Source organism: Natrix helvetica (genome assembly GCF_964273705.1).
Source record: "Natrix helvetica genome assembly, chromosome: W".
NCBI classification, from domain to species: domain Eukaryota; kingdom Metazoa; phylum Chordata; class Lepidosauria; order Squamata; family Natricidae; genus Natrix; species Natrix helvetica.
The window spans coordinates 53775956-53847685 of record NC_138555.1 but is presented as its reverse complement, the minus strand read 5'-3'; the positions used below and the strand labels follow the sequence as shown (position 1 = coordinate 53847685).

Genomic DNA, 71730 nt, shown 5'->3' with positions numbered 1-71730 from the left:
AATTATGGGGTGTGGGGATAGATGATGAACTTTTAACTGGGTGAATTCACCGGATGTACGTTAGAGTTGAAATTCAACAGCATAATGCCAACATGCCTGTCATATTAAATTGGAGTTTTAAGGATCACTTTGCCTTGGACAATGATTTAATTCTGCATGATATTTGGAACGCTTACATTATTTCAACTCTCTCATAAAAAAGTTTTCTTTCATCGGGGTACTGAATCCCAGTTCTGACCCAACCCTGGGCAGGACGAAATTTCAGTGAAGATGGAGGAAGGAAAGAATGCAGCAGAGAAAGCTAAGGATGATGGCTCGCTTATTTTTGTCGAAACTATCTATGCACCTTCTAAAGAAATAGTTCAACAAGCAGAGGCGAAGGAAAGGGAACTTCGGCTGGGCGCCCGGCGAAAGGAACCGAAACCAAGATTTTCCTCACAGACGGAGTTAGACCTGCGAGAGGAAGCTTCGGGATTTATTGCTTCTCAGGAATGCCTGCTAGAAGGAGGGGGGCCCCCCAAGGGAACTCTGACAGACGACTGGAGCATGGGGAGAAGAGCAAATGAATGGAGATCTCAGTCGCTCTCACGCAGCCAGTCTTTGATGGGCCTTCAGGACCAATTCCGACGCCTAAATGTGAGTGAACAAAAGCCCCTGGGGCCCCCAGAGCCACCCGGGTGGAGCCTAGCAAAGCCCACATTATCCTTTCCCAGCAGAGAAACTGCTGCGCAGTGGAGTGGAGACCTGGGTTCCTTCCACACAGCCACCAGCGAATCAGCACCCCCCCCTCCTGGAGTGAAAAAAAGTTGGGAAGTAAAACTTAACCAGCCGAAAGGGGCCTGGAACACTTTCACCTCCCCCCCTCTGCAAAGTGATGGCTCTGGACCCATCAATCAAGCCAATCCAGGGTGGGCTTTCTTCCCGGGTCATGGATGGGCTCAATGCCAGTGGACGCCTGCCCCTTCCCAACTAATGGCACCACCCCAAATAGCTGCCCATAGGCAGAGCCAGGGACTGGGACCACCACAGGGTCCAGCCCCCCCCACCAATGCCTCAGTAGGCTTTTGCCCAACCGATGGGTGTGGCCCCACAAAGAAGCTTACCACCCCAAGCAGCAGGCCGAAAGGTTGCTCCTGTTCAACCACCAGCACCCCCTCCTCCTCCTCCCACACCTCCAAGGTTCCGTGCCAACCTATGATGGCAGCCGAGACAAACTAGCTTACTTTATGAATCGAGTATTGGCGTACGTTGACCAAGTAGGCCCACAATACCTGACGGATCGCGAACTGATCCAAGAAATAGCAGAGGGGATGAATGAAGGAGAGGCAGCACAATGGATAGCGGAACTCCATGAAGAAGCAGCTCCTGAGTTGGATGACATAACGGGGTTCATCCAACTGATGCGGGCCCGATTTTACGATGTGGCCCAACAGGTAGATGCTGAAGACCAGATCCAGGAATTACGACAGGGGGGTCGGCCGGTCAAAGAATTAGTTTGGGAATTCCAGAGAATAGCTGGAAGACTACGATACTGGCCAGAGAGACTATTGGTCTATACGTTCAAAAAGGCCTTAGATCCCAAACTGAAACAAGCTTGTGCCGTAAGGGGGACCCCAGATCGTATCCAAGAATGGTACACCACTGCAATCATACTGGACCATGAGATTAACACCTATCCAAAGCCAGGTACCAGAACCCCTGAAAAAAAACCGTTAGCCCACCGAACGCAGAGGCAGCAAACTGAAAAGCCCCCGCCAACCCCTCGTTCCTGGGGCCCCAAAATAAAGTGCTACCGTTGTGGTCAGCTTGGCCACCGGGCATCTACATGCTGGGCCCCAGCCCCAGTTCCACAACCACGCCAACCACCTGCCAGCACAATCAAGAAAACCCCCAGAAAACCACCAGAAAAAAGTCGTCTGGCACAACAGCTAGCAGGGGAAGAGAGCGGAGCCACTGAAAACGCCCTGGCCACCTCAGAGGAGGAAGAGGAAGGAAACCCAGAAGACGACCCAATGGTGAGTGCACCTATCCGCCCCTTCCAAATAAAAGCCAAACTCCAAATACCGAAAACGGGGGTAGAAGGGGAAGTTGGGGTGATTATAGATACGGGCTGCACCCGATGCTTAATCAGCATGTCAATAGTGGAGCAACTAGGTATACGCACCAGACCCCTAAAACAACCCATTCCGTTTGAGCAAGTGGATGGAACCCTAATTGGGGGAGCTCCGGCTACAAAGATCACTGAGTTAGTAAAGCTGGTGATAGGCCGCCACTATGAGTTCCTCAGATTCATCGTGGCCCCTGGAATGCAGGAGTCAATTATCCTAGGGCTTGCATGGTTGGACAAGTGGGAACCAACTATAAAGTGGGAGGATGGCGTTAGAAAGGTGACTATTGGACTTGGGCCGTTACCACCGGTGGAACCAAAAGGCCACCCAGGAACATTGGAACCTAACAGCCCAACCCATCCAGAACCTGCAGCAACCGCAGCAGACACTAAACCTCCGGGAATCCAACGAGTCCCAAAGATCTATAGGGATCTGGCGGAGGTGTTCAGTGAGGAAGACGGAAACTACCTTCCACCTCACCGCGCCACAGATTGTGCCATAGAGTTCAAACCTGGGGTAACCTTACCAAAGCCCAAAATGTACTCTATGACGCCTAAAGATGATAGAATTGAGGAAGTACATCGACACCAATTTGAAAAGAGGGTTTATTGAACCAGCAAAGTCAAAAGTAGCGGCCCCAGTGCTCTTCAGGGAAAAGAAAGATGGGGGGGGGGGTTCGCCTCTGTGTGGACTTACGAGCTTTGAATGCGGTATGCGAAAAGAATACCTATCCCCTCCCTCTCATGAAAGATATGTTGAACCACTTGGCTAAGGGCAAGATCTTCACCAAGCTGGACTTGAGAGAGGCGTATTACCGTATACGAATCCGGAAAGGGGATGAGTGGAAGACCGCTTTTAATACTCCCTTAGGCAGCTTCCAATATAAAGTCATGCCTTTCGGACTACAAGGAGCACCCGCAGTATTCATACAGTACATAAATGAAGTGCTACACGAACACCTGTACCGCGGAGTACTCGGTTATTTAGATGACATCTTGATCTTCTCTGAGACCATGGAAGAACATGTGAAACTGGTACGGCAAGTCCTGAAAAAACTTCTAGCTGCCAAACTTTATGCAAAATTGTCAAAGTGTGAATTCCACAAGACCTCGCTAGATTATCTGGGATATCATATCTCCAATGAAGGAGTAGAAATGGACCCAGAAAAGGTGAAAGTGGTGTTAGATTGGAAACCTCCAAGCACTCGCAAACAATTACAAAGCTTCCTTGGATTTGCAAACTTTTATAGGCAGTTTATTCCAACCTTTGCTGAAATTGCCCTACCATTGACTGACCTATTAAGAACGGGGCCTTCCCCTACTAAACCAAAAGCAAACCAACCATTAAAATGGACAATCGACTGTCAAAAGGCTTTTGAGAAATTAAAACGGCTCTTTGCCCAAGAACCCATATTGCAACACCCCGATCCAGAGCGACCTTTCATAATCCAAACGGATGCCAGTGATGTCGCGATAGCCGCGGTGCTACTACAAAAGAATAAAGAAGGCCACCTCTTACCATGCGCTTACATCTCCAAGAAACTCACCACTATGGAAAGAAGATGGCCCATTTGGGAGAAGGAGGCATTCGTGATCAGGTGGAGCATGCTCACCTGGAGACATCTCCTGGAAGGGGGGGATATACCGTTCGAGGTATGGACTGATCATAAAAACCTCGAAACTCTCCTTGCCCATCGAAAGTTATCCCCCAAACAGGTCCGTTGGGCCCAATATTTCCAAAGGTTCAAATTTGAAATTAAACACATCCCCGCAGGGAAGAACTTGTTAGCAGATGCACTGTCGAGAAAACCCCAGTTTGACAGTAAGAAGGAAGACATTTTCCACCCCATCATATCTCCTTCTCACCAAAAGGCAGCTCAAGTCACCAGTCGAAGCCAAGATAAACTGAGAACCGAACTGAAAGCAGCCCTCCAGACAGACCCATGGTTCAACAACAACAAGGACATCCTAACGATTAATGATGGCGTAGCCTGGAAGGGATCCAAACTGTACGTCCCTGCAGAGATGAGATTGCAAGTGCTACAGCGGAGTCATGATGCGAAACTAGGAGGTCATTTCGGATTCCTGAAAACTCTCCACCTCGCTAGACGTCAATTTTGGTGGCCAAAGATGAGGTCGGAGGTGGAAGATTATGTAAAAAGCTGTGCTACTTGTGCAACAATGAAAACCCGTCCGGGAAAGCCCCCTGGACTACTACAACAAGTGGCCAACCCTAGCCGACCATGGGAAGAGATAGCAATGGACTTCATCGTCGAACTTCCAGATAGCAGTGGTAATAAAGTAATCTGGACAGTTATTGATTTGTTTTCCAAGCAAGCACACTTTATCGCTTGTTCAAGCCTACCATCTGCAAAGAAATTAGCGAAAATGTTTGTGAAACACATTTATCGCCTACATGGAGTTCCAAAAAGGATCATTTCAGATCGCGGAGTTCAATTCACCGCCAAGTTCTGGAGAGAATTCCTAAAATCGATCGGGTCCACGCAGGGACTCAGCTCAGCCTTTCATCCCAGCACAAATGGGGCAGCAGAGAGGGCCAATGCGATGGTGGAACAGTACATCCGGTGTTATGTGGACTATCAGCAAGACAATTGGTCAGACTTGCTACCTTTCGCTGAAGTAGCATATAATAATGCGGTTCACAGCAGTACAGGATTAACTCCTTTCCAGATTACCAGTGGCATGGAATTCGTTCCCATGCCTGAACTACCTAAGGAACCTCCCTCATCCATGTCCCTGAATGAATGGCTGGAGGCACTAAAGAAGGGATGGGAGAATACCAAAAAGGCGCTAACAGATGCGGCAGAAGCCTACAAGAAGCAAGCTGATAAACATCGTTCCCTACAACCCCCCTTTCGAGTGGGGGACAAAGTTTTTTTGTCTACTAAATACATAAGATTAAAGATGCCTAGTAAGAAATTAGGTCCAAAATTTCTAGGTCCTTTCCCAATAGAAAAGATAATTAACCCAGTTACAGTTCGACTCAGCCTACCCAGACTCTTAGGGAAAATTTACCCGGTATTCCATTGTAGCTTATTGAAGCCGGTAAGGGAGTCTAGCACGAGACCATCCACCCAAACTCCACCTCCTCCCGTAGTGGTAGAAGGGGAAACACATTATGAAGTGAAAAAAATATTAGATTCCAGGCTGTATAGATGTCGTTTACAATATTTAGTGCATTGGAAGGGATACCCTTTGTCAGAAGCTACGTGGGTGAAAAGTTGGGATCTGAAAGCAGATAAATTAGTGAAGCAATTCCATGAGAAGTTCCCTGATAAGCCAAAGGGTCCCCCTGGGGGAGGAAGAGGTGGTTAAATTTTGATAGGTTAACATTTATGTTATTCTCTTTTCTGGAAACGTTTTTCTCTTGAGGAGAGGCCGCCTGTCAGGCCTGTAATTCTGTTCCTTTTAGGATCTTTGGCCTGCCACATATTTAAAACATATATATATTATGCTGTTTCATTGGTATAGTAGTTGGGAGGGGGGAATAGAAAGGAGTAGGATTGTGGAATGTATTGTTATGGATTTCTTAGAAGCTCAAGGTCATCTTTTGTCTCCGCACCTCGACACCTGGCCGGAAGAAGAGGGGTGTACATGCCAGCGTGGAAGATGAAGATTGGACCATGTGATGAATTATGGGGTGTGGGGATAGATGATGAACTTTTAACTGGGTGAATTCACCGGATGTACGTTAGAGTTGAAATTCAACAGCATAATGCCAACATGCCTGTCTTATTAAATTGGAGTTTTAAGGATCACTTTGCCTTGGACAATGATTTAATTCTGCATGATATTTGGAACGCTGACACTTGGCTGTCTTGCACAACTAAGGAGGGAGATAAGCAACCCCTTGGCTGGGAGCCCAGAAAGCTATCTCTATGAAACAAGGCTTGAACTCACGAAATTCTCCCAATTTTTCTCTACGGCTGGATCAGTAAATTGTTGTTTCCTGCAAAATTCCCCTCCCCTCGCCCCACCTATAAACTCTCTGGGAGGGGCCAATCAGTAGCCACCTGTTCCTATTTCCTTCTGTGACCCTTTTTCCAAAGCTGCTCCCGCCTCCTCGCAACCCTACGCATACATACGTCAGGGACAGCCTCCCTCTGTTCTTCCTCACTGCTCCCTGACTCAGACTCCACCTGGTGGCCAACAGACCTCTCTAGTCCCTGCTCTGACTCCGAACACCCCCCAGAGTCTTCCTCAGCCTCCAAGGCCACAACAAGCCTTGCCAAGCTAATTGCCAATTAAGTCTTTGGCAGCGTTTCCAGGAACATAAAGGTGGGTGCTTATCAGCCTTATCCCAAAGGACTTTGGCAGCCTACTGAAGGACTCGTTACAACTATTTGGGACTCATTACGGGCTGTGAATGAACATAATTCACAGCCTTTGAAATAAAAAGAGGCTTTTGGGGACTAAGCGTGTGCTTTTTACTGTATCAGGAAGCCTAGGTCAGAACACCTATTACGGTCAGCAAGGGCACTGTATCTGTTATTATTAATTCAATTTATATGCTGCCCATCTTGCCTGGAGGCAACTCTAGGTGGGTTACAATCATTAAAAATCAATAAAAAGCATTAAAACTTTAAAGCAATAAATAGTAATATTAAATTAGTTTAAAATTGACAAAATTGGGGAGGAAGGGAGCAAGATGCACATGGGGGGGAGGTGGGGTCTTAGACTGTTAACCACCTACAGAATGATATCCCCCATTGGGGTCTTTAGGCCCTTCTGGAGGGCCAAAAGGGTGGGTGCAGATCTTGGGGGGGGCACAATGTTCCAAAGGGCAGAAGCCACAGCAGAAAAAGCTCTTCTTCTGGACCCCGCTGGCCACAATTCCTTGATCGACACGGTCTGTAGCATGCCCTTCTGGCGCAGGTGGGGCAGACCAATACCATTGGCGTAAGATGTTTATTAAGGATATGCTTCTCATATGTTTGCTTGGTATCCAGAATTTCTTAGAGATCTGACTGGACTACTGTCTGTGAGTTTTGCCTCTGAGTTTTGGTAGCTACTGCATCTTAGTTGCCACTTCCCATCCTTTATGGAATCACAGAGCAAAAACTCTTTAGCCAGAAGTAGCTCTGGAAAGTATTATTAAAGCTTAATTGAAATTTGGGTTATCTATTCTGTAATATCTTCTCTTAATTTGTTTGGGGTAGATGTGGTTATACAAATTAAACCCATGTACACACATTTACTTAAAGTTCTTAGAAATGTTTTTACAGGATCTTTTTACAGGAGTTTTCCTATAAAGAGAACTAGACTGAGGTTGTTTTTCCACTAGTGTCTTATACAGGTAGTTCTCGAGTTACAAATGTAATGGAGCCTGCCCATTCCATTCGTAACCTGAGGGTTCATAGGAGTGAATGGCGTACCTTGAATGTGATCACTCCCTCTTTTCACCCACACATTCACTAATGAGACCAAAATATATTAACATTGCAGTACATTTAGTAAATGAAAGAACATATCTGTAAAATACTATTTTTCTATAATGAAACCTACCTCTTTGAGCAAGAATGCAGATTATCACCTTTAAATGTTTCACCTCTATACTACACTATTTTTGCTATAGGCCTTATTTTAGGGATTTTTAGGGATTGTCATAGTTTGACATTTTTCAGCAGCTGTTAGTCTTTTGTGGGATTGGACCTAGCCACCCACCCACCCATCCAGCCATCCTTCATTGCCATGTAGGAGCCTGTGTCATGCCATCTTTTTATTTGTTTCTAGTAAGTAACTATTGTTTGTTATTATTTGCTTATCCTTTTTAAAGAAATAATTGGTGTTTGCTTGCTGTATACTTTGTTTTTTTTATGATGAGTAGCAACAACTGATGCCACCAGGTTTCTGTCAAGAGGAAATAGAAGAAACTGTCCCTGCAGCAGCACTCTTAATATGAAGGAGTCATGGAGGTCCTCTAGGTGCCTTGCTGTTTAGCATCTTCCAAAACATAAAGGCAACTGTGTCTCCTTTCTAATAATAATAATAATTTATTAGATTTCTAGACCACCCCCTCTCCCCGGAGGGACTCGGGGCGGTGTTCAGGAATAAATTTAAAAAACCATACAAACAATCGTATAAATAGCTAAAAATCAGATTAAACAACCCCTGTACGAATTTATAAAAGTTAAAAACAGACCATAAAACCAATCATAAAATTTAGAAATAAAACTGAGGTGGGAAAGGTGGAATTAGGCCGGCTAGCTGGAACAGGTGGGTTTTAAGTTTCTGACGGAAGGAGCGGAGATCCGTAGTCATTCTAATGTCGGGGGGAAGGTCATTCCAGAGGGTCGGGCCCATCACAGAGAAGGCCCTTCCCCTAGGCGTCGCCCGCTGGCACAGCCTAGTGGACGGCACCCGGAGGAGTCCATCTCTGTGTGAGCGAATCGGCCGAAGGGATGTATGGGGCAGGATACGATCCCGCAAATAACTAGGTCCTGTGCCATGGAGCGCCTTAAAGATGATGGTCAACACCTTGAAAGGCACCCGAAAAGCCACAGACAGCCAGTGTAGCCCGCGCAGGAGAGGTGTTACGTGGGAGTAGCTAAAGACTCCCGAGACTGCCCACGCGGCCGCATTCTGAACCAGCTGCAGCCTTCAGGTGCATCTCAAGGGGAGCCCCATGTAGAGAGCGTTGCAGTAGTCTAGCCGGGACGTCACAAGCGCATGAGTGACTGTGCGAAGGGCGCTCCGGTCCAATAGGGGATGCAATTGGCGCACCATGCGGACCTGGTGGAACGCCCCCCTGGCCACGGCTGTCACATGGTCATCCATGGACAGCCGGGTATCCAGAAGGACGCCCAAATTGCATACCCGATCCACGGGGGCCAGACGTTCGCCCCCAATGGCCAGTGATGGAGTAAGGTGGTTGAACCGGGGCACCGGTAGCCACAGCCACTCAGTCTTGGACGGGTTGAGCTTGAGTCTGTTACTTCCCATCCAGATCTGTAAGGCTTCCAGACACCGGGACATCACTTCGATAGCATCGTTGGGGTGGTTTGGGGTAGAGATGTACAGCTGGGTGTCATCCGCGTACAGATGGTAATCTACCCCGAACCCACGAATGATCTTGGCCAGCGGCTTCATATATGCATTGAACAGGAGAGGCAAGAGGACCGACCCTTGTGGCACCCCACAAGAGAGCGGCCTCAAGGTCGACCTCTGTGTCACTACGTTAAAAAGTTTGCTAGACATGAACTGACTGAACTGACACTGAATAGTTAAACTGAGAAAGAGTTATTGCGCAGGTCATAAAAGTTCTTATCTGACAGTGATTTATTGCGCATGTCTTCACACATTCCAGAAGGAGAGAGAGAGAGAAAGCTACTGCTGAACTTTTGTCCGACTGCCAGGAAAAGCTGGCAGACGGAACTTTTCTTATCAAAATGTAACAATTAGTTAGTTTTGTTTTATTTCCATTTATTATTTTTGTATTAAAGTTTGTTTATTAATTAGAATATGCTTCTCAAGACTTTTATTCTTTTTCTTCACATCTTAATGCATATGCTGTTGGAAATCAGCCCGATCCTAGACTTCACTTTCTTCAGGGTGAAATTTTTCCCCTGACACTCTGCCCCCCTGCCAATACAAATTGCACTCGGCCAGAGAGGTAGGAGGAGAACCACCGCAAAACGGTGCCCCTCACCCCCAACCCCTCCAATCGATGCAATAGGATACCATGGTCGATGGTATCGAAAGCCACCAAGAGGTCTAATAGGACCAGGATGGAGGAGCAACCCCTATCTCTGGCCCTCCAGAGATCATCCACCAACGCGACCAATGCCGTCTCCGTGCTGTGGCCGGGCCGAAAACCGGACTGGCGCGGGTCCAGATAATCAGTTTCCTCCAAGTGGCGCGGGAACTGTTGTGCCACCACACTCTCTACAACCTTCGCCAGAAAGCAAAGGTTGGAGACGGGACGGTAGTTAGCTAACAGAGCTGGGTCCAGGGAAGGCTTCTTGAGTAGGGGCCTCACCACCGCCTCTTTCAGGGCGGCCGGCAGGGACCCTTCACTCAAGGAAGAATTGACTAACTCCTGGAGCCAGCCTCGTGTGACCTCCCAGGATGCCAGTACAAGCCAGGAGGGACACGGGTCCAATAAACATGTGGTGGCTCGCAGTCGCCTACGCAGCCTGTCCATATCATCGGAAGTAACAGAGTCAAACTCCTCCCAGAATGGGACCTCACGACCCGCCTCCGACGTCCCTTCCAGACCACTAGTAGGGACCAACTCGCTTCGAATCTGAGCGATTTTGTCCTGCAGATACTCCCCAAATTCCTCTGCCCTGCCCTGCAGAGGAGCTTCCCGCGGCCTCTGTTGGAGGAGGGAGCGGGTCACCCCAAACAGGGCGGCAGGGCGGTTATCTGCGGACGCAATAAGAGTGGCACAATACTGACGCTTGGCCACTCTTAACGCCACAAGGTAAGTCCGTAAATGGGCTCTTACCTGAGTTCGGTCAGATTCAGAGCGTGATGATCTCCATCTGCTCTCTAGGCGTCTCTTGTGGCGCTTCATCACCCTCAGCTCCTCGGTGAACCAAGGGGCCTGGGTGGTTCGCTGCCGCAAGAGAGGCCGCAAAGGCGCCACCCGGTCCAAGGCCCCAGCGGCCGCACTATTCCATGCAGCCACTAGGTCCTCCGACCGGGTGTGGGTCAGGGCTACAGGAAATGGCCCGAGCTCCGTCTGGAACCTGTCAGTTTCCATCAGGCGCCTGGGGCGGAACCATCTTGGGCAATTTGGTTCCGCCTCCCCGCGGTGGGGAGTAGCGTCTGGAAAGTCAAGCCGGAGCAGTGAGTGATCAGAACCATGACAGGGGGGTGATAGCTAAATCCCCTACTCCCAGATAACTCCTCCATTGGCCAGAGACAAAAATAAGATCCAGTGTGTGTCCTCCCTCATGTGTATGAAGTACAGTAATAGGATTTTTTGCTGATCTTGTGCACCTTTGATCCAAATGGGTTCTCTCTGCTTTTGCCTGAGAATTTGATTTTAATACTTAAGGTCTCTCTTAATACAGTATTTCCATTTGATACAATGTTTCCCAAAAATAAGACCTTCCCTGAAAATAAACCCTAGCCTGATTCTTAAACATGCGCCTAATATAAACCCTACCCCCCAAAATAAGCCCTAGTGAAGGGGTGGGCATGGCCAGCACCGGAGGCAGCGAGGGTGCGGGGCCAATGGTGTCTGGCAGCAGCCTCAGCCTGCGCAGCACAGGTGAGCTGATTACCTGTCCAAGCAGTAGGCAGGCGAGGAGGCAGGTGATCCAGACGCACTGTGTGGGCCATGAAAAAGCCGAGAGTTGGTGGGCCGGAGCAGGAAGCCGCCCACGGGAGGATCATCTTCGCATGGCAGCACTGGCAGCAGACTGAGGCAGAGGTGCAAGGGGGGGGGGGAGTCAGGTGATCCCATCATTCTGCACAGGCCACAGGCAAGCCAAGAGACACAAAGATGATCCTTCCACGGCTGGCTGCCCACTCCATCCCACCGTCTCTCAGCTTGCCTGCAGCCTGCTTAGCTTGTCTGGATTGCATGCTTCCCCCCACGCCTCTGCCGCCATCTGCTGCTTGGACAGGTAATCAACTCTCCAGTGCTGCATGGGCTGTGCAGCCCCAGAGTGTGCCAACCAAGGGGCCAGCAGGCTGCAGCTACTGCCGTACAACGTTGATCCCCACACACTTACCGCCTTTTGTGTGCACGTTTGTGGGGGGGGGGGGGCAGCTGGGCTGATCACCCTGAAATCATGTTTCCCTGAAAATAAGCCCTAGTGCATATTTTGGAACTCCTATTACACTGCAAAGAACCCATTCCCATGGTTCCTCAAATATAAGTGTCATCAGATGATTCGTTTTCTTCTTGATTACAATTAATGATCTTAGCCTCAGCACCTGTCTTCCTCTGGAGGGGACAATTCCTGAGGGATGAATATGCAATACAACAAATAAGTACATTCACTAAAGCGAGAGATAGTACAGTTACGACTATGAATATTTGGCTTGCCATTTCCTGACAGGTGCTCAAACTTTCTAATACATCTTATATCTAATAAATGGAATGTTGTCTTCCTCCTCCAAATCTTCAGCCATACGTCGAGAAGTCCGCTTCCAAGTGTGACTTCAGTAGGGCCTCTTCTGCCCCGTATATTCTGCCCATTGCCGGTAGGGCAGTTTTTAGGGGGCGTTTCTTTAAGCATATCACTAGAGGACGTGCTTCTTCCTGGTCTGCCTCCCAATACTCAGCAGCAGCTGGGCTAACTCGAGTCCAGTGAATCCAAAACTTGGATTCCAACACTTTTACTGCAAGTGGAGAACACATGACCACAGTACATGGGCCCTTCCATCTAGGTTTCAAATTCTTCCCTTTCCAGTGTTATACCACACTCTGTCCCCCATCTGAATATTATGACTGGAAGTTGTTAAAAATGGTGGGGGGAAGGGAGACACAATACTGTTGGATTTCTTGTATTTATTTATTCAATTATCCCACCATTTGATTCACCCATGAGGACCCCAGCTGTCCTAGGTCCCTTATATGATTTTTCAAATTATGGCTTATAACCGGTGGCCATCCAAACATCATTTCAAAAGGAGATAATTTAAGTTCTTTACATGGAGTACATCTCACAGACCAGAGAGCTAAGGGTAGGCATCTATCCAATACAATAATACAATACAATAGTAGAGTTGGAAGGGACCTTGGAGGTCTTCTAGTCCAACCCCCTGCCTAGGCAGGAAACCCTATACCGTTTCAGACAAATAGCTATCCAACATCTTCTTAAAGACTTCCAGTGTTGGGGCATTCACAACTTCTGGAGGCAAGCTGTTCCACTGATTAATTGTTCTCACTGTCAGGAAATTCCTCCTCAGTTCTAAATTGCTTCTCTCCTTGATTAGTTTCCACCCATTGCTTCTTGTTCTACCCTCAGGTGCTTTGGAGAATAGTTTGACTCCCTCTTCTTTGTGGCAACCTCTGAGATATTGGAATAATGCTATCAATAATGCTATCCATTTAAAGTGGGTTTCAAAACACACCTTATCTTTTCCTTAACAGTGCGATTCACACATTTGCTTAATTTCTTTCCTGAGGCCTCTTTCCCTATAATCAGCAGTATTGATATGCAAAGTAAGGAAAGCATACAGAGTCAGTTCAGATGTTCATCCTTTCATTCTTTGTCCTCTCTCATGCACGGATTAAAGCCCATAATTCTGCTACTTGGGCAAGAGAGACTACTGTATAGCCTGCATAATGTTCTCCCATAGTAATGAAGCTTGATCCATCAGTGAACAAGTTATAGTCTGCATATCTCAACGGCAGGTCAGTTAAGTCTGGTCTGCATGAAAACTGATTCTCAATGATTCTCATACAATTATACTCAATTTCGGGTCCTGGTATTGGCAAAAGGGTGGCAGGGTTTAGGACATTTGTTTGCTTCAAGGTCACTTGTGGATTTTGAGTCAGGAGTGCCTGATATTCTTCCGACTTCCGGTTCCGGCGGCTGACGGCGACGGGCAAGCGTTGCCCGCCCCGCGCATCCCCGGTGGGCTTCCCACTCCTTGGGGGGCACAGGACCCCCCTTAGAGGCGTCCTGCCGAAGGGGCGGCACTGCGGGGGATCCCTGGATCGGCGGCGGCCGGCAGGGGGCCCCCGCCTCGCTCCAGGCACCGGGGAGCACGAAGGGGAGACGCATCGGCGTCTTCGCTGTGAGGCTGATCGGAGAAAAAAAGAATAGAAGGATGCGGCTGCGGTGCGGTGAGGTGTGAATCTTCCTCCATTCCCTTTAACAACTTTAACAATCTTAACCAAAAGTCAGCTGTTTAAACCCAACTTTCGGCTTGAATTGGAGAGGCGCGGCTGGAGGGAGGGGGATTTCCCCCCTCCCTTGGACAGGCGGCTGGAAACGTTTTAGCTCTCAGCCCCAGGGGAAGGAGGAGGAGGGGGAGAGCCAACCAATGATGTCACGCGCTTACTAAGTGAATTTTTGGATTTAAACTTTTAAACAATGATGATCTGGAAACTTTGGGAACATTGAACTTTGAAAACTTTATTTTTGCCTCTAAACCCGAAGCTGGCAGGGCAAGATGGCACACTTCTGTTGTCTTTATGAAATGTGAAATCTGACTCCACCTTTAAAACTTCAGGCTTCCGGTCTTTGTCTCCGTGCTACTCAGACAAATCTCTTGTGGATTGCTGTCCTTTGAACTCCCTGGAGTGGAAATTTTGCTCTATTGCCAGGGCCAGTGGAAACAAAACCTCTCTTCTGCCTGGACCTTCTGTCTCCTGGACTCTCCTGGCTGCCTTGCCTTTCTGACTGACCATTCTCTATATTGACTGAACTTTTCATTGTACAAAGAATGCCACCTAAAAAACCACCTCCTGGAAAGCCTGGCTTTGCTGCCTCTGCCTCGACATCTGCAACCTCCAGTCCTAGTACACAATCAACAATAACAGCTTTGATGCAACCTAAATCTTCGGAGATGGAGTTTCAACAAATGTTTCAGCAACTTTTACAGGGACAAGAGGAAATAAAGAAACAACTGCAGGAGATGAAAGAAGAAATTAAAGAGAACCAGGCCAAAATTAATAAGAACTCACAGAGATTGGACCTTTTGGAGGGCGGGGCGGCTGAGATGAGGGAAGGGATGGAAGGTAATATTCTGGGAGGAGACAAGAGTTAGAATTAATACACCCATAGAGGCACAGGCCTTTATGGAAAAAAACAAACTGCTCCTAGAAAAACCTGATGATCCTCCACCAGATACACAGGACACGGGAGGGGCCGGAGCCCTGTCGGCGGGGGGAGATGGGGCAACATCGAGAAAGCTCAGATCACAAAAATGAGTAAGAAAATCCACCTGATATAAACTGATCGAAATCATTAACTGAATTCATATGCTGACTATATGTTATTATGTCACTACTTAATAATGAATTATGTGCAAATGTATACTATGAGTATGGAGGGGGGGCGCACCTACCACACACTGCAGTTGCCAAAATTTGTAACCTTTCCCCTACCTTTTCCCTTTGCAAAATACTAAAAACCAATAAAACTTTGTTATTAAAAAAAAAAAAGGAGTGCCTGATATTTGTAAATGTCCCTTCATTTCTAAAATTCCTTGAATTGCGTGGCTAGTGTAGATATTGGTAGGCTGTTTAAAAGTTAATTTATTAGCTTCCTCCATTAGGAGAGCTGTGGCGGCTAGAATTTTAGGCAATGTGGCCAGCCTTTTGCAACAGTCCAGTTGTTTAGATAGATAAGCCACAGGTTGTTGCCAACTTCCTTTTTCTTACCAGAGCCTAAGATAATTCTGACTTTAGGGCTTTGTATGCCTGTTTCTGCTTTAAACCTCAATCAAGGGTTCTTCTTCTTTTTTTTCCCACCCCCCTTCGTAGATGCATAAGGAGGTTTGGCTAGAAGCGCGAAATTTGAAATCCTCATTCTGCAATATCCTGCTGTTCATGGGTTCACAATTTGGCATACAGCTTCTTTTCACTCACATCCTATTACTCTTAAGTATTTAACTTGGGGCTTTTTTTGTCCCTGCCTTGAAGCTTTTTGCCTTGGGGCACGGTGTCCCTTGTCCATTAACAGATGAAGCAATTGATTGATTGGTTTTTTTTTCAACAAATCTCCTTTGTCTGTTCGGTTACTGGGATATTATCTACATATTGGAGTAGCACATTTCCATCTTCGCAAGGCTGGAAATTGTCTAGGTCTGAGGCCAAGGCTTCGCCAAAAAGGTAGGTGAATTTTTAAATCCTTGGAGAAACCTAGTCCAAGCAAACAGTTTTTAATTGTTTCTATGTATTTGAGATGGTGAAGAAGGCATAGGTAAACAGGCATGGCTAGAGGCTTCACTTGTATAATTATTGGTGCATGATGATACGCATGGCCTGGTGGATTCTTGAACCACCATTGCCATATCTCATCTGGGGGAGTGCCTCATCATTAGAACCATTTTATCTTCCTCAAAGGACAGTGTAGCTCCCATTTTGCATAGAATATCATGACCCAAAAGAGGAACTGGGCATTCAAGCATGTCTTGGGACATTCTTGTAGCCAGTGGCCTTTTTTTTCTTACACCAATTACATTGACCTCTGCTTTGGGCTTTGGAATTATTTGACAATGCAACTGTCAGCAATTCAGCTTTACGTTGCATCCTGTCATCTTTCTTTCTTTCTTCTACTTTTCACAAAGACCTTTCATGCAATTTTCATTTTAATCAAGCCACACAGACCTACATGCACAAATACCATAAAACAACACTTTCAGGCCTGGGGGAGGTTCTGTCCCTTTAAATCTTCAATTTTCTTTCCTTGGGAAACATGCAGCTCATTCTCCAAGCAGTGGGAAAACTCAGAGAGCAGTTACCGTTCCCCACAGCTTCAGGCCCCAGCTGAGAAGCTTACTTTTGCTCGAAGTTATGCCCGTTGTTCTATCTCCTTAAGCACTAGATTGTTAATACCTGTCTCTGCCCTGGGGTGTTCCGTTTCTAATTTGGATCTCTAATTTTTAAAGATCGAAACCTTTTTATCTTGATCTCCCAACCCGCGCTGGCATATTTTTAAAGATCCAGATGTATGGAGACTTTCATTAACACATCATTTGCATGTGGGTGGGGCTCTTGATTCATCTGATGGTGGCCAGAATCTGAGGCCCTATTCAAAGGCACCCCAAACCTTGGCACAATGTCTTTTAGTACACACAAAACCAAGAGATCTCTAAATCTCACTTTCTGGGAAAATTGTGGAGACATCTATTTGCCACACAGCACCTGGGAGCCCTGTAGAAGGACTTCCAAAGGAAGTTTCCATCCTGTCTTTGGGTTGTTTTGTCACAACAGAGACAGGCTGCAGCAACCTGATTAACAACAGCATATGTGCCTCTAACTACCGATCCCCGCAAACAACCTCCTCGACAATTCTTCCGGCAGGTCCCCTTGCCTCCCCTCTATCTAAGAGCCTTGGCGAGAAAAAATGTGTTTCCTCTTGCCTTTTGAAGTTCCTTCTTCTCTGAGGTTTTGAGCCCTAATTAATCTACGCTTTGTATGCTCATTCCACAAGTTCAGAGATGCCTTTCCTGGCCGCCCTTTTTTCCCTAATGTCATCTGCAGAGTGACCAATGAAGATACAATACAATAGCAGAGTTGGAAGGGACCTTGGAGGTCTTCTAGTCCAACCCCCTGCCTATACCGTTTCAGACAAATGGCTATCCAACATCTTCTTAAAGACTTCCAGTGTTGGGGCATTCACAACTTCTGGAGGCAAGCTGTTCCACTGATTAATTGTTCTAACTGTCAGGAAGTTTCTCCTCAGTTCTAAGTTGCTTCTCTCCTTGATTAATTTCCACCCATTGCTTCTTGTTCTACCCTCAGGTGCCTTGGAAAATAGTTTGACTCCCTCTTCTTTGTGGCAACCCCTGAGATATTGGAACACTGTTATCATGTCTCCCCTAGTCCTTCTTTGTTGCTCTTCTCTGCACTCTTTCTAGAGTCTCCACATCTTTTCTACATCGTGGTGACCAAAACTGAATGCAGTATTCCAAGTGTGGCCTTACCAGGCCTTATAAAGTGGTATTAACACTTCACGTGATCTTGATTCTATCCCTCTGTTGATGCAGCCTAGAACTGTGTTGGCTTTTTTGGCAGCTGCTGCACACTGCTGGCTCATATTTAAATGGTTGTCCACTAGGACTTCAAGATCTCTTTCACAGTTACTACTGTTGAGCAAGGTACCACCTATACTGTACCTGTACATTTCGTTTTTGTTGCCTAAATGTAGAACCTTACTCTTTTCACCATTGAATTTCATTTTATTAGATAGTGCCCAATGTTCAAGTTTGTCAAGATCCTTCTGTATCTTTAGCCTATCTTCTGGAGATCATATTGACCATTCTCTTATTTTCTTCAACCTCAGGATGTAATGTGGTATATTGCCTAAAGGTTTGATAAATGCATTCTAGGAATTCCCCTGGACTTTCATCCTGTTTCTGTTGAATTTAATAGACCTTCCCTAAATTCTTAACTTTTGTTTGAATCCTAACAAAACTAAGGTCCAATAGTTTTGCAGCTGAATGTACTAGGTTCCTAATCTGGTTCCTTCAGTAACCATGTCCAGTCTGGATTTTTTACATGATCCGTCTGCAAAGGGTTATTCATGGTTACCTTCACCAGCCTTCTTTTCTCTGGGGTTAATAAAATTTCCATCAGACTTTGTATGTCAGCCCAAGCAGACTGGTGAGTTCAGAAAAATGGATGCAAAAAGGACATGCATCTCATCTGGATTTTCTCTATAAGCAGGAATTTGATTTTTCCAATTATATAAATCAGCCATTGAGAATGGAGCATATATCCACACCTTACGTAGCTCCCCCTCAGCTTCTGCCAATAAAATTCCCTTAGGGGCAATTTGAGTTTTTATCTCAACTGCTCCCTTGGACCAGGTTTGTGGTCCACTTGTTCTGTCCCTTCGATAACCTTTTTGGTTTTCTTTCTCCTGGCCCCACCTAATGGGACCGTATGTTCTTTCTTTTTAACAAAACAAAAAAAAAACCCACTTAAAAAACATCATCAAGGACAACCATGCAAGTTAAAACAGACAGGAACTAAATGTTTCCTTGAGACTCTCTTTTTCTTTTTCTTTCCTCCTTGAGGCTTGTACAATAGGGGTGAGGATAATTTCTCTGCCAGAGACTTTACTAAAACTTTCTCAAAGTTTTTTTTTTTCAACATGCATTGGAGAGGCGTTCGAGGAACGCTCCCCACCTTCCCATGTTCTATTTCTAAGACACTGTCACAAACCTGGGGTGCCAGAATACCACGGTCGCCTTCAGGAACTGCAATGACTTAACCTCCCACACATTCTAGAGCCTCATTAGGATACGTCGGTTCCATTTGGAAAGGACGCTATCCCGGGCTCAGGGGGGTGATCAGGTCCCCTCTTCCACTCCTAACCGAGTGGGTCTACAATTCTTTTGATACTTGCCTGCAGGTGTCTTCTTTCTCAGCCGGCGTAATTTTTATTTACTTGTCCTGATCCTGGTCAGATTCTTGGATCGGTGGTGTCCTCCAGATGGCCAAGAGAGGTCATCGCCCCCCTTCCAGAGAAAGATCTCTGTGGCGCCTGAAGACGGGCGAGATGGCCTCGATGGGGCACCGGTCGGTCCGTTCCGTCCTCAGCGAAATATCGCTCTAAGCCCTGCCCATGGTCGCCAGAATTGTTGCAGAAAATGACAAGCTTAGACTTCTCAGGATACAGGAAAAGTTTATTTGGCAGCCAGGTTCAGAAGGTTAGCCCATGGCTAACATTGCGAATTTCTGAACGACCTTCATTATTGAAGCACGCATTCTTATACGTTCTCAAAGACAGCGTAACACAGAAACACTTAACTCATTTCTTATTGGTTACCTTGAGGAAAAAGCCTTATAAGGAGATGGAGGTCTTACTTCTCGTTTTGTTACAGGTATGGACTATGTACCATTAACAAACTTTAATTGAACCTTGTGGTTTTGGACTTTTGACATAGGGACATTTGCTGGAACATGTTGTGGTTGAAGGCTGATGACATTTCCCTGTCCCTTTAAGCAAGCTTCTAACCGTCCCTTTTATGCCACGTCTTCATTCTTATATTTAAATCCATATTTTATTCTACTTTAGCTTAGTGATGGAAATTCCACTTCCAATTAGGGTTGTTAAGCAAGGACATGTTATTAACAAAAATGGTGCCATATCCCTAAGAGTGTGATACTGTGACACATTTTTTATTAAAATGTTATTACTGTTTCTACACTGGAATGCCATGTGCTGTACAGTAACATGAGGCTAAATTGTGCAAACATTTTGATATACTGATTGAAAAGTGGATTGTGAGTTTGAATTCTGAGGGAGCCAAAGGCTGAACTAGGTTTTTGGCAAGCTGTCAGAATAAAATGTAGGATACTGGTTGAAATGTTGAACTAATTCTGAAAAAACTCAGTTTCAGTTTAGGAGAGTTTGTTTTTTCCCTTTTTTCCTGATTATTTTGTTAAATCTATCTTTTCTTATGGGAACAGATTCATTTTTCTCGGATCAGATTTCCCTAAGAAATTGGAGTAGGCTATAAAATACTTTCTTCTATTCCACTGATGAAAGAAATGTCCTTCTGGGTTCGGCTCCAAGTGGGGAAAAAGACACTGGAGACATGGAGGCTGCTTGGAAAGATGGTTTTAATGGTGGACAGGACCACATGGCCTGAGTCCTGAACAGAAAAGGTGATCACATGCTTCAATGTTGGTGGAGAAGAAGAGAAGGGCTGATGGAGGGGCTTGCTAGGCTTTTTATAACCTGTTCAGTCCCACCTCTCTGTTTCCTGTTCCTGTGTAAGAAATGTATTCTGATTGGTTGTCAGACTCACATGGGCCCATGCAGGGGCAACTCTCTAGGCTGAGTCCAGGTTTGGTTGAATTCTCAGATGCCATGTGGTCAGTTGAGTAAAAGGCAATATTATCCTGCCTTAATCCCATTACTCTGGAGCTGAAGAGGAGAACTCTTTATTATGTAAAGTGGACTAGCTTGGCCTTCTTAATGGCCCATTGACAAAGTGGGGGTGGGCAGGAAGCTGCAGGAATTTACTTTGTGTTTAAAATGTGTTTCTCCCTTTTTCACATCCAGGAAAATATAATATTCTGCCTTATCAATATTTCCTAGGATATTTCATTTTTCTGGGAGAGGGCTGGGTGATAACTTCCTACACCACTGTTCTTGGAAAGTGTATGACTTGCCCTGGATATGGACAGGCTATATTGAATATAGGTCCAAGAGTCCTGGAAAGTTTCTTGAAACAAGAAAGGAGAAAGGAGGAGGAAATATTCAGGGCTATCTGGAAAGGTTTCTTTTAAAGTAGGACGTAAAGTGAGATTTGGACATTAAGTGTGAACTTACTGGGTCAGGCTGGACAGCCTCTTGGGGCCCCTTTACTTCTATATTAAAAAGCCACATAAGCAGAGTTGCAGCTTGCAAAAGAACAGGAAGTGAGTGCCTAACCGCAGAGTTCAATAGTTCTCACAAAACCACAAGGTTCAGCTAAAGTTCGCTTAGAAACACGTAGTCAGTACCTATGGCCAAAGACAAAAGGAGAAGTAAGACCCTATCTACTTATAAGGCTTTTTCCTCAAGGTAACCAATAAGAAGTGAAGTTAAGCATTTCCGTGTACGTTGCTCTTAGAAAGGTATAAAGCTTACTGTCTTTTCTATAGGTTTTTGTCCAGATGTTAGAAATTGTTATCTCTGTCTGGACCTTTTGGCCAAAATAAAGCTTATCTTGATCTCACAGTCCTATCTCTTGATTTTCTGCAACATTTCAATGTTGTTCCCCCTGCACCATCCGCAAGCATCATTGCCAGGTTTGGGTGGGGCATCCAGGCGTGGGAGCTTTTTAAGGAGACAGAGACATGAACACTGTTGCAGCTTACAGGATGACCTGGGTGAGGTGGAGGCTGTAAAAAGCAATTGGCTGTGTGCTTTGCATCTTAAGTTACGAATGCAAGGAGGAACACTTTCTCCTGCATCCTCAGCAGGGACCAGATGCAAGGGATTGGTTCTTTCCGCAACCTAGGTAACCAGCACAGGGCAGCGCCTGGCTCCCTCTGCATCCTCCACGGTAACCTGGGGGAGGGGAATACCTCTGGCTGCAGCCTAGGTAATGTGTGTGTGTGGTGGTGTTGTCTCAGTCTCACTGCAGCCACAGCAGAACACATGGGATGAGGAGATTCCATCTCTCCAGCTTGGGCATTGAGCAGGGGGTGGGGATTTAACAGAACTCCTCTCTCTAAACGACAAGCAGAGGAGAGCTGAGGATTGGATCTCATGCTGGAGGGAGGGGAGGGAGGAGGACTGGATATAGCACAACACCTATGGGTCACATGTTGGAAAGGAGGTGGGGGGCTTCCAAACAACTTTGGGGCAGCTAGCAAGTCTGCCAAAAAGAACAACTGCTGGCACTCAGCTCAGGTCACCCAGCTCTGCCTGCCTGGAATCTGCGCTCTGCATAGACCATGATCTGGGTGGACATTTGTGGGAGCGGCATCTGGGGACATGAGAAAGGTATCCTTTCTTTTTCACTCTTTTCTCACTCCTCATGCCTGTCTGCTGCTTGCTTTTATGGTAGATTCAGGCCAGATCTCTCCATCAGATACAATGTATTGGAAGGATTTGCAGTAGGAAAGGATGTGCCATAAGTTTGACCAAGGGATAGATAGGGAGAGAAGAGGGAAATGGAGTGTATGTAACTTGGCTGTTCTGATCTATATACAAAAGAAATCATACATATTGGAAGAACAGGGTACAATCATGGCTTGAGTCCTTAATTTATGTGGATCTTTCAGTGGTGCTTTAATTTTGGAAAGAATTTTGTGTTAATGTTTTATGTATACAAATGTATTTTGTGCCAGTAATTTTCACAGAAGGTGGAGGGTACAAGGAAAATACTTGTAAGAGGGAGCAGGCAGGTAAGAGAAATAGAGAGCAGTGTTTGAAAATAATGATGATCCATGTGGATGTTCTGGCCTGCTTTACTATGGAAGTCGGGGTGAGCAAAGGGTGTACCTAATGAGACCATTGTCAGGTCTTTCCACCCATACCACCCCATCACTTTCAAAGACTCAGTTTGGAAATAACTAGAAAAGGCATACGTTTGGATTAGAATCTTCAATTTGAAGAAATATTTAGTGAGAGGACTAAAGGAGAGGGCAAGTTTGTTTTGAACAAAACATATATTTGTATTGAATACAAACAGATCTATTTGTATTCATATTGTAGAGCATTGGAGGGAAGAGAAATGTTGAAAGCATGGTAGCTTTGCAAAGCCTTCTTTCAAGTCTGTTGTAGAGGAGGCCCGGTCACTGCTTTGTCGTTATAAGCACACATATTTCTTTTAGAGTGCATTCAGCACAGTGATTGCTTTCATTTTGAAGGACTGCTGTCTGGAGCTGAGAGAGCAGGCAAGGCATAGCAGGCATGGCAAGCTGAGTTCTCAAGTTACATCAGGTGGCTGAAATTGAGAATCTCCACCCCTTTATGCAAATAGAATGGCACCACAGGCTGATGCAAGCCCACTATGGAGCAGCAATCTGGAATGACAATTGGCCCTCCCTTTCTCACCCAGTCTGAGCAGTTAAAACTGCAGACTCCCTTCTGCCTGGGCAGAGAACATTGCTGCATAGCATGGGCAGTGAGGTGGAGACAGCTCAGTTGCTGTCCATGGAGTCCCTGGTTTGGGCCCTGGAGCAGCCCCTTTGCAGAGCCACTCTTGGCAAGCTCCCTGTGCATGATGGCTGTAGGTGGGGGGAAGGTGTCTGGAGCACCACGGCAGCAGAGATGGCTGAGAAAAGGATCAGGGGACAAGGGGCCACACCCCATTCAGAATGAAGGGCAGCACTTAGAGGTGAGTGAGGTCAAATGGTGGTGTGGGGCCTACATCCCAGAATGGATGAAGTTACAGTGGTGTTTTGGGGAAAGAAGCTGGAGGCATTTTTGCTGGAAGTTTTGTAGCAGAGGTCATCCTCCTGAGAAAGTCCTTTTGAGGAAGAGAGACAGTTATGGTTCTTTCTCCTTGTTTTTTCTTTTAGTATATTGATTTAATTGATATCCTGTGGAGACAGGATAGTGATCTTGGTGCTGGGTGTGAGATTTTTTACTACAGGCACAGCAAGAAGGAAAACAATGTGGATAAAGAACCAAATAACGGGGAGGAATGTGGGGATGGATGGAGGAAAAGAGGGGGCAGCATCACTGACAGAACTGTGGTAGTGAATGGCGAACCAGGAGAGAGCATCCCTGCACAGGTAAAAACACCCCTAGTGGGGAAAAATCTTTCCTACCATTCTGAGATTGTTCTTCATAACTGCCCAGTAGAGGAGATTGGAACCTGTAGTTCAGACCCTTTTCTGAAAAGTAGACTGTCTCCCATATTTTTTTTGGCTACTATTTTTATGTTTTCTTGATATGTAGAATTATTTATATGTTTTTATGTGCTTACATATTAAGCTAAACTGAGCTTTTGGAATAGGCTAGGAAGATAATAGAAAGATGGCACCTCATTACTTAGGCCTCAGTGGCTTTATGAATAGAGGCTACACTCAGTCTGTCCAATATCTTCTGGTTATAATTCACATGCAGGGCAGGGAGCAGCCCTCAGGAGGCTAGAATAGGCTCTGGGCCATTGATACTTAAGGACCCAGCAGCACTGTTCTTTGGGAAGCAGGTACTCAGAACAGTTTTACATTGCACTGTTTGTAGGCTGCATCCAGTATTACACCAAGAAGTAAATGGAAGTTATAACTTGAATTGTAACACTTAAGTTTCTCTACAATTTCTTTGCTGCTGCTTCTTTTTTTGTGGGATAGGTTATGAGAGAGATGAGGTCAGAGTGAATGAACTGCAAGTACTTGAGCATGAAGTACAAACTGGACAGGGCACTTGAAATTCTTCCCATTATATAAAATAAATAATTACCATTTGAGAATAATTAATTTTCAAATGTTCCTTTTGATCAAATATATCTGCGTTTGAACACATTATACTATTTTAGACTCAGGGTTGGAACACCTTAAGCTACAGGTTTGCACATGGTCCCACTTTCTTTTTCCTGTCATCCAGAGCACCTTCTGACTATAATTGCAGATAGTTGCTCTGCAAATGAGATGGGTGGTCTAAAAATTTGATAAATGACAAAAATGATTGTAGAGTTCACTGACATTTTAAGACAGAAGACCTAAAAACTGAAGTGTAAACTCTAAAAGAGACATAACAAAGGTTTTTTTTTTCTCATTCAAGGTTTTTTGTTTTTTATTACAAATGTATACGTATTATAGGAACAAAGAGTTCTCCGGGTCTTTTCTTTTACATCCTCTCAATTACATAGTCCTTTTTACATCATGGTTTTGTTTTCACTTTCAGTGAAATTATTCTCCAGCTGATGGCGCAGGACGTTCCAGAAGTGGGTTGTTACATATTTATCTGCCCAGAGACTGAGTCATAGTTTAAGCCACGCTTGAACTATCCTCTCCTGCTTGGCTCCAATTCTGACTCAGTTTTTGCCTGAGAGAGATGTAAAAAAACTTTGCTTGTGAGTTTTAAGTGTGTTTGCTTTTTTTTCTCCTTTTTGGTTCTATTTTGGCTTCAATTGGCTTTCACAAAACAATTCAAATTGATTTTGTAAATTCCCAATTGGTTTTGGTCTAAATTGATTTCAATTTTACAATTTGGAATAGCTCCCCTGTGTCAGGAGGAAGTGCTGCTAACAGCTCTGGAGTTTGGGGCTCAGATAGGTTTTTTTTTGTGTTCGGCGCAACATGGCTTGTTTTTTCATGCGGCCGACCTGTGTGATCCAAAGTTGCTGCTGGGGATCAGCGGCTGGGTTGGATCGTCGGCAGCGCTGAGGAGAGCGTGGATGCATCGGAAGAGCGTCTGTGACTTTGGGAGGCAGCGGCTGTGATCGGTGGGGCCGGGCACTCTGGGCGCCATCTTGTTCAGGGGCAGCAGCAACGATCGGCTTTGCCGGGCGCCATCTCGTCGGTCTCACTGGGGGCCCTGGGGGCGGCTATTTTGTCGAAGCCATGAGGCGGTGGCCATTTTGTTGGAGCCACGAGGCAGTGGCCATTTTGTTCTTTGGTCACGAGGGCGGCGGCCATTTTTGTCATCGTCGAAACAGCACAGTTCATTTGGGGCTGTTGGCTTACCTTGAACGGTCGCATGGAGCCGGGTGGAACAGTTGCCAGGCCGTTTTCTCCTGCATCGTCTTGAGTGACAGTATTGTGAGTACCTGCAAGTGTGTGTGGAGCACGATGGCAGATTCCTCTGCTAGGCCTGAAGGCCCCTCTAAGGCTGCCTCATCTTCTTCTTCAAAGAAGGCACAAGCAGGCCATAAGAAGAAGAAGGCATCCTCGGCTCAGCGAACCCCCAAGGCTTCCCTGGGACAGGAAGTCAGTAAACAGCAGGGCAAGGCCCAACCTGAGGGTAGAGCAGAGCATGCCAGGCTTAGCAGCGGAGACAGTGTTTCCTTGCCTCTGCCACGGTCCCCATCTTCCTTGAAGGCGGTTCAACTCTCCACCTCTCCCTCTCCTCCCAGGCTTTCAGTTTCTCCGAGGGCTAGTTCTATTTCCCTTCCTCTTTCAGCTATAGAAGGGGAGGAGGAAGCTGGTCATCCTTTTGCATGCTTAGAGCCTGCTACAAGACCAGCGCAGAAACAAAGACTGGCACCTAGGCTGGGCCCCAGCCATGTGGAAGATGAATTTGGTGATCTTCCTGATAACATTCAATATCTTATTCATCGGGCCATATCTCATGGCATAGCTTCAGGTCTTCAGCAGCATCAGTCTCAGGCAGATTTAGAGATTATGGCTGATTGACGCCAGACTGCACAGGCACTGCCTACTCACGCTAGCAGATCGTAGAGGGCCGTGTCCCCCTCACTGCATTTTCCTGCGTTTTTGGGCCTGTTTCCCTGGCCTTGTTATGTTCCTTGCTATTCAAGGCCAGGAGCACGGCAGATCTGGGAATGGAAGCGGAGCAGACAGTCGAGGCCTCGACGTCCAATAAAGGCTCTAGCAAAAGTGGCCTGTTCGCTGAACCTGCTGCAAAAAAGGAGGAGATTCCAGCACCTAAATTGTTCCTGGATGTAGTCCAAAAACAATGGGCGAAGCCAGGTACCTTCCCAACCCCAGGTGGGAACGATATTTCTATAATATGGAATCTGATTTTTCCCAAGCCTTGCAGGTTCCAGTGGTGGATGCTCCTTTGGCAGTCTTGGCGTCTCCGTCTTCCCTGGTCGCCGGCAATATAGCAGACAACTTGAAGGCGGAGGATAAGAGGACTGAACTGACTTTACATAAGACATTTCAGGCTGCGACATGGGTGATTAAGGCCACTTCTTCCGCATCCTTCTTCAACCGCATGACGTTGTGGCTTCAACAGATGCAGGAAAGGGTCACTTCGCATGTTGTATGCTTACTGCAAGATATCAGCAAGGTCATCGCTGCCACCCAGTTTTCGGCGGACGCTACTTTGAACGCTGCTAAATTTGCCTCCAGGGCTCTTTCTTCCTCTGTTTCAGCTAGGAGGATGCTGTAGCTCCGAAACTGGCAGGCGGACGCCAAGTCGAAGTGCCGATTGGCTGCAGCCCCATACACGGGGAAGAACCTGTTTGGTGAAACCTTGGACCTGATTCTTATTGAGGATAAGAATAAACGTAAGGTTTTGCCTACCACGGCTAAACGTCAGGAACATCGTTTTACACCTTACACATGTAGGCCTAACTTTTGGGGTTCAGATAGTGATTATCAGTACCAAGACAGGGGGTTTCAGCCTCGCCAGGACAGGGCCCAAGATAGGTCTTCTTTCCGGGACAAGCCACGGTTCCAGCCACAAACTAGGCCCTTTCAAGGGGCAAGCGGACGCCCTTTCCGCAGAAACAAATGATTTGGCTTCAGAAGCTCCTATAGGCAGTTGCTTAACGTTGTTTGCTGACCTGTGGGAGAATATTACTTCTGACCTTTGGGTCTTAAATACAGTCAGATTTGGCCTTCAATTTGAATTCCTTTCCACATCCCTGAACTTCTTCCAAACCTTCACATCCTCCAAATGTGAGCAAAAGAGGAAATTGATGCATCTAGCCATTGCACACTTGGTGGAGATCCAAACTATAGAGTTGGTTCCTCAGGATGAGAAGGGCAAGGGGGTTTACTCCAACCTCTTTGTGGTTCCGAAGTCTTGGGGGGGTGGGGAACGGAACGATTTTGGATCTTAAAAGATTGAATTGCTATTTAGTATATAAAAGATTTAAGATGTCTTCTCTTCGCTCCATCCTTCGGGGTCTCCGGGATGGTGGTTTCCTGGCCTCCATAGATATAACGGAGGTTTACTTACATATAATGATCCTTCACCAACATAGGCAGTTCCTTCGGTTTTCTTACGCTGGTATTCACTACCAGTACAGGGCTCTTCCTTTTGGGTTAGCATCGGCCCCCAGGACCTTTACTAAGGTACTGGTGGCCCTGGAGGCCTATCTCAGATCCGTTCCAGTTAGACTTCAATGTTACCTGGATGACATTCTCATCCAGGCAGATTCCCCGGCTCGGTCTCTTCAGGACCTCCACCTGACTATTGACACCCTGCAGATGTATGGCTTCTCAGTTAACTTTGAGAAGAGCCATCTGACCCCCACTATTAAGTTACTACATCTGGGGGCAGTTATCGACACTGCCACTGGAATGGTATTCCTCTCTCAGGAACGCAGGGACAGCCTAGTAAAACTGGTTCGTCAGGTTCAGAGGGAGAGGCGTGTTCCCATAGTCACCCTGTCAAAGTTGTTAGGGAAGATGATCTCTTGTATAGACCTTGTCCCTTGGGCAAGACTTCATGCTAGGATGCTACAATGGTTCCTTCTTCCTTACCAGAGGAGCAAGCGTAGCGCCTCCTGTGCTTTTGTCAAAATTTCTCTGCAAGTGTGACTCTCCCTGAAGTTGTGGGCATCCCCAGCGTTGTATACAGGGTGCGTGTTCAAGGAACTGCAGAGACGCACATTGACCACTGATATGAGTCTGTATGGATGGGGTGCCATCCTTGATACTCACCTGGCCCAGGGCCACTGGTCCCATGCAGACCTTCAACATAATATCAATTGGTTGGAGCTATGGGCAGGTCATCTGGCGCTTTGCCAATTTCAGACTCTTGTAGAAAACCATCATGTCCTGCTGCTGATGGACAATGTGGCCGCAAAGGCGCATGTGAACAGACAGGGTGGGACGCATTCCAAGGCTCTCTGGGAAGAGTCTCAGAGGCTGGGCCACTGGGCAGAGCAGTACCTGTTATCCATCAAGGCACAGCACATCTCCAGGGAGGTGAATCACCAGGCAGACTGGCTCAGCCGGGCCATGGTGGACTAGACAGAATGGCAGCTGGATCCAGAACTGTTCGGGGAGATTTGCCAAAAGTTCGGGTTGCCAGAGGTGGACCTCTTCACAACCCCGGAGAACGCCCAGCTTCCCAGGTTTTTCACTCAGTTCCCGACTCCGGGAACGGAGGGGAGTAGTGCCCTACGCAGCCAGTGGCCCCAGGGATTGCTTAAACACGTTCCCTCCCCTTCCTCTAATTCCAGGGGTGTTGGGAAAGATAGTGTCAGAGAGGGCGGAGGTCATCCTGATCACCCCTTACTAGCCTCCCAGACCTTGGTTTCTGGACCTAGTAGGTCTGTCCATTGCCAAACCATGGAGGATTCCTCAGAAGAGGATCTCTCTACGCCAGGGGGTGCTGGTCCATCCGGAGCCTCAGTGGCTCCAGTTGACCACCTGCTGTTTGAGAGGCAACTCCTGAGGAAAGCTAACTTATCCTCAAGTGTGATAAGGACCATTGTGGCATCTAGATGGCCCTCCACGGCTAGGATATACAATGCCATGTGGTCGGCTTTCTGCAAGTGGTGTCACACAGAAAACATGGACCCTAAAGGGCCGTCTCTCCCTCACATCCTGGAATTTCTCCAGGATGGCCTGGATAAGGGCCTGTCTCATAACACACTCTGCAGGCAGGTGGTGGCATTGTCCACCATCCTGTTGCTGGACAGCAGGGAGAACCTCGGCTGGCATCCAGTTATTAAAAGGTTCATCCGGGGGGCGGCTAACCTTAGGCCACCGGTGGTTCACAGATTCCCATCATGGGATCTGACTACAGTCCTCTTGGCTCTTCTTAAAGATCCTTTTGAGCCATTGAGGACTGCTTCCTTGCAGTGTCTCTCTCTCAAAGTTGCCTTTTTGGTAGCCATCACGTCTGCAAGGTGCATTTCAGAGCTAGGAGCTCTCTCAGTGAGGGAAGACCTCTGTGCGTTTCATCCCAACACTGTGGTGCTGAGATTAGACCCCACCTTCATTCCTAAGGTTAACTCATACTTTCGTAGGGCTCAGGAGATTGTTCTCCCGGACTTTTACCCCAATCCTTCTCATGAGAGGGAGATGTCTTGGCATAAATTGGATGTCCGGAGGGCTCTCCTTATATATATTAAGCGAACAGCTCCTTCTCGGAAAACGGAAGCTTTATTTGTTTCATTTCAGCCTTCTGCAGTGGGTTCTAGGGTTTCACCTTCCACCATAGTACGTTGGCTGAGAGCGTGCATCGCACGGGCTTATGAGGCTCAGGGTAAACCTGTGCATCAGGGGATCACAGCACACTCGACTAGAAGCGCTGCCACTATGACAGCATGGAATACTCAGGCCCCAATTGGGGACATTTGCAGGGCAGCTATATAGGCATCTCCATCGCCATTCATAAAGCACTATAGGTTGGATGTGTTTGCATCCACCACGGCATCCTTCTGCCGAAGGGTGCTTCAAAGAGTGCGATACACCATCAGAAACTATGGACCAGTAAGTTCTTCACCCTAAGGACTGCTGCTTTGGTATGTCCCACTTCTGGAACATCCTGCGCCATCAGCTGGAGAAGGGACGTTGGTCCTACCTGAACGTTCTTCTCAACGTGGCACAGGATGGTCCAGATCCCTCCCTGTCAGTCAGGTCCGTAGTCCACTGGGCTGGGTGACCTGCGGGGTAGGGGCTGCTCTTCTCTTGTTCTGTAGGTTGAAGCTATGTCTTCATCGGAATTGGAGCCAAGCAGAAGAGGACTGGAGGCGTGGCTTCAACTATGACTCAGTCTCTGGGCAGATGAAGATGTAACAACCCACTTCTGGACCGTCCTGCGCCACACTGAGAAGAACGTTCAGGTAGGACCAACATTCCTTCTCTTCCATTATTTTTCATCTTTATAGTTATTTTTTCTTAATACATAAACAATATCTTCAATTGCCCCTTCAAAGTTACACCAAATTTTCATTTCTTATTTTTTCCATTGGTATATTTTGCTATAAACAGCATACATCCTCTAATTCAATTTAAGCATAGAGAACATTTCTTTCACATTTTACTATCATTTATTTCTTAATTAGTTACATAACCATGACAATCTTACTACTATTCTCTTTAGTCTATTAATGTAACTCTTTTCACCTTTCTTCCTCTTTTAACTATTTTCTCTTGGGCTTTCAAAAATCTCAGTTTTAATTCTTTTCCTTCTTCTCCCCCTTTCCCCTAACTACTTCTTTTTCTTTTCCCTATTTTTGTGGTTAATGTATCTTTTGTGGTTTCTTCTTGGGAGATATCCCCCTTTGTCTACTTTTTCTTTGTAACTGTAAATCCCAGTGAAATCTTCTATCTGCATTTTATTTTCAATTCTTCTTTTTCCCACCTTATCCTCCTGTAACTCATTTGTCCCCTCTTTTACTCCCTCTTCTCCTATTTCTTGTTCTGGATGTTCCCTTTGATTTCCTGGGTTTTCTTTACCAATTAACGTTTCACGTGCGCTTTTCAGCATCACAAAAAATTCATCATACATTCAAATCTCCATTATGCAAGTTTAACTATTTTAACAGATTTTTAAATTTTTGGGTAATACCACATTTAATTGGAAATTTAGGATCTTTCAGATTCTGTTGCTCAACTTTAAAATTAGTCCAGTCCAGTCCAAGTTAAAGTTTCCTTTCTCTTTCACAGCTGTAGATAGTTGCAGTCAAAACAATGGTGCAAAGACAGCTACTCCTTAACAATCCTCACAGTTTCAAAATCTCTTCCTCAATCCAAGGTCACACTGCTGCTGCAACTCTCACTTTTTTTCTCCTTTTCTTTCAAAGTGCCCACACCCTTAATGCAATGCCCTCCCCCCACGCATGTGCGCACAACCCCCGAGCTCCCCTTGTGCATGCATGCAGGCCTCACTGAAGCCTCCAGACTTCCGGCAGGCCTGTTGGGCTGTTTTTCGCCCTCCCCAGGCTTCAGAAAAGCCTCCGGAGCCTGTGAATGGCAAAAAATGGGCCCAACTGAAGTTCGTTTCCGAACTTCTGGTAGGTCCGTTGGGCCCATTTTTCACCCTCCCCAGGCTCCTGAATGCCAAAAATCAGCTGGCCAGCGTGCACATGTGCACTGGAGCTGACATAGGTGGCACGCGTGCCCTCAGATATGGCTCCGTGTGCTACCTGTGGCACATGTGCCATAGGTTCGCCATCACAGCTCTAGGTCATCTGAGCCATCCCTTCTTCTCCCCTATCCCTCCAGGACAGGTTTCAGTCCGAAGACCTCCCGACAGCAGTTTGTCCGGCTGGATTTCCTCGAGGCTCGGCAGAGCCTGCTTTATCCCAGCCGGCCTCGCTGCAACGCTTCTGGCTTCTCCAAGACATAACAAAGTTAAGCCACATTTACCACCACCCCCGCAATTCCCCCAAAACAAAAGCTGCAGAAAATCCTTTTTTTGGGTGGGTGGGTGGGTATTCATTTGGTATCATCACTCTACCCATTGCAGCCCCTGATACAAAAAAACATGTTAAAGGTCAGCTCTTAGCTACCAAAACATGGGCCACCCTATTCCTATTTTAGGTTATTTTTGTTATATTAAGGTGGGTCATATAGCAATCTTCTTTTGAGATCAGGAAAAAAGAACAAGAACATAAGTATTGAATATTAGAAAACCACAGGAATATCTTCATGGTCTGGCCCAGTGGCAGTAAAACAACAATTATTTTTCCTTCTAGGTGCCTGGGGTTGAGGATCAGACAGCCTTGTCTTTGAAGGAGTGCCTTAGACTGCTAGAGGCTACATTTCCCTTTGGGGAAAATTCCGAGGTATATGTTTTCACACTTGATGATCAGTTTAGTTCCCTACTGCACTGCTATGCCTTCCAGATATATTAAACTGCAACTCCAGTAATTTTCAGTCCGCAACAATGGTAATTGGAATTGTGGTAGCTGGGGTCTGACACATCTGGAGGGCATCAGGTTAGAGAAAGCAAGCTTGGTGTTCACTCCATTTGCCAGTTCCACTGACAATTTCAGTCTAGCAATAGCCAGTTTGGTCTAGTGGTTAAGGCACCAGGCTAGAAAGTGGGAGACTGTGAGTTCAGGTCCTGCTGTAGCCATGAAGGCCAGTTTGGGTGACTTTGGGTCAGTCACTCTCTCTCAGCCCAACTCACTTCACAGATATGTTGTTGTGGGGAAAATAGGAGGAGAAAGGTGTGTTGGATATGTTATTAGTCTCCATCTCATGTCCTTGCAACAACCTTGTGAAATGGAGAACTGTGCTATGCTTTGAGTAGAAGGCAATGTTCTGAATTACCCAGGGATTTACTCACCCACAAAGCCCAGTGCCTTGTCCGTTTTACAGTGCCAGTATTGCAATTGAATCCCCCTCCCTCTTTGCTCTTATCCTAGTGTAGAGTCAGGGAGAGTAATACAATACAGAGTGAATCTCACTTATTCCCACTCTTTCATGAGGTTCTCTAGGAGCCTCTTGGCTAATCATTACCTTTTATTCCAACCTATTCACAAGATTTCTGTGAAGGAATATCTATTCATGTATTTATAATGTGTGAAATACATTTAAGTAAATAATAAACCTTGGGAAAGAGGATGGACTGCCATAGCATGTGGCAAAAGCTTAAGAACCTCTAAAGTTCATACACTGAAAGGAAAGAAAAAATGATTTATTACTGTTTTCATGCCACCTAGACACCATTAATTTACCCTGATCTGTTTTGTTTTAGTTTCCAGCTGCAGATGTTCCCAGCCTAACTGACTCTCAGCCAAATGAGAGTGGCCCTTCTGTCATTTCAGATGGGGTCCTGTCTCCCCTTTTGACAGAGGCAGAGTTGCCCTTTGATCTGGAGCAACAGTGGCAGGACCTCATGTCTATCATGGAAACACAGGTGAGGAAAGACAGGTTTCTCCAGTGGTTGCTTTTTCCAGGACCAGTACCTATAGGACAATCTCCTATGCTTGCTGGATTTAGTATTCCTCTTTGTCCTGCTTTCATCAGTTTCATACAACTCATATTTTTAGTCCTAGAAGTGTCTTCTGGAGGCAAATTGTTCCACTTTGTTTTAATTGTCAGGAAATTTCTCCTTAGTTCTAGGTTGCTTCTCTCCTTGATTAGTTTCCATATATTTCTTCTTGTCCTGCCTTCAGGTGTTTTGGAGAATAGGTTGACCCCCTCTTCTTTGTGACAGTATCTGTAATGTAGAGCAGTATCTTTACTCCTGTTAGGACTTTTTTTCCTGTAGCACTTGGTAGTAGTATAGAATGGAACATTAATTACAAAGGGACAAATGCAAAAAATCTGTAGAGTTGGAACTTCCCTAAAACCATCATGTTGAATGTACTCCTCAAAATCAGAAAAATGTGTGGCACCAAATGATTACCAGCAAGATAGTAAATCAGAGAACACCTAAACCACTTGCTAGAGGGGAACGAACCACCCTGGCCCCTTGGTTTACTGAGGAGCTAAGGGTGATGAAACGCCACAAGAGACGCCTAGAGAGTCGTTGGAGATCCTCCCGTTCCGAATTTGACCGAGCACAGGCACGAGCCTATTTGAGGACGTACCTTGTGGCATTAAGAGCGGCCAAACGTCAACATTGTGCCACTCTTATTGCGTCCGCAGATAACCGCCCTGCCGCCCTGTTTCGGGTGACTCGCTCCCTCTTGTTTGAGAGACCGCGGGAAGCCCCTTTACAGGGCAGAGCAGAGGAGTTTGGGAAATATCTACAGGACAAAGTCGCTCAAATCCGGATGGGATGGGCCCCTTTCAGTGGTCCAGTAGAGACGCCCGTGGCGAGTCTTGAGGGACCGCTTTGGGAGGAGTTTGACTCGGTTGCCATCGAGGATTTGGACAGGTTGCGTGGACGTCTGCGACCCACCACATGTTTATTGGACCCGTGTCCCTCCTGGCTTGTACTGGCATCCTGGGAGGTTACGCGCGACTGGCTCCTGGGCCTAGTGAACGCCTCGTTGGGTGAGGGGTCTCTACCGGCCGCCTTGAAAGAGGCGGTGGTGAGGCCCCTGCTCAAGAAGCCTTCCCTGGACCCAACGGACCTAGTCAATTATCGTCCTGTCTCCAACCTTCCTTTTTTAGCGAAGGTTGTAGAGAGTGTGGTGGCACAGCAGTTCCCACGTCACCTGGAGGAAAATGATTATCTAGACCCGCGCCAGTCCGGCTTCCGACCCGGGCACAGCACGGAGACGGCCTTGGTCGCATTGGTTGATGATCTCTGGAGGGCCAGAGATAGGGGTTGTTCCTCTATCCTGGTCCTATTAGATCTCTCGGCGGCGTTCGATACCATCGACCATGGTATCCTGTTGCACCGGCTAGAGGGGCTGGGAGTCAGGGGCACCGTTTTACGGTGGTTTGGCTCCTACCTCTCTGACCGGACGCAACGTGTGTTGGCAGGGGAGCAGAGTTCGACCCGGAGGTCACTCACATGTGGAGTGCCACAGGGATCGGTGCTCTCGCCTCTCCTGTTCAACACATACATGAAACCGCTGGGCGAGATCATCCGTGGTTTTGGGGTGGGATATCATCTGTATGCTGATGATACTCAGCTATACATTTCCACCCCGAACCACCCCAATGAGGCCGTCGAAATGATGTCCCGGTGTTTGGAGGCCGTACGGGTCTGGATGGATGGCAACCGACTAAAACTCAACCCTTCCAAGACGGAGTGGCTGTGGCTTCCGGCCCCCCGGTTCAACCAGGTGTTTCCATCTCTGGCCATTGGGGGAGTGCAACTAGCCCCCATGGAACAGGTGCGCAATTTGGGCATCCTCCTAGATGCCCGGCTGTCCATGGATGACCATGTAACAGCCGTGGCGAGGGGGGCGTTCCATCAGGTCCGCCTGATGCGCCAATTGCGCCCCTTATTGGACCGGGATGCCCTACGCACAGTCACCCATGCGCTAGTGACGTCTCGCCTGGACTACTGCAATGCTCTCTACATGGGGCTTCCCTTGAGATGCACTCGGAGACTACAGTTGGTCCAGAACGCGGCCGCGCGGGTGATTATGGGGAGGACTAGATACTCCCCTGTAACACCTCTCCTGCGCGAGCTGCACTGGCTTCCTGTGGTCTACCGAGTGCGTTTCAAGGTTTTGATTATGATCTTTAAAGCGCTTCATGGCACAGGACCTAGTTACATGCAGGATCGCATCCTGCCCCACACATTCCTACGACCAATTCGCTCACACAGAGAGGGACTTCTCCGGGTGCCGTCCGCCAAACAGTGTCGGGGGGCGACACCCAGGAGCAGAGCCTTCTCTGTGATGGGCCCAGCCCTGTGGAATGACCTCCCCCGTGACATCAGGATTATTTCCGATCTCCGCTCCTTCCGTGTACAGTTGAAGACCCACCTCTTTCAATTATCTGGCCTGGCTCAACCGTAATTTTTCATATTCCTCCTGACTGTCTTTTTTAAATTTTAAATTTTTATTGTATATTGGGTTTTTATTATTGGGGTATGTTAATGGTTTTAATTGTCTAAATGTTGTTCTATTACCTCCTCCGTGCATGTATGTCTTTGTATATATGTATGTTTATATATGTCCTAGTGTACGCCGCCCCGAGTCCTGCCTGGAAAGGGAGCGGCTAATAAATCCAAATTTATTATTATTATTATTATTATTAAAAACAATCCTCAGGATTCTAATCTGTGCAACCTGGGGAGAATTGTTTTCATATGCACAACTGTGCAACATGTCTGTACCCCTCCCTGTCATAGTGTTTCCCTTACCTTATATAACAGGTAACTTACCCACCTCCTGCTTTTTTATTTTGCCAACAGGTTGGTGGCCGGAGGGGAGAATTGGGTACATAAAAATACATTTTTATGTAGAAAATAGCCTTGAGGGAAAACAATAGGTCTTTCTAGATGCTTTCCTGATGGTTAGAGGACCGTAACTAATAAGATTGTTATCTAAAAACAAGGTATTTAATTTCTGATTTGTTTATAGTGAACCCCATATCTGAATTTTTTGTCCATCTAAGTCAGGGGTGTCCAAACTTGGCAACTTTAAGACTTGTGGACTTCAACTCCCAGAATTCCCCAGCCAGCTGGCTGGGGAATTCTGGGAGTTGAAGTCCACAAGTCTTAAAGTTGCCAAGTTTGGACACCCCTGATCTAAGTGGATGAGGAGACTACCATAAATTTTAATGTATATGTTTCCAGGCCAATGTGCCCAGAATACAAGATACTAAGTTCGGGATGAAGGCCAGTATACTCCCCATACTACCTTCTATGCCTCCTATCTGCTCTGGAGGATTGGAGGGTCCACTGGATCAGATTTTATGTGAGTTAAGGCTTGTAAAAGCAGAAGAGGTAAATGTGATCCTCCAATGGTATTCATTCTGCTAGTAGAAGTATAATTCATTTTTACTCTTTTCCTTGGACTCTTATTTTTTAAGTTGGTTGAATTGGGCAATATTGAGAACTGCAGAATCTAAAAAGTCACTCTTTCCTTTGCAGAGCATGGAGGTGAATAGCACAACTCTATATAACAGCTCAAGTGGAAACCTTCTGACAGCCAACTACAGCCTTGCTCCATCCACCCCTATTAACCAGAATGTCAGGCTGCATCAGGCATCGCTAGTTGGCTGCACACAAGACTTCCCTTCCCTGTTCAACTCTGAAAGTGAAAGTCCCTCAGTGGCTGGTGGCTCAGCTTTGTTGCAACTGGTTCCTGATAACTCCACTGGCTTCAACACTTTTGGCTCTACCAACCTAAGTGGGATCTTTTTTCCTCCCCAGTTAAACTGCACTGTAACTGAAACATCTGGGTCTGAACTCCCAGATCCTCTTGGAGGGCTCCTGGATGAAGCCATGCTAGATGAGATTAGTTTAATGGATTTGGCTATTGAAGAAGGCTTCAACCCAGTGCAGGCATCCTGCTTGGAAGAATTTGATTCAGACTCTGGGCTCTCCCTGGATTCAAGTCACAGTCCTGCTTCTCTCAGCAGCTCAGAAGCATCATCCTCTTCCTCCTTTTCTGAGGAAGGAGCTGTAGGCTACAGTTCTGATACTGAAAATGTGGACTTTGAAAATGCAGGAGCTGTTGGGTATCAGCCAGAATATAGCAAGTTCTGTCGGATGAGCTACCAAAATCCTCCTCAGTTGCAGTACCTGCCTTATCATAAGCATGTGGGTCACAATCACACATACAACATGGCCCCTAGGACCTTAGACACTGATGAGTCCCAGCCAGCTAGTGTGGGAAAGAAGAGTTCTAAAGAGAAGCAAGCAGATTTTATAGATAAGCAGATGAGCAGAGATGAATATAGAGCCCGAGCCATGAAGATTCCTTTTCCCAATGAAAAGATCATCAGTTTGCCAGTAGAGGAATTCAGTGAACTCCTGTCCAAGTATCAGTTGAGTGAAGCACAGCTGAGTCTAATCCGTGACATTCGCAGAAGGGGTAAAAATAAGATGGCAGCCCAGAATTGTCGTAAGAGAAAGCTGGACACTATACTCAATCTGGAGCGGGATGTAGATGATTTGCAGAGAGACAAATCAAAGCTGCTCAGGGAGAAGGTTGAATTTCTCAGGTCCATCCACCAGATGAAGCAAAAAATGCAGACCCTCTACCAGGAGGTATTCGGCCATCTGCGTGATGAGAATGGCCAGCCCTATTCCCCAAACCAGTATATTCTACAGCATGCCAGTGATGGCAGCGTTATTCTAATATCACGTTCCTTGGCTGAACAGCAGGGGTGGTGTCAAGAGAAGAAACAAAAAGACAGGAGGAAGTGAAAGATGATGGATATCATTTGGAAAGCATAAAACTTGCTGAATCTGCAACCTGAAGAAGGGCTGAGCCCAGAAGAATTTGGAGGAACATTCATCCCTTCTTATCTAATATACCTTCTCAAACCATGCTAGCTTCCAGCCAATGTATAGGAGCAGACTGCTGGGTAGGGGGGCTACAAGTCTTTAGTGGTGGAATGGCAAAACATGTTGGGAAAGACCTGTGCTTCGAGAAGCCTCAAACCAATTGAACATGAGAGTGAATTACCTGGCATAATGTGTGTGTAGGAGGGGGGAAATCTCAGTAGAGGGTAGAAAATTTGAATTGTTTAAATGTCTTTTTTTTGTAAAGGAAGAAATGTGAAATGGATGGATTGAGGAGATCTAAAAGTATTTTTTTTTCTTTGACTTTCCAAGTCTTGGGTATTTCAGGTAGTTGGTTGGATTTTTTAACTAGTTTGATTCAGCTCAAAACCATGCCTAAAGCTTAATACTTAGCCATGATCTCTTTGTACATCTGTATGTACGTAACTACAGAGGGAGCACAGAAAATTGATTGTACTTAGGAGAGAAGAAAAACATTTTCCCTCAAGCTGAAAGTGTTTTCCATTCAAGGAATTTATACGTACTGCCAGTTTGAACGTCAGCATTTATCATAAATGTTTGGCAGGGTAGGATTGCAAAGGGTTAATAGAATTACTATTCTAATGTATCTTTATCCATCCCCTCAATTGAAAACTTTGTTAAAGATGTCCCTTGCCCACAGAGGAGCCTGCATTAATTCTGGGCCACTATCAAGATGCATTACAACATGATGCTGCATGGTAAAATTGCATACCACAAAGCTGGTCATCAATTTAGTATCCCATTGATTGGCTTAGAGAGACTGCTTTGGGTGAAGGGAACTATAGGGCTAAAGGCAGGGGTGGGTTCCTACCGGCTGCACAACCGGTTTGTTTCACACGCGCTGTGCATGTGCGCTTTCACTTAACTTGTGTGCAGGCCAGGCGTGTGCAGTTTAGCAAAAATTGAACTTCCGCATTGCAAACAAGGAGCAGAGACACCAGCTGAGGAGCAGCAATTCAATCTGCCGCCACTGATCAGCTGGGCTTCAGAAGCAGAAATAAAGGTCAGTATAACCCGTGGGCGGGCAGGCCCACTTTCACAGATAGAGAACCAGTTCGCTCTTGGCTTGCAGTCAGCGCTAACAGTTCGGTCGAACCGGGCCGAACCATTAGGAACCCACCACTGGCCAACGCCGTAGATCTAGAATCTGCAAGGCATCTGACCATCACCATTTGGTCTATAGCACAGCTGGTTTTGCTTCTGTTAAGTGGGCATGCTTGTGTTGAGAGCCATCTACAGCAAGTCTTTTTTTGAATGGGCAGTTTGATTTTTATTATGGTTTGTGTTCCTGTGTTGCTTCCCCTCCCCTGCAGTGCTGTAGAATGAACTCAAGAGTATGCATGTCGGAAAGAAGGGTGGTACTTCCCCTGAAGATCAAAGCTACTGAAGGTTCTTTCTGCCATAAAGACTCAATGTGTTAACTGATTCCACAGCTGGCTTCCCTTCTGTCCTTGGGTGTCATTCCAACTTCCCTCTTCCCATTGAAAAAAAATAAGGTGAAGGATGAGGATAGTGCCTTGAACACAGCTAGCCTCAAGCTCTGAGGCCATCCCTGAAGTACAGCTGGGAGTATTACTGACTTGATCAGCAACTGTAGAGCTAAAATGCCTTTTGGTATTTCCCAGACACTCAGTCCTGTGTACGTGATGATGTATGAGGGCATAACACTGAAATGGGCATCCTCTGGAGGATTGTAGAGATATTATGCATTAATTGGTATAAAGCAGGGCTGTCAAACTCCCGGCCTGCAGGCCAGATGTGTCATGTGCTGGCCACAGCCATGCCTAGTTTAGCGAAGGGGAAAGTCCTGATACGTCATGCAATGCCGTGACGACGTGAGTTTGACACCCCTGGTATAAAGCAATGTTTGCAAACGTGTTATTTTTTGCTTTGACCTTTTCCAGGAAAAACATGAGTGGATAAGAAGAATTTATAGAGTCTTCATTTCGCCTGCTTTTGGAATGAACAGCACAAAACTTGAAGCAAAAAATGTATTGGAGCTGTAACTAGTTGTTGGATGTGTAGGATGGAGCCCTGTTGTGTGCATATGTTAACTTATTTGTGAGGTTTTATTTTGAATGGTTTCTATGATCTGTTGAGAAAGCGAGAGAATGTGAGCACAGGACAAAAATAAAATGGCTTATTCACTATTTGAAAATTGGTTTTGTCTTCTTTACCCAGGACTAAACCCACTATATGTTTATAGCATTGCTCTGATTACTCTTCTGGAACTCTGCTGCCTTAAAGACATTGTCACAATGAATACACAAATGGCTATTAGCTGTGATAACAGTATATATAGTGTACACTTTTTAAAAAGAAAGCTAACATTGACCCTGGAGTACTGCATCCAAGGATATGCTGCATGTGTGTTACTTTCTTCTCCAATTTTTAACACTCTGTAGATATTCTAGATCCCAACTGCCAATTTTACTCCCTTTTAAAAATACAAAGTTAAAAGCCAGGAACGATCTTTATCATCTGTGGGCTATTTTTACAATAAATTTTACTTTAAACAAAGGAATTCTGAAACTGGGTTGTTCCTCCCACTTGTACCATGGGCAGGACTGAACATTTTGTGATAATACTTTTTAACTATCCAAAATGGAACATTTTCACTTTAAACTCACTGATTTTTTGCAAAGAGAATTTACATTAAAGGTGGAAAGAATTCTGAAGTGATTCATCTTGGTCTGATTTTTTACATCTCAAAAGCCTGGCATTTTAATGGGTGTGTAGACTTTCTATATCCACTGTAAGTAGCATATTAAACTACTAGTAACAGGTTATTCTTAGTTTACTCCAGAGAAAATGCCACAAGAAGCTAGTAATTAAAATAAACCCAGAAGGGCAGTTACAACAAACTCACATATTAGTTTATACGAGTAATATAGCTGCTCTTTAAATAACTGGAAGCAAGAAGAAAAGGATGAGAAATGTGTGGCATGACTTAAGATATTTTGGGTCTCTCTTCTACACAGTGCCATTTACAGCAGACTAAACAGGGTACTTTGTCACCTGTTATCTTAATAGCAGGACCTATAGGATACAATTGTCTTAAGTGTTGTACCATATTGTACAGCAGGGGTGTCAAACTGGTGGCCCACAGCCCAGATGAATCACGTGCAGGCCACACCCACCCTGGCTCAGCAAAGGCAAAAAAAAGTCACGATAAATCACATGATGTCATGTGATGTGATCAAGTTTGACACCTGTGCTGTACAGTGTCATGAACAAATTTAAAACTGTATTCTCTAAACCCTAGATTCACTTCCCATTATGTAATACTTGCAAGGGAGACACCTTGCCTAGAGGGAGAGGAAAAAGAAAGGTCATGATTAGGAAAAGGAATCAAACCTACACACACATGCTAAACTATAAAAATGCTGTTAATACTATTTGGGAGAAAGGTTGCAAATTTCAGGTAATCTTTACAGAACAAGCACCTGCACTTGCTGTTTCTGTTGGTGGCCTTCATTCCACCAATCAAGGTGACAGATTATGAATATGCACATGCACACTGAAGCAGAGATCTTGTCCTGTTTCTACAGAGGGCATTCTCCTCAGCCAAGAGTCTCTTCACTTCTCCCTCATGTTCAAACCCAGTGTCTGTTCTTTTAATACAAAAGTCAGCCAAAGTAGGGATGAGGACAGAAGGGCAAGCAACTTAATTCTTGTCATCCTTCTTATCATCATCCTCCGAGGGATAAGAGTGCCACGTAAGCCTTTCTTCATAAAATGAGATGACCACCTGTGGACACTTGATGTTAGCTTCCTTAGCAGGAACCAGATCAGCTTCATCAGAGTTTTTCCTATATAATCAAAGGAAAGATTGTTAGTGTTTATCTCACAGGGAGTGATAAAGATCTATTGGTATTAAAAACTTTTCAAAATACAGATAATCAAAGATTGTGCCATGTCACCTGAATGACACTTGTGGTAATTTGATGGAGTTTATTGTTTAAAATTGTTAAGTTATTATCAAAGTCAATGTTTTCTTGTTGCAGGTACAACCATTTCATTTTTTCTCTAATTTAAAAGATAACTTGCTGGATCATCTATTTCCTAATTGTGGAGATGGATGAGCATCCCACTAAATTGCAAGGATACCATGGCATAGTTGCCAACCTCTGATGGACAATACATTTGCATCTATAACTGTCTTTTTAGACCACAGAAATAGACTGTGACACTCCACGGATTGCAAAAGTAGTGGTCCAAATAGCCCATTCAATGTCAGGCACAAGCAACTAGACCCACACGTGAAAAGTTCAAGTTGACTATTGTATTCTACCTATAAATAGAAGTATCTCCCCAGACTGCTTGCACTCCCTTGGAAACAAACAGATAAAGTTTCATGGAACTTAGAGGGGGGAGGTCAGTCCTAGGTCTCTTGCAGCTGTGCAATGACTCAAGGTTAACTTCCCCGCTTGATCCCTCCTCCTTGCCTGACTAGTAGTTTCCTAACATCACCCCCCCCTCCATAACAGTCCCTCCCTCTTCCAAGTAGTCTTCATCTCTTGAGTTCTCACAGAAACTTGGGAGGGGTGGAAGCAATGCCTGTTCAAAGGAGTCCCCTGACCTCCTAGTCCAAAGAATCTCCCCAGCCAGGTGGTGCCTCCTGCAAAACATCTAAATGATTAGAGAATTCCTCCCTGTTTCCTTCAGGAAGTAAACCCCAGAAGGTGAAGGTCAAGGCTCATCTGCTTCAAAGCTTTCCTCTAGAGGACGCCCCTCTGCCTAGTTAACTCCTTCACTCGTTCCTCTTCAGGCTCTGGGATATGGGGTTGGATACTTGGAGTTTGGAAGTCCTTGGATTGTCTGGGAATCGCTGGTGGAACTGCTGCACCATATCAGGACCGTACACATAGCTAGCATTTTCCCATGAACGCTCTGCTTCTGGATAGCCTTTCCAGAGAATCAAGTACTGTATACCTTTACCCTGTCTCCTTAAGTCTAAGATTTCTAGAGGCAATTGCAAACGAGAAGCCAAAGGATTCACCCGCTGGCTGACCTTAAAAGGCCTTACAAACTTTGCATCCTGTTTCTTTGAGGGCCTGGTAGAAATCAAAAATTTGCTAGACATACATACTTTGTACATCCAGTTAGCTTTGTCTAATTCAGGAGTATGAAATTCAAGGCCCAGGGGCCAGATCTAGTCCATGAGGCTGCCCTGGAAACAGCGAAGGACTGGGCCAGTGTGCCTCTGCCAGTGAAAACAGAGGCCATTGCAGCTGAAAACGGAGCTTACGAAGCTCCAGGCTCCGTTTTTGCTGGCAGAGGGTTGCAGGAGGCCATCGATGGAGCTTAGGAGCCTGTTTTCGCTGGCAGAGTGCTCAGGCCACCACAGGCGCCCCAACACTAGTGATGTCAAGCTGGCAACGCCCACCCCAACCCCATGAGGTCAAACGCAACCCTGATGCAGCCCTCAATGAAATCGAGTTTGACACCCCTGGTCTAATTGCTCCATTAAGAGGGTTGGAGCAGCACGTTGCTCCTGTAGAAAATCTATGCAGATGTATACTATTTAACATCGGTTTGAATGTGGTTGAGAGTTCCTGCAATCCCAGAAAACAGCACATGAAAGTGAGAAGTCGGAGGGAAGCAAGCGCAAGGCTGACTCCGACTCTGAGGATAGGGGGGAAGAAAACAGACCAAAGAAAAAAAAAGACGAGGTAAAGCAGTTTCCTTCAATACATTATTCAATCAAGGTTGCTTATATCTTATAATTAAAGAGAAAAAGAATGGTTGACAGAAATTTTAAACAGTGTTATGACCCAGGTTGCTTAGGTAGGCAGGCTTCCATAGAGTGCTTTATTGTTCTGTTAAATTCCACAATGAACGGCTCTTCAACAGCCGGTAAGGCCCTGCCCCACACTTCCCTGAAGGTAGCCATCCTCAGTCCCACAAACAAAAGCCAGTAAGCAACAAAACCAATTTGCAAAGGCAGAGAGGAAGTCCAAAGAGAAGGTGGAAGCTCACAGGGCAAGGTGCAAACTCAAGGTCCACAGGTCAAAACAAGTCGAGGCAAAGACACAAGGCAAGGCACAGGCAGAAGCTAAGTTTTTACAAAGTGCCCCCCCCGGGGGGGGAGACAATATCCCCTGGCTTCTGCTTAAGTCAACACACGCCAGGTGTTCCTTGTGAGGAGGGGCGGGTCAACCTCCTCCTGAGCAGCCTCACAGACCTCCTTTGAGCTTGCCCCCACTCTACTCTCTGTGCCCTCCGATCGAGTGGGGGAGGCAGCTGTTCTTCATCACGGGATCTGCTGCCTCTCAACATCGCTGCCTGTCTGCAGCCGATCCTCCCCTGTGTCTGTGAGGGCAGAAAGCTCTCCGTCTAGTTGACCACCTCCCCCAATGTCTGAGTAGTAGTTTGGCTGCCTAAGACTGCTAACTCTGTTTGGTTCATGCTTGTGCACTTTTCAAGGTGTGCCACGGGGGGCGAAGATAGCTCTGCACCAGAAAGATGAGCGGCTTTCCTGTCATCCAGGACGCTTTCCCTTCACTGAAGCCACCTCGCAAACAGGCGTCATATTCGGGAAGGTCCAGCACCAAAGTGGTACCTATTTATCTACTCACATAGAACATGCTTTTGAACTGCTAGGTGGGCAAAAGCTGAGGCGAGTAACAGGAGCTCACTCAACCACACAGTGGTAGGACTCAAAGTATGTAGAGATTCTCAGTCATCCAGGTCATGGTTGTCCCAAAGGTGTTTTTTCAGGAGGCAACTGGACTTTCTTGTCCAGTTGCCTCTGGAATATAAATCCTTCCATTCCCCACTATCCTGTCAGAGCTGAAGAAGCTTCTTGGATGAGAAGTAAAATGTCTTCAAAAGAAAAAACAAGAAAGTCCAGTTGTCTCCTGAAAAAGCACCTTTGGGACAGTGCTATGACTTGAACCGCTGGAGCAAAGACCATCTCCAGCATCATTAAGCCACTGAGCCACCGCACCTCTAGGTTGTAAGTGCTCTGGGGAGATCTGTCATAACTTTGAACAGTTGTTAAACAAACTGTCATAAGTACAGGTAGTCCTCAAGCTATGACTACAATTGGAAATGGAATCTCAGTGGTTGAGCAAAACGCTTAAGTGAGACACTGTGACTGTTTTTTTCAATGACCGCAATCCTGGCACTCCCAGTTGCTGTCATTACATGGATGGAGTCCCAGGTAAGGAGCATAGGGTACCTCAGGGGGTGGGTGGAGAGAATCTTTAATTGGACTGCAGGGATGGAGCTAAAATCTTTAGGTTCCTGCAGCTTGACAAAGAATTTCCTTTCCCCTCCATCCATTGGGGGAGGGGGGGAACTCTTGAAGAAATGTACCATATTTATATAAGACGCTCCGAAGCATAAGATGCACCTAGATTTTGGGGAGGAAAACAAGGGGAAAATATCTGCCTCTGCCTCCCAGCAATTTGCCTCCTTGCAACAAATAGTACAGACAATATACACTGTTTGTAGTGTTAAATTTCAGACTATACTTGTACAGATGCTGTTAAATTGATGTGCTTTCTGGAAGTATAGTTATTCTCTGCTATTTAAAAGAATAGCACTTTTTAAAACAGTAGCACTGGGCCTCTTCAGATCAAGCATTTATTTTAAAAAGCTTCTTCATTTTGTTAAGTTGTCTAGAACAATAATAAAGCAGTCTTTAAAAAAATAAGTCTAATAATGTGAACATTCTATAGGCATTTATAGTTGTTGACTTACCTCCTTGCAGCAAACAGCCTGATTAGCACAAGAAAAAAAAATCTGCCCCCAGCAATTTGCCATGTGGAGCAAACAGCTAGTTTCACTTTCAATTTCTCCTGATCATCAGCTGTTAGAGGCTGCAGGGATTGCTATAGCTTATTGAAGCCTCCGCAAGCCCTGTTTGCTGCAAAGAGGTAAATTGCTGGGAGGCAGAGGCCAAAGGGTGGGCTCTTTCATAAAGCTCTCAGAAACAAGAGGGAGTACTCTCAGCAGCAGCTTGCAAACTTCCCTGCTGGCTTCTGCATTGCCTTTCTGGGGAAGCTGGCAGAGAAGATTGCAAGTGGCGATCACATAATTGCAGGGTGCTTGGCAACCAGTTGTAAGTGCAAACAGGTTGCCAAACACCTGGACCCTGATCACATGAGAGCAGTGCAATGCTTTATGATGGCTGGAAGTGCTTTACCTTTTCTGAGACAATCATAATTTTGAACAGTTGTTGATCATAAGTCAAGGACTACCTATAATTTAGCAAAACTGGAGGTTGCATGTTTGTAATTGCACAAATATCATTTCATTCCAGAGAAAGAAGTTGAACTTTCTTCTTCACAACATCACATTTATCTGGCTGTTCTGGAGTTGCTAAGATGTGAATCTTCCAGAACAGGAAATGTTTCATAATGCACCCATTGAATGTTCCACTGATTTATACTTAACCCTACCACAGGATACGAAAGGTGGCTGAACTCTAAATTGAGAAATCACTTTTCAGAATTTACAGACAATTCTGTTTTTCAAAATGAATTTATACACCATCCTTTCTTTAATGGAAAATCTAAAGCCAGATCAGAGTACAGTCCAGACAGTTAAAAGTAGACAAAAGTATTGTACCATCAAGAGACTTTATCCACCTCAAGTTTTAATCCTAAGCAAGCAAACTAATTCAGGACACCATATATAAGCAGACAAGTTCGACTGTCAACAAACTGAACAGCTTACATTCTGCCACAAGCAAACAAGATTAAAACAACAAGAGGTTCCTCAGCTAGAGGAATGTGGCCTACAGCCTCAGAATGTTCCTCAAGAGGTTCCTTAGCTAGAGGAACGTGTCCTACAGCCTCAGAACGTTCCTCAAGAGGTTCCTCAGCTAGAGGAAAGTGGCCTACAGCCTCAGAAGAGGTTTCTTAGCGAGAGGACCGTGGCCTACAGTCTCAAAACGTTCCTCAAGAGGTTCCTCAGCTAGAGGAAAGTGATCTACAGCCTCAGAACGTTCCTCAAGAGTTTCCTCAGCTAGGGAGAAAGGAGCCGAAGTCGCAACGAGACGACGTGCGATCTCAACGCTCTGAGATCGCAGTCGATACTTTTGCCACTGGGTGGTCCAAATGGACCTAAACCGTCCCGCAGAGACGGTGAACAGGAAGAATATCTTGCTGATCTCAGGTACATCGCAAAGTCCCTGATTGATCCAAGAGAAGTTCTTCAAGCCGGTGACAAAAAATCCAGCCATTTGGCTGATGAAGTCGGGGCGGCTCCAAAACGGAAGGATATGGAAAGAGAAAGTGTTTCCAGCTGGTGAGGAATTTTTACTGTTTTAAAAGTGACTGCTTATAAAAAACTTAAAATTAATTTAAATCGGAGAACAGAAGAAATAAGCGGCGGAATTAAATTTGGAATGGTTTTGGACAGTGGGTTATCTTACTTTTTAAATGCTATTTTCACGGATGGAATTTATGCAAGCCTTTTAAAACGAATGGATTAAGTTTCCTTCTATTTTTTTTTCTTTTACTATTCTCTGTAATCTATGCACTAAAATTCTCCTCTTTCATTACTGTGGGTGTTTTTCTAACTCATTTAAGAATCAGACTTTTAAAAACTTCAAATACAAAAAAGATACAAAAAGAAACAAAGAAATTGTAACGTAACACTGCTACTCGGAGGCTGGAGGTTTGTGTATTGGAAACGAAACACTTTTACTTTTTTCCGCTGATTATCCTGGCTTGGCACCTCAAGGTCTCACAGCTTGTTTATAGAGAGTGATAAGAAGAAAAGCACACAGATGTTCCTTTGAAGTAAATGTTATTGTGAATCTATGCTTAATCCTGTTAAAACCTTCTAAGCTAAAACAGCAGTGTTTGTTAGCTGGAGATAATGGCACAATTTCAACAGCAGAAAGAAGTTTTAAGTCTGCAAAAGATACTCTCAGAAATACAGAAATTATCAGATACACGTGACAGGATAGAGAAGAAGTTGGAAGACTTAGTGGACCTAACAGGAAAATATGATGAAGAAGTTGAAGATGCTAATCAAATGGAAAAAGTGGTGGTTAAAATCCTAAAAATTGAAGAGGAAAATGAATATAAAGAAATTAAGATTGCTGATATTTATGGTGATTGGTTTGTCTCTACCCCAGATGGCAAGATACAGAAGAGAAAACAAAAGAATTTATGGATTTAAAGAGAGAAATTTTATTAGCAATATCATTGATAACATTACCGACAATCAAAGATAAGCTGATTAAGGAAACAGAAGAAGGGCATCGAAATTACATGAGAGATTTTATAAGCAAAGAGTTGCTAAGAGGAGTCCATACAAAGTTGATTAAGGAGATGATCAGAGGACTGACACCACAAATGGCAGAAGATATGAGACTGTTTTGCTACTGGAAAGATACAGGTTGATAGATGGAAGAGTATAATTTAAAACTAGCTAAACTTAGTGAAATTTAGTGACAATAGATATAGTTATAATGATATATTTGTTTTCGTAGATTTTCACGGGTGTAGGTATGCTGGTTTTGTTGTATTCGGGTCTTTTCCCGTGTAAGGTGTAAACTAAAGATACTTCCAATTCTACGCGGGAGAAAACCCGAACAACCAAAGACATACATATATATATATGTATGTATGTCTTTGGTTGTTCGGGTTTTCTCCCGCGTAGAATTGGAAGTATCTTCACGACGTTTCGATGAAGTCTCATTCATCATCTTCAGGCTGCTGCTTCCGGCTTGGTGCTTCTGGCTTGGTGCTTCCAGGAGCAATGTGAGATCTCCAAGCCCCCTACCAATCAGAATACACCTCCACCCAATCAGAATGCAGCCAAGCTCCCACCCAATCAGCACAAACCCCCACTGGCAGTTAAAAAGAGGAACCGGCTGAGATCTCACATTGCTCCTGGAAGCACCAAGCCAGAAGCACCAAGCCGGAAGCAGCAGCCTGAAGATGATGAATGAGACTTCATCGAAACGTCGTGAAGATACTTCCAATTCTACGCGGGAGAAAACCCGAACAACCAAAGACATACATACAAACACCCGCGAAAACCTCAGAAAACACACACACACACACACACACACACACACACACACACACACACACACACACACACACACACACACACACATATATATATATATATATATATATATATATATATATATATATACATACACACATACATACATACATACACATACATATATATATGGGTACAACATAAGGAAATGGGATGTACATTGTAAACAGTGATTTGGAAAGAAGGATTAGAAAACTTTGTTATTAAATATTATGGATGTTTAGCTAGAATAGGACATAAGGACTCAGTGTCATTGGAGGATTTTAGAAATAGTAAATAAAATGCCAGTATGTGGTTATGTATTAAATCTTGGTATAGTTTATGATGAATGAAGTTTAAACAATTATAGTCAAATGAAAATGGAGGTATGATGACGGTAACATGTATAAATATCTGAGTTAAAATACTTAAGTTAATATGAATTATGCTTGATGACTGTGGAAGAGATGCACAAAAGTCTTTTGTAACCAACTGATACACTTTCTACAGTATGTAAAGAAGGAAGATTTTATGTGTTGTGTTTGTTTTGAAAATAAAAAATAAAATAAAAAACTTTAAAAAAAACAAGAAGCTGGAAGTGCCACGACAAGAATGGTTGGGAAATAGCAGAGCTCTGACAGGCTCCGCGAAAACCCAACTGGACAAACCACTGCCAGGGACCTTCGGGTCAGAACTGTTCTGGAGGAACAGGGAAAAAAGAAGAAACATCTCGATGACCAAAGAGGAACCAACAGTTCCTCAAAAGGTCTGACATAAAAGTTCTTCAAACTGACAGCGGAAGTGGCAGCAGCCACACAAATGGCAGCTTCAAAGTCGGGGCAACCGGACCAAGCAATTTGAGCAGGAGCAGTGCTGGAACAAAGTGTTGGATCTGGGTGAAAGAGTGATCAACCCAAGGTAAAGAAACTTTAAAATTGGATTAAAAAAGAGACCCGGAGCAGAAATTAGCGGCTATCTGGCAGATAGGGGATTTAACAGAGGAAAAAAGAAAGCGGGGAGACTAAAACAGAAAGCCCTAGAAGATTTTTATTCTCAAATTTGGATTTGGAAACATTAAAAAAAAATAAAAGAAGTCAGGGGGAAAATTCCTTTCTTTCTTTTTCTACCTTTTTCTATTTTTTTGTGGAATAAATACAGATTTTGACAGCTAGCAGACTAAAACACATTGTGTACTGTGGAGAGGGAGACATCTACTGGTGAGAAGAGGATACTACAAGACTTAATAGAAAATAACAGAGGAAAGTACAGCTGTAGACTGACCTTGACTGTAGCAAGATAAAGACACTTTGGGAAACAACAAGGAGGATTTGTTTTTGTAACAGTGTTGTGGATTGGACTTACTATTTTGGTGGAAGAGAAAAAGCAAAATAAAAGTGGAATTGGACTTTAGAAATTGGAAATAAGAAAGGAAAAAAGAACTTTAAGTTTAAGTAAATGTGATATAACAGAAAAAGTTTAAATAATTTGTTAAATTAAATAAGCAGACACTATGGAATTTTGGATGTATAATGAACTACTTGACATGTTAAAAAATGCACGTATCAGGTTTCCCAAAAAATGCCCTAATTGATTCATGAGTCTTGGCCCAAACTTTAAAAGAAAATTAGTCATTTATTAGGAGCATTTATTTTGGCAAGATCTTTTCACAGTCAGATCTTAGTCTTATTTGAATTATAGCTGAACTTTACCCCTGTTCCTTCCCTCCCCTCAGTCTGCATCATAAATCACATTCCCCAATGAGGTGCACCCCTCCCAAATCTGCTGCGGTAATCTGAGATGCAACTCTAGCCGAAAGTATGCGTGGAATGCGCTCCCCCACTTTCTTCACCATGGCAACTTTAGAAGTTGACAGGACGTGAAACGCTAAATGGAAAAAAACAATGGAAACTCAGAGGGAACATCTAGAACAAGGCGTAGGAGAAAGAAAAGGGACTAAATGAAGAACAAGAAGATACTACAGAAGAAAAAGAGATTGAAAAAGAAAACTACTTAGATGATTGTATTGGGATTTACAGTTACACACCAAAAGGAGACAAGGGGGAAGTGGCCCCCAAAAAGGGAAAATTAAACATCAAAGGTGGGATTAATGGGGAAAGATGGGTGAGAGGGCGGGGCGGGGGAGAAGTACTAAAATAATATAATTGAAAAGGGAAAAAAAGATTGGAAAGAAAAAAAATAGAAATTTTAAGAACAAGAAAAAGTTAGGCGAATGGGTGCAGAGAAGAGAATATAAGAGAAGTGAAGTTTCTAAGAGACTAAGAGAAAATGGTTGAGAGGAGGAAAGAAGGAAAAGGATTTACTAGCAGAATAGAATGAAATTTGGTAAATATAGCCAATGCTATATAGCCAATATTATGTGAGGGAAATAGATCAATACTATTAATTGTGGATAATAAACCAAGTGAAATGTTTACTATATAAAATTAAATTTGAGGATGTATTTTATTGATAGTAAAACAGAATAATGGATGGAAATGATATGCTAAAATTTGATTAACTTGGAGAGGCAAATAATGATATTGTTTATATTAAGAGGAAATTAAGGTTAAGCTGGAAAATATGGAAAGAAAATAACATGACTGAAATGTGAAATGGAAATATGATGTAAAATGAACTATGTATAATAGAAGATGTAAAGGGGGAAAACCCGGACAACACTTTGTTTATAAAAGAAGTTAAAATATGTAACAAAAAATAAAAAACTTCGTTTCGCAAAAAAAGATTAAAACAACAAAAATAGCCAACTGTTACCTGAATACTGTATGAATCCTATACTAAGGAATGATATCCCCCATATTCTGACACAGACATTAAGCCACAGCATTTCCTCAACGTTTATGCAAGCAAATGTCATACTTCAGTTTGAAAAAGTGCAATGAGAACTTCAAAAATTAAATGACAAATTTACCATTTCATTAGAAACATGAGCTCCCCACTGGAATCTGTGGCACCAATAATCCGTTCCGGCTCAAACCCTCTTGCAAACCCTCGAGGCTTTTCAGCCTAAAGAAAGAAAAAGAAACGTTAATAAGTGCTGCATTTAGAGCAGGGGTCCCCAACCTCCAGTCTGTGGACTGGCACCGGACCGCACCATGCCAGAAACTAGGTTGCGCAAACAAGTGAAGCCCCACCTGTGGGATGCAGGCAGCATGCGAAACCACACCCCCTCCAGTCCACGGAAAAACTTCTCTCCACGGAACCAGTCCCTGGGGGCCACTGATTTAGAGGATAGTGCAAAAAGATCAAGCACTGAATATGGACTGATCAGAAAACACAAAATATTACTGCCAAAAAATGGTTTCTGCTATACTGTAGAAAGGGAATCCTAAATCAAGAACAATATAGTGCACATTCTTAAAATATGGAACTTACAGCTGTGTGAAAAAGTCCTGCATGCTTTCAGTTTTAAGCTGTATTTACATGTTTAATCAACTTTTCACTCATACAAACCACACAAAATTAGAACTTTGATGAAAATTTCTGTAGTCGGATTGAGATGCATAATTTTTATTAATATAACCAAAGTCTTTTTAAGGTTATGATCGAATTTATGTGCTAAAACAAACACAACTTGAATTTTCGAGAATGTTAGGATCGAAAGTAGCCAATCAGCAGTGAGCTTTGGCTGACCAATCAAAATGCACAGAGGCTAAATCTATGAGCCAATCAATGTTGTCATACTCTCTGACTATAAATAGGCATGAAAAGCATCAAGAAATTTAATTTAGCTCTGGCTGCGGGCAAGGATGAAGGCCTTTGCTTTCACCAGTACTGAGCAGAGACATCGCATCATTGTGCTTCATGAAGAGGGTTACTCCTGTAAAGAAACAGCCAAGAGAGTGAAATGCCATCACACCACAGTGAGCAGAGTGGTTGAAAAATACCAAATAACTGTTTTAGTTAATGACAGGCTCCACTCTGGAAGACCAAGAAAGTCGACAAAATGGCAAGATCGGGCTCTGCAACGCATTTCAATGGCTGACAGGAAGCTCACATCACCTCAGATTACAAGAATTTGGGGTGAAACATGTGATGTAAAAGTGTGCACAAGCACAGTGTGTCGCAGACTGCTTGCCAGAGGGCTCAAAGGCTGCAGGGCTCGAAATAAACCTTTGCTCACAGACGCTCACCGCTCTCGTCGATGTGCTTGGGCCAAGAAGTATGCCAAGTGGAGCAATGAACAGTGGGTCAAGGTCATCTTCAGTGACGAGAGCAATTTCTACTTGACTGGGAATCAGTGCAATAAGTATGTCAGAAGATTTCCAGCTGAAGAATTTAGGCCGTACTGCCTGAATCTATCTGTGAAGCATCCATTGCACATGATGATCTGGGGCTGCATCACTGCTTCTGGTATTGGTCAGATACAAATCGTGCAGGGAATCATGAATTCCAAGCAGTATGTTGAAGTCCTGGAAAAGACCATGCTTCCTTCAGCTCAGCAACTTGTAGGGAAGGACTTTTACTTCCAGGATGACAATGTTCCTTGTCATCGAGCCAAGTCCGTCCAGCAGTGGATGAAGAAGCATGGTGTTCGACTCCTGGATTGGCCAGCTCAGAGCCTGGATTTGAACCCAATTGAGAACTTATGGGGCAAGATTGGTTACAAAATAAGCAAGAAGCATCCGAAAACCAAGCAGGGGCTGATTGAATCCATTATTGCAGCCTGGCACCACATTGTCACCAAAGATCATGTGCAAAGGCTTATACAATCTATGCCAAAGCGATGCCGCCTGGTGATAAGCAATAAGGGCTAGCCAATTTCATATTAGTAACTATGTTTGGTTACCTAAATGGTCCTTTTCAGGGCCACAAACAATAAAAATGTTAACAAAACATTAGCATCGGCCTTAGTAATTGCAACACGTATGCCACTGGATATGCATCAGTTAATCTGTTTTCAGTAGTCATTGTAAGTATGCAAGAAAATTCAGGGAAGTGTGGGGCAGGGCCTTACCGGCTGTTGAAGAGCCGTTCATTGTGGAATTTAACAGAACAATAAAGCACTCTATGGAAGCCTGCCTACCTAAGCAACCTGGGTCATAACACTCTGTTTAAAATTTCTGTCAACCATTCTTTTTCTCTTTAATTATAAGATATAAGCAACCTTGAGTGAATAATGTATTGAAGGAAACTGCTTTACCTCGTCTTTTTTTTTCTTTGGTCTGCTTTCTTCCCCCCTATCCTCAGAGTCGGAGTCAGCCTTGCGCTTGCTTCCCTCCGACTTCTCACTTTCATGTGCTGTTTTCTGGGATTGCAGGAACTCTGCAATTAGGTCAGGGCAATCGAGATTCTCCTCTGGCTCCCATGTATTATCTTCACTGCAACACATACAAAATACCACAGCTTGTAACTATTATTTTCATATTTCTACCATAAATTATCAGAAAAAGATGCTTGACTAATGGGACCTGGAAATTCTTGGCATAAATTAAGAGCAATTTTCTATAAATGGAAAAGTATTACATCTATAGGTTTTGCACCAAAAGGCTTTTATTTGAAACCAGGAATAAATGCTAACACTTTTATAAGTGCATAACAAAAATCTTTCCTATACATAAACAAGTTACAAGACCTGAAAATATTGCTGGATCTGAACTGAAGTGGAAGCAATGTTGCATGATATACAGTGGATATAGTAAGTTCAAATACACCTGTTAAAAGGCCAGGTTTTTGAGATGTAAAAAAATCAGACCAAGATAAATCACTTCAGAATTTTTCCCACTTTTAACATGACATATAAGCTATACAATTCAATTGAAAAACAAATTGACATCTTTTAGGGAGAAAAATAACAATAAAAAATGTACAATAACATGGTTGCATAGGTTGCACACCCTCTTATAAGTAGAGATATGGCTGTGTTCAGAATTCTCAACCACATTCAAACCGATGTTAAATAGTATACATCTGCATAGATTTTCTACAGGAGCAACGTGCTGCTCCAACCCTCTTAATGGAGCAATTACACCAGGGGTGTCAAACTCGATTTCATTGAGGGCTGCATCAGGGTTGCGTTTGACCTCATGGGGTTGGGGTGGGCGTTGCCAGCTCGACATCACTAGTGTTGGGGCACCTGTGGTGGCCTGAGCACTCTGCCAGCGAAAACAGGCTCCTAAGCTCCATCGATGGCCTCCTGCAACCCTCTGCCAGCAAAAACGGAGCCTGGAGCTTCGTAAGCTCCGTTTTCAGCTGCAATGGCCTCTGTTTTCACTGGCAGAGGCACACTGGCCCAGTCCTTCGCTGTTTCCAGGGCAGCCTCATGGACTAGATCTGGCCCCTGGTCCTTGAATTTCATACTCCTGAATTAGACAAAGCTAACTGGATGTACAAAGTATGTATGTCTAGCAAATTTTTGATTTCTACCAGGCCCTCAAAGAAACAGGATGCAAAGTTTGTAAGGCCTTTTAAGGTCAGCCAGCGGGTGAATCCTGTGGCTTCTCATTTGCAATTGCCTCTATCTATGAAGGTCCACCCAGTTTTCCAGCATTCCTTGCTGGTCAGAGAGGCCTCACCAAGCCCCTTATGATAACAACAACCATTACCCTCTCCAGTAATTGTTCAAGATGGAGGGAGTTAGGAACAGATCCAAATCAGTCAATTTTGGAAACAAACCTTCAGGCCTCTGCTAAAATGCTGAAGATGAAGAGGAATTTCACCTTTCAACACAATAATGACCCAAAGCATACCTCCAAATCAACAAAAGAATGGCTTCACCAGAAAATCATCAAAGTTTTGGAATGGCCCTGGCAGACCTAAATCCAATTGAAAATCCATGGGGTGAGCTAAAGAGGGCTGTGCACAGGAATGCCTTCGCAATCTGACATATTTGGAGCACTTTTGCAAAGAAGAGTAGGCAAAGATTCCCAAGGCAAGTTGTGCCATGATGATAGGCTCCTACCCCAAAAGACTGAATACTGTCATAAAATGAAAAGGTGCTTCAACAAAGTATTAGTTTAAGGGTGTGTATAGTTGTGCAACTATGTTATTGTACATTTTTGTTATTTTTTTTCTCCCCAAAAGATTTCAGTTTCTTTTTCAGTTGAATAGCTTATTATATTATAGGTGGAAATAATTCTGAAGCGATTTATCTTGGTGTGGCTTTTTTCATCTCAAAAATCTGGCATATAGATTATATATATGATTGTTTGAAGAAAAAAGATGGAATAACAAACTTTTTTGCATTAATAACTAATGCAGAACAGTGTTTTTTTTATTTTCCTCATTAACTGATAGATGTATGTTTTAAGGTAAGGCCTTTTCATCCTGAAGGGCAACCAACCTTGGATAACCCAGGTATTTAAGTGCCCCTTAGAAAAGGCATAATGCATGACAGGGACACCCAATACATCCCTGGCAAAACAGATAGAAGCACCTGCTCTTCACCAGTAACCTAAATAAGTGTAAGCAAGGAACTGTCCAAATCAGAAAGCACTTTTTGGGGAAGAAGAACCTACCCTGATTTTTAAATGCACTAATATTCTGCAGGAACAGGTATAGATTGTTCTTCCCCAAAAAGTGCTTTCTGAGTTGGACAGGATACATTGCCACAAGGTAAGATTTTTTAATAGTTGAACTGGATTTCTAAAAAGCCACAGTTCTAATAAGCACTATGGAATGTTAACACAAGGTTCGAAAAACTGAAGCCAGCTGATCTTTTCGTTCAACAAAACTATGAAAATAAAGGGATAGTAGCCTTACTCTGAAAAGCCTTTCCACTTGAGCAAGTACTCCACTTTGCCTTTCACTACCCGCCTGTCAAGAACTTTCTCCACCACGTATTCCTCCTCTTCCTCTTCTAAGACCTCCTCCACTTTCTTCTTGTTTTGCTTTTTCCCCATTGTGCTCGCCAGCTTTGCAGTTTAAAGGAGGCTGTTGGAGATGATGAAACAGATATCAGGAAGGAAAAATGCTGATTGGGAGGTAACCTTTTGGAGTTCCAATGACAGTACTGAATAGAAGTTTCTATATTATTTTCTAATCAGTATTCAACCATAGAACAAACAATGGAAAATTAAATCCAAAGATAACCGCATGGATACATGGGTAAAGATACAATCACAATGGCACGCTGGAATATATAATTCCCTTCAACAACTATGCTCTACAGATATTTTATTGATTTATTTATTAAATTTGTTTGCCACTCTTATCTCGCTGGGAGGCGACTTGGGGCATTTTTAAACATTAAAAACAATAAAACCGTGTGTGTGTGTGTGTGTGTTTGTATTCACAATAAAAATGCAGGTTACAGCTGAACAATAGGCAGAATGTACAGGGGTGAGGTGGGAACTACTATTGGTCCATCAACCATTCAGCATGATATTCCCCCGTTGGGGCTCCAAGCCAAGAAGCAGAGCCAGGTCTTCAGGACCTTACAGAACGGTGGGACCCAATCCGACCTCGGGGGGGCAAGGTGTTCTAAAGGGCAGGAGCCATGGCAGAGACTTCTCCTGGAGTCTGCCAGCTGCAATTCCCTGACCGACAGGGTCTGCAGTATGCCTCCTGTGCCGGCACAAGTGGGGTGGGCCAGTCCCATTGGGGTGAGATGGTTCCTCAAGTAGCCGGGAAACATGCAATGTAGGGCTTTAAAGGTGATAACTAACACCTTGAATTGCACCCAGAAGCAAACAGGCAGTGAGTGCAGCTCACAGAACAGCGGTGTAATATGGGCCACTCTAGCCCCCCCCAAAACTGCCCATGCAACCACACTGTGCACCAGTTGTAGCTTCTGAATGGTCTTCAAGGGTAGTCCCATGTAGACCACATTGCAGTAATCCAGACGTGAGATGACCAGGGCTTGAATGATTGAACACTGAGACTCCTGATCCAGGAAAGCCCACAACTGGCGCACAACTTGAAGCTGTGCAAAAGCCCTCCTAGCTATGAATGCCACCTGCTCTTTGAGGAGTCATGAGTCCAGGAGAACCCCCAGGTTGCGGACTGGGTCTATCAGGGGTAGTGCCACCCCATCCAGAACTAAGGATGTCGAAGTCTCCGATATTGAAGCTCTATGAACCCAAAGCCATTCAGTCTTGCCAGGGTTCAGCCAAAGCCTATTGTCCTCCATCCCAGCCCTTACAGCCTCCTGGCACCATGAAAGGTCAGTGACAGCATTACCTGGGTCACCAGGTGTGGAGATGCAAAGTTGAGTACCATCAAGTGTACTGGTGATACCTCAACCCATAATTACAGATGATCTCACACAGCAGCTTCATGTAGATGTTAAAAAGGAGTGGAAAGTTTACTGTGCCCTGCAGCATGCCACAAAAGAGCAGCTGTGGGCTGGATGTGTCACTCCCTATTAACACTGATTGGAATGGCCTTGGAGAAAGGAGCCAAACCAGCACAAGACTGTGCTGACCAGCCCCAGACCCCATAGCTGGCCCAAAAGGATACCATAGTGTCAATCTCCAAAACGGCAACAGCTGAGGCCAGGGGTTGCGACATGCCGTCTCAGAGTTGCCACATGTAGGAAGGGGGAGGCCCCTTCATGGAGGGGTAGGGCAATGGACCCATGGAGGGGGCTGGGGTGCAGGTGTACTGCAGAGCTGGGAGCAGTGGCGACTGAGCCCAGCGTAGGGATCCGGAGCAGCGCCGGTCAAGCACTGAAGGGGGAAGAAGCAACTGGGGATTGCCCTGCGTTAATAAACACCTTGCAAGGGGCAAGGAGTTCCGAGCTTCCTTAGTCAGCTGGAGGGTGGAAGCAGGTAGCACTACCTTAGATTCACCCCATGCCAAGACTCAGTTACCGAATAAAGAGGTTTGACTCTACCTGGTGTGTTGTGTTCTACTTCCCTTGGGGTGCAGGGCTTGGAACCGTGACAGTAAGCTAGCACTCCTTCTCTTTACCTGCTGCTGCTCTTGTACCGGGCTCCCTGGGACCCGCACAGTCGCCAGATAGCAGGGTAGTGTTGGAAACCTCAGGAGCAATGGCGGAAGGAATGGCAAAAGAGTCTGATGCTGGAGTGGCTGGAGATGCGCAGAAAGACATGCACCACAAGGAGCGGGAGGGGCTATCCAACATGCAGGAAAAGCCTGCAGTGGGAGAAGGCCCGGCGTTGGTGCTTGCAGGACACTGGTGGAGAAGCTTGGTGCCACCTGCCGACACTGGGGCCCCGCTATAGACTCCCAAGCTTTTCCAGCACACATTTGACGAGGTGGCAAGAGGGGAGGCTGACGGACAGTGATGAGGAAGGGGATTGGAGTTATTCAACTGCTCCTGGCATCCAGACTATGAAGCAGCTGAGGGAGCTAGCCCTAAGCTCCGCCTGGATGCCAGCTATAACCGGTCCCAGAAGCCCCAGCTGGTGAGGGGAGTGGTGATGGGGGCCTCACTGGTGGAGCAGAGTGTGAATGGGACTGGTTCAGGAGGAGACAGTGAGGCTGGCAGACAGTCGCTCCCAACGGCCAAGGCTACCATTGGCTAGCTCTCCCCCTGGTCGGCAGCAAGCACCTTCTAAGGGACCAGAACAGCATCCAGCTGCCCAGACCCCGCCAGGTCCTAGGCAGCCAATGAGTTATTGGCAGCCCCATCCTCTGCCCCTGGAGCCACTACATCTGAGGGCCACCTTTGATGGGGATCCAGCCAGGTCAGCACTGTTCCTGAGCCAGGTGGTAAGCCACCCGGACTGCTACGCCCCTATATACCCCATCCAGTGGGCCATGGTTGAAGCGGTGACGGTGGCATTGGAGGGCGAGGGCGCAGACAGGTTGGCAGACCTCTACAGTGAGAACGCCTGGGAGCTGGAGGATGCAGGCATGATTTTGGAGGCATTGAGATATTGATTTGAGGATGTGACCAGAGCTCAGAGGGCCAAAGGGGAGATTCTGGAGCTGAAGCAGAAGGGTAGACCGGTGCCCGAGTATGTGCGGGAGTTCCACCAGATCACCATAAGTTGCGGCAGTGGAGTAACTGCTGGTGTCAACTCACAAAGCATTCCTGACCTGCTCTCAAGTTGCCATAGGCAGGGGTATGGAGAACCGAGCCTCGCAGTTGCATCGAGGAACTTGCGTTTTAGTCAAAACAAAGCACATTCCAGCCAGCAACGTCAAGGTCATTTCCAAGGGGACCCACAGTGGCCGCGAAATTGCTTCATTGGAGAATGTGACTGATAACACACCTTGAGGGGAGGGGGAAACAGGGTCAGAGCCAAGGCGTAAATTAAGTGAGGTCCGAGTTGGCTTCACTTGGTTCGTGCCTAATAAATAACTGAATTTCTTTTGAAGCTTGGCTTGATGCTCATGATTGAATTAGGGCATCAGTTGGAACCCTGACAGTTGTCCACCATATCAAGGCGAGCCTTGACCTTACTTTATGCCAGGCCTGCACCTACCGAGGCCTCCCTCACCGACTCAATGAGTGGTATTGGGCAGCCACTGAGCTAGACACAGAAGTATTAAAAATATACGTGCATCAAAGCCTACACCTTCAAGTGCTTCAAAAAAGCCATGACACCAAGTCAGCTGGGCACTTTGGCTACTTAAAGATGCTGCATCTCACCAGGAGACAGTTTTGGTGGCCGAGAATGAAGCAGGACGTTGAGGACTATGTGAAAAGCTCTGCCACTTGTGCAACCATGAAAAAAAGACCAGGGAAGACCCCAGGTCTCCTCCAACAAGTAGCAGACCCATTCTGACCATGGGAGGAAATTGCCATGGATTTTATCGTAGCGCTTCCTGACAGCGGGGGGCAGATGGTCATTTGGACCGTGGTAGACTTGTTCTCAAAACAAGCCCATTTCATAGCTTTCCCAGGGCTCCCATCAGCAAAAAAGCTGGCTAGGCTATTCATCAAACAGATCTATAGGCTGCATGGGCTACCCCGCAGGATTATATCTGACAGGGGAGTCCAATTCACGGCAAAGTTCTGGAGTGAATTTATAAAGTCCACTGGGTCATCGCAGGGGCTCAGCTTGGCCTTTCATCAGACTACGAGTGGGGCGGCAGAACAAGCCAATGCAATGATAGAATAATATTTGAGGTGCTATGTAGACTATCAGCAATCCGATTGGGCAGACCTACTGCCTTTTTGCAGAGGTGGCATATAATAATGCAGTGCACAGAAGCACAGGACTGTCCCCTTTCCAAATCACAATCAGAATGAAATTCGTCCCCATGCCCAAATTATCCAGAGAACCCCCTGCTCATCCATGTCATTGAATGGATGGAATACCTGAAAAGGATCATGGGAAAATACTAAACACACTCTGAGAGAGGTGGCTATATAAAAAAGACAGGCTGACAAACGCCGATCTCTCCAACTGCAATTATGGGTTGGAGATAAGAGTCTACCTATGTACCAAATATCTAAAATTGAAATTGGCCTCTAGGGTGAAAAGTTGGAAGGTAAAGGCAGGTAGATTGCTCAAGCAATTTCATAAGTGTCCCCATAAGCCAAAGGGCCCGCGGGGGGAGGGGGAGAGGTGGTTAGGGACCTCCCCAACTAACCTGTGGTATTTTTCTTACAGGAAACTTTCTTCAATTGAAGGGGGACAGCCTGTCAACCATAAAGTTGGCCGAACTGTGGCCATTTTCCTTTTTGTAGTTTTCTCTAGGGAGGTTTCTCTTCTCACTGCTTCAGGGCTGACACAGCCTGGAGCGAAGGGGCCGGGGGGGGGGGGGGGTAGAGATAGCTGGGCTATTGTAGTCTACCGTATTTTTCAGAGTATAAGACGCACCAAGGTTTTGAAGAGGCAATTTTTTTAAAAAAAAAGTAGGTAGGTAGATAGAGGGACAGAGAGGGAGAGAGAGAGAGAGAAATACAGTAGGTAGGTAGGTAGGGAGAGAGAGTGAGTGTAGGTAGGTAGGTAGGTAGATGTTTCCAGGTGTATTTATCCATGTGCTGGAGAAAGAAATCGCTGACAATCTGCAGCACCTAAGACTTTGTTTCTGCTGACACAGCACTTGATCAACGTAATTCTCATCAATCAGTGAAAGAGCTTTCCAAACGGGGAAAAAAAAGTTTTTGCACTCTGCAAACCTCCCAAAATGGGCCCGTTTTTCGTGAAAACAGGTCCATTTTTTGTCAAACAAATTGCATGCATAGCCTTATGTAGGCTTATAAAGTACTACTGGGGGCTGGGGGGGGGGGAACAGCCCGTTTTATGCTCGTTTCTGCCCTCCCCAGCCCCCCAGGAGCTCTCTGAAAGCCTTCATAAGGGTATGCACGGCCATTTTGGTGAAGGGGGCGGAGCTTCAGGAGCCAAAATGCTGTATTCGATGTACAAGATGCACCCAGATTTTCAGCCTCTTTTTTGAGGAAAAAAGGTGCGTCTTATACTCTGAAAAATACGGTAAATAAAATTATTTCCCTTGGGAATCAAGGACGTTGGTGCAGGTGTTCAAAAGGTGGAGACTGAGGTCACTTAGCAACTGGACTGTAGGGGGCACTGACATAGTTTTACTTTTAATTGGGTGTAAAACTGGCGGAAGGTTTTCCACCAGGAACATGCCAATTTGATATGTCCCAATAAAATGTTCTTTGAGGAAATTGTCTGCCTCGGAATTTATTGAATGGGATGTATTATTTGGAACCTTGTAACTCACCCTGGCCTGCGCCCAGCCCCATTGTGATGGAGGGGGAGTCCCATTACGAAATCAACCAGATTTTAGATTCCCAATTTTATAAGGGGAAGATGTAGTATTTGATCCATTGGAAGGGATACCCCTTGTCAGAAGCCTCATGGGTGAAAAGTAAAGACGTGAGAGCAGTGCAGCTGATCAGTATGTTTCACAAGGAGAACCACCAAAAGCCAAGGGAGGACAAAAAAGAGGGAGGGTCCTGACCACTTGCTAACTAACCCATACTTATGCTTGCAGTTTTCCAAGTACAGAACTTTCTACAGTACTTGCATATGGATTTAACTCATAAGCATCTGAATTTCCTTGAATTAAAAAACCATAGCAAGGCTGTTTTGAAATTTCTATTTCCAGCGTATGCATATCATCCTCAAACAGGGAAGGGAAGTACATACAATTTTATACAGCTTAATAGTCTTCTTTTTTTTTTTACTTAATATAAATAGGAAGAGCATCATGTCCCAAATCCATATAGACAGTGTGCTGTCTGGTTACAATTCTTTTGAGTAATATTAATATTAGTATATTAATAATATTAATATTAATAATCTCTAATAGTAATCTCATAAGTATTTTCCCTATAAATACATTAATACTAATCAAAATTAATAAGTTACAATAATCAACCCTAATAAAAAAATAATTCTTTCTCTTGTAATTTTAGAAGTTCTAACTCCAGTCCTCCACCATGTGCACGCGCATGTGTACCCACTGCCCGCGACACTCCAGCTGCTCGGTGGAGCGTCACGCAGGCGCCATACGCCCCATGTGTGTGCTCAAATGCCCTGGTTGACTCAAATAGAGGTAAGGAGAGCGGGTGGGCAGGTGGGTACCTGTACCGGGGAGTACCGGTCGTATCCCACCACTGGTTTGGTTGCACTTCCAACACTTGGCAGACATATTCTTAAACATGCTAGCTAATCTTGCTGGGGGGAAGTGCCATCTATAAAACATTTTGTATCAGTTTGGCAGATCGAATCTCACCAGGCTCAAGGTTGACTCAGCCTTCCATCCTTCCGAGGTTGGTAAAATGAGGACCCAGATTGTTGGGGGCAATATTCTGACTCTGTAAACCGCTCAGAGAATGCTGTAAAGCACTGTCAAACGGTATATAAGTCTAAGTGCTATTGCTATCCCTTGGCTATTCAATTTCTGTTTTTCAATGCCTCCTTCTCATTTAAAATCTTTGTATCTTACAATTTTTCCCATATCCATCACATTTGGATATGTTAGTGCCTCCATCGTGGACAGCCAGACTGGTATTTTCAAATAGTGTTTTTCCTTGATTTTGCCCATACTGAGAGCACAGCATTTCTAATGTAATGTCTCTGAAAGTATTTATGTGTTTTGTATTTATCGTACCACAGAAAGGCATGCCACCCCAGTTGTAAATCTTGTCCCTCCAGTACAAGTAATCGTCTGTCTCAGAGTTATCCATTCCTTTAGCCAAGTAAGGGCAGCTGCTTGATAATATAGTTCCCAGTTTGGCAACCCAAAACCTCCTCTATTGGAAGAGTCTTGCATTAATTTCAGCCTAATTCTAGCCTTTCTACCTTGCCATATAAATTTGGTTACCATTCTATTTAGTTCCTGGAAATATTTGCTTTCTAGCTTTATTGGGATTGTTTGGAACGGTCTCGGTAAGATATTCATTTTAATAGTGGCTTAATAGTCTTCTATATTGTCAAGATATATAAACTCAAAATAGTCCAAAAGCCATTATGAGATGAATATTCTAGAGAGCAATGAAGTTCTTCCGAACTTCCGCTTGGCCTGTTGGGCCTATTTTTCGCTCTCCCCAGCCTCCAGAGGCTTTCCTGAAGCCTAGGGAGGGCAAAAAAGGCTCATGAGGTTTTTTTAACAAGGGCATTCACTGGACAAAAGGGCGAGGACCTGGAATGGACCTGGAAAGGTAAGAGGCGCGCCTCGCTTCTCCCCCCCACCTGCCACCCCTGGCTAAAGGGGCGGTGGGGAAGGGAACCAGGCAGGCTGCCTTTACCACTGGGGTGGGGTGGATGGTGTTTTTTTGTGCGAAAAGGAACAGGCGGGAGGGGGTGATCGCATTGCTGGCCTGCCGCTGTTTTTGCGGTGGGCTTTTTGCGCGGGAGGGAGTGGAAACACTTTGCTTTGCCTGCTGGTTTTTGCAGCGGGCCCTCTTTTTGCCCCGCAAGCTGTACCTGTAGGTGGTACAGTGGTAATGGTGGGGACTGGTTGCGCATGCGCTTAAATAGTTGGGGCAGGCTTATTTTGGGGGGAGGGCTTATTATGGCGCATGCTCTGAAAAGCCCGATTGGGCTTATTAGCAGAGCATGTCTTATTTTCGGGGAAACATGGTATTGGTCAGGATGGAAGATGTGTAAGCTGTATGAAAAGAAAGATGTAAAAGGATTTATTTCCCTACTTACCGTGTTTCCCCGAAAATACGACCTGTCCTGAAACTAACGCCTTGCCACATTTTCCGCGTGGGCAAAAATATAAGCCCACCCCCGAAAATAAACCCCCTGGACAACCCTAGGGGGTATCACTAAGGCACCAAGCCACGTGGCGCTCTGCCTGCCCCCCAGCTCCCGCGGCTTGGCACATTCGGGATACCCCCTAGGTCAGTGCATGGAGCTCTGCCTGGCTGGAGAGGGGGGTTGCGCAAGCGCTTGTTCTGCCCCCAGCCTCACCAAGCCCTTGAGCAGCTCTCCGAGCATAACTTCCAAACTCCAAAACTCAGCTGCCGAGTCTTCCAGCATCGGCCGCTCTAGGACTGCTCTCTATGGTGGGCCGGCTGCTGGAAGACTCTCTGTCCGGAAGACTCTCTGTCCGGCAGCCAGCCCACCATAGAGAGCACTCCTAGAGCGGCCGATGCTGGAGGATTTGGCAGCCGAGTTTTGGAGTTTGGAAATTATGCTCGGAGTGTGGTGGCGGCACCCTGGGAGAGCTGCTCAAAGGCTTGGTGAGGCTGGGCTCGGAACAGGCGGTTGCGCAACCCCCCTCTCCAGCCGGGCAGAGCTCCATGCACTGACCTAGGGGGTATCCCGAATGTGCCAAGCCGCGGGAGCTGGGGGGCAGGCAGAGCGCCACATGGCTTGGCACCTTAGTGATACCCCCTAGGTCAGTGAATGGCGCTCTGCCCAGCTGGAGTGGGGATTTGCCGGGCGGCTGCTCGTGAGCGTAGTTACCTCATGGCTGCTTCGCCCGAGGCTGTGCCCGGCTCTTCGGGAGTCCACTCGCAAGGGAGCAGCCCTCCAGCAACCCCAAAACAATAAGCCCTCCCTGATAATAAGCCCAAGGCCATATTTCGTGGGGCAAAAGAAAATAAGACCCTGTCGTATTTTCGGGGAAACACGGTAGTTTCCATTTCCTCATCTGCTTCAGGAATGGGGAAGAAAAGCTCAATGAGAGGATTTCTTATTTACATTTTCCTCTCCTTAACCCCCTGCTTCAAAATGCCTGCTTTATAAACAAAAATGCAGCCAAACAGCATTACAACAGGGCACATACATTGGCAAAATTTCCTTCTCCCAATATAGCTCTACAAAAATAATATTTTTATTCTATTTTCCCCTTTTTGGGCTTCAAATATATCCTTTTATTATGAATGACTTTCTTCCATGTTTTGCTATCTCTCTTCTCCACTACACCCATCTGCCACCCTAAATTTCTCCATTAAACGTACTTTCCCACCACTGAAACCATAGTGAAAAAGTTATTACTGAAAAAGCAATCTGTTCCATTACTCATATAGCAAAAACAAAACCCCCAAAATGTAGTTCAAGTAGGCTGGATATAGAGACATCAAGACAATCCCAGGTATTTCAATCTCTATAAAAATAATGGGAAATTAAGTCAAATGTTAGCAATTTATTTCCAAAGTAATTAATGACTGCTATAACAGGTTGTCATTGTGATACAAGTCTAGGCTTTATATATTTCAGAATGTGTAGTATAGTTTACTTATATTTACTATTATTGGTGAGGGGGACCCTTGCAAATTGTTTAGTAATTTAACTTTTATGACCCTACTACATTGCGCTACAATTAAATTTCCATTAGATACTCAAGGTTTTTTACTTAATTACTATCCTACAAATTCCACTCCCACCAAAAACAGTCAGGCATATCTGGGCCTGATTATAGTATCTAGGCAGATAAGGGGAAAAGTGAAGAGGGTTGGGCATAATACTTACAATTAATATAACTAAGTCATGTTCAATCAGTAGTAGTTCCTAAGCATAAAATACATTAAATTCTCCATAACGTATTAGTGATAGCTTACTGGTTCTTAGTCCATACTATCAAGCCATAAACAGTTTTAATGGACAAGCAACATGTTTTCCTTACATGTTCTTTATAGAGAAAAGTAATCTTTCATAAGGATGTAAGCTCTGTTTTCTCTGATAGTTCAAATTGATGCACATAAGAGTCCCTCCGCCAGTTTTTATTTTCACATCCTGACAAGGTAAGCAACTATCACTCCAAAATTACCCAATGAACATCCTTGGCTGAGTGTAGACTTGAACCTGGGTCTCTCTGGTTCTAGTCCAACTCTCTAACCACTGCACCACACTATATTCAAGTTTATACTGCTATGTTTGCATTTTAGTATTTCATGGTTTATAGTTTGGTCTAGTGCAGTGATGGTGAACCGGTGGCACGCGAAGCCATTTGTCAGGGCACACGGGGCACTGCCCTGCTGAGCTCACCCTTTTTTAAAGCCATATTTTGCCCTCCCCAGGCTCCAGGGGCTTTATAGGAGCCTGGGGAGGGTAAAAAGAGCCACCTCCCCGGAGGCTTCATGAGCTTCCCTGAAGCCTCTGGAGCGCAAAAAACCACCCCTACGGGAAAACCAGAAGTTCCGGAACAGACTTCCTGTTTGCTCGGGTCGTTTAAAACTTCGTAGCGCTTAAAACGACTCTCCAAGCAAACAGGAAGTCCGTTCCCGAACTTCCGGTTTGCCCGTTTTTCGCCCTCCCCAGGCTCCTATAAAGCGTCTGGAACCTGGGGAGGGCAAAAAAGCATGCAAAAATGGGGGGGGGGGGGGGTGTCGCACCTGTAGTGCGTGCATGCGCACTGGGGGGGGGTCGCACATTACATTATGGGTGCAGCACGCCTGCACATGACCCCCCTGCGCTCCCCCCACTTATGGTACGCGAGCCAAAAAAGGTTCGCCATCGCTGGTCTAGTGATTAAGGCACCAGGCTAGAACGTGGGAGACCATGACTTCTAGTTCTGCCTTAGTCATGAAAGTTAGCTGGGTGACGGTGGGACAGTCACTCACTCAGTCCAACTTGCCTCACAGGGCTGTTGGGGGGGGGGGAGGAAGGAAGGTGTTGGATATGTTTGCTGCCCTGAGTTATTTGTAAAAAAACAAAGCAAATGCAGGATACAAATAAATAGTACTGAAAACTACCTTGTGAATAGGAATTAGCACTGAAAATACATCCCAGGAGCAAGTATTTACTATCAGGAGCAGCAAAATGAGTGTTCATTGAAGGGCTCCTGAAACAACTGAGCAAGGTTGCAGATACTGCTCTTATCAGCATCTCTGCCAGTTTCTGTTTAACTCTTTGGCTTTGCATTAAACATACATCAGTATAGTAAAACGATAGTCTTAACCCGAACTGGGGAAACCTAGGCTCAAATCCTTAGTCACCTATAAATATTACAGGTTACCTTAAATTAGTTAATACATCTGTGCCTGGATCTAGCTGTACTGGTGTTAAAGTATGGCAAAACCCAAGCTGCAGTTAAAAATGTAACCAAAAAAGCACAAGTTACTATTTATCTATATAACCCATCAAATAACTTAATACATCCTAAGTGTAGCTCCATAAAGATATTTTAATATTTCACCATGACAAATACATTCACATCAACTTTTTAAAGGCATAAATCTAGAGGCTCTTTTAACCAATTCTTTACAGGAATAATTCCTACTTCTCTCATCTACTGACTTCTGACTAACCAGCAATGGCTGGCTAGCTTGACTATGCTCCAAATCACATCATGTATTAATTGAACAGATTCTTTTCACTACCAGCATAACCTCTGGGACCGTCTGGGGCTATACAGGTTTTTTGGACACTTCTACTATATTACACTATTATCTATGCCATTCCTCTAATATAACAATCAAATCAACCTTCTTGGTACCCAACAAAAATTGGCTAATTTAATACACACTAATTAAGTTAGGGAGACCAATAAAGCAATTTCCCCACCCAAAATTCATTTTCACAAGTAACTGCAGTGAGAACTGTATGTCCTAATAGTTTAACTTATTAACCAAAAAGTCTCCTCACCTAATAGTGTACATATTATCTACAGAAAAATGAAATTAAACATCCTAATTGGTTCCTGAGCATACAAATACACTCCATTCATGCTTATGTTTCTCTCCATTAAAAGAAAAGCCACCAAGAATCCCTTAATTTTCTTCTGGAGCAGCTTTCTCAGTCAGAAAGACTGCATTCTTCTCCCACTATGTGTACATCTATTTCGAATTCATAATTATATAATTGGCTACTTTACCAAATTATCTAATTTCCCCCATTCCTCACCCCCTTCTACGTAATTAACTTCCTTTCACCGATATGAAGCAGACATATTTAGCATTCCCAATTATACACTCAAGGTTTGTTTTCTGAAAAGCACCTTCCCAATATGGTAATCCGTACGGCACTCCACGCGCCTTGTTCTATTTTACGGTGCATTCCGTCTGTCTCAATACAGCAGCATACATATCTCACAGCCAATATCGCCTCTTCATGGAAAGTCCCCTCCATACTCCGTCGCGAATCTGTTTATCCCCGCCCAACTTTAGGCTAAATTAGGTTTCTAACATCAGCCCACTCATAATTTCCAGTTTACATTTCGTTTCTTTTTCTCCTTCCCCCGGCTGACCCTTCCGAATCTTGCAAGATCTCGAGGTCCAGAACCCCGCTTAAAAACCTCAGCCCACCCCCAATATGGCTGCTTCTCCCTCATAACGCGCGCGATATACCTGAGCGCCCTCCACTTTGTTCCCTTCTCTTTACCTTGGTCAGCCCCACAAAAAACCCAAAAATGGAAATGTAAAGATAAAAAGAAGCACGAAGAGGCAGAAAAGCCGCAACTACAGTCGGGAAAAGACGGTCTCGTTTTGAAGCAAGAGAGCAACTCTTGGGCAAACAGCCTCCCGCCGTTCGGCCCGCCTCCGCCAAACAAAAGCGCACTGAACCTCCTCTACCCGCCAAGACTCACTGCGCATGCTCTCTGCAACTCTACGCCCCCTTTTTTAAGCCTCTCGAAGTTCGCTCCTAGCCCGCGGCATCCTGGGACCGGATGTTATTTTTTTCCTACTTCGCTCATAGACTTAGTCCACATTAGACGACGGACCTTCCTTTTTATTTTTAAGAAAATAACGAGAGTTGTACATGAAAACAGTGACAAAGGTTACAATTTTGGCCAGCTATGACTGAACAGGATTAACATATTACCTTCCCTAAAGATCCATGTTTGTTTTAGTTCAGGTGCAACTTTATTTCTTTTTTAAATAGTTTTTTTAAGTTTTAAAGAGTTCTGTGCTATATAAACTGTAGACATTCCTTCAGATAGAAACACCTGCACATGTGTTGGAAGAAATATCCATCTGGTTCAGTTCCAAGTGGGGATAAAGACACTGGAAACATGCAGGCTGATTGGAAAGAGGGTTTATTGATGGACGGGACCATATGGATTTGAAGTCCTGGGCAACTGACTATGTGGAGTTGAGAGAGAGAGGTATTTATACCTTCTTTTAAAAAAAAATATTTTTATTTTTTGAACAAACAAAAACGGACAGAACAAAAAACATAAAAGGCTCTTCCATTACAAATGATAGAAAGTGTGTCAGTTGGTTACAAAATTTCTGTGCATCCCTTCCATAGTCATCACTTGCAATACATATCGAATTGTTGCAGAAAATGACAGGCTTTAGACTTCTCAGGATACAGGAAAAGTTTATTTGGCAGCCAGGTTCAGAAACGTTAGCCCATGGCTAACATTGCAAATTTCTGAACAATCTTTATTATTGATGCACGCATTCTTATACATTTTCAAAGACAGTGTAACACAGAAACACTTAACTCATTTCTTATTGGTTACCTTGAGGAAAAAGCCTTATAAGGAGATGGGGGTCTTACTTCTCCTTTTGTTACAGGCAGTGACGTGCGGTGAGGTTTATGGCTGGTGAGGCTGGTGACGTCATTAGGAAGG

General features: G+C 45.0%; 2 protein-coding genes across 2 annotated transcripts; one reads left to right on the top strand and one right to left on the bottom strand.

Moving 5' to 3' along the window:
- The first annotated feature begins 23119 nt into the window (after positions 1-23119).
- On the top strand, positions 23120-41047 carry LOC309400496 (endoplasmic reticulum membrane sensor NFE2L1-like). The gene is made up of 4 exons (XM_081969024.1): positions 23120-23551; positions 32732-32821; positions 33739-33900; positions 37489-41047. The coding sequence occupies exons 1-4, from the start codon at positions 23225-23227 to the stop codon at positions 38767-38769; spliced, it is 1860 nt and encodes a 619-aa protein (XP_081825150.1). The 5' UTR covers positions 23120-23224; the 3' UTR covers positions 38770-41047.
- Positions 41048-41343: 296 nt separating this feature from the next.
- LOC309400497 (chromobox protein homolog 1-like) lies at positions 41344-70750 on the bottom strand. The gene is made up of 5 exons (XM_081969025.1): positions 70533-70750; positions 57628-57798; positions 55070-55247; positions 52838-52932; positions 41344-42701 (listed from the first exon to the last, which is right to left on the bottom strand). The coding sequence occupies exons 2-5, from the start codon at positions 57765-57767 to the stop codon at positions 42557-42559; spliced, it is 558 nt and encodes a 185-aa protein (XP_081825151.1). The 5' UTR covers positions 57768-57798; positions 70533-70750; the 3' UTR covers positions 41344-42556.
- Between the last annotated feature and the right edge of the window lie 980 nt (positions 70751-71730).

Excerpts from the sequence above, each read along its gene's own strand:
- LOC309400496 (XM_081969024.1), top strand. The coding sequence starts at position 23,225 with ATGGAGCAGCAATCTGGAATGACAATTGGCCCTCCCTTTCTCACCCAG. Across the intron at positions 23,552-32,731 it reads ATGAAGGGCAGCACTTAGAG|GTGCCTGGGGTTGAGGATCA; the intron begins GTGAGTGAGGTC and ends TTTTCCTTCTAG. Across the intron at positions 33,901-37,488 it reads TGTCTATCATGGAAACACAG|AGCATGGAGGTGAATAGCAC; the intron begins GTGAGGAAAGAC and ends TTTCCTTTGCAG.
- LOC309400497 (XM_081969025.1), bottom strand. The coding sequence starts at position 57,767 with ATGGGGAAAAAGCAAAACAAGAAGAAAGTGGAGGAGGTCTTAGAAGAG. Across the intron at positions 55,248-57,627 it reads AAGTGGAAAGGCTTTTCAGA|TGAAGATAATACATGGGAGC; the intron begins GTAAGGCTACTA and ends TATGTGTTGCAG. Across the intron at positions 52,933-55,069 it reads CAAAGAAAAAAAAAGACGAG|GCTGAAAAGCCTCGAGGGTT; the intron begins GTAAAGCAGTTT and ends TTCTTTCTTTAG.